The 70808-nt window shown below is 48.8% G+C and overlaps 3 protein-coding genes across 4 annotated transcripts in view; 2 read left to right on the forward strand and 1 right to left on the reverse strand.

Moving 5' to 3' along the window:
- The first annotated feature begins 15852 nt into the window (after window positions 1-15852).
- Window positions 15853-20861, forward strand: Aldh1b1 (aldehyde dehydrogenase 1 family, member B1). The gene is given in 2 exon segments (NM_001011975.1): window positions 15853-15919; window positions 18732-20861. A coding segment is annotated over 1 exon segment (1560 nt). The 5' UTR covers window positions 15853-15919; window positions 18732-18740; the 3' UTR covers window positions 20301-20861.
- An 8047-nt stretch (window positions 20862-28908) lies between these two features.
- Igfbpl1 (insulin-like growth factor binding protein-like 1) lies at window positions 28909-44314 on the reverse strand. The gene is made up of 5 exons (NM_001108972.2): window positions 43698-44314; window positions 34451-34560; window positions 33644-33760; window positions 31188-31345; window positions 28909-29235 (listed from the first exon to the last, which is right to left on the reverse strand). The coding sequence occupies exons 1-4, from the start codon at window positions 44131-44133 to the stop codon at window positions 31196-31198; spliced, it is 813 nt and encodes a 270-aa protein (NP_001102442.1). The 5' UTR covers window positions 44134-44314; the 3' UTR covers window positions 28909-29235; window positions 31188-31195.
- A 15090-nt stretch (window positions 44315-59404) lies between these two features.
- The window catches only part of Stra6l (STRA6-like), a 41665-nt gene continuing 30261 nt past the window's right edge, over window positions 59405-70808 (forward strand). The window contains exons 1-2 of one of the 2 annotated variants that reach the window (XM_006238038.5): window positions 59405-59613; window positions 68449-68524. In XM_006238038.5, the coding sequence (XP_006238100.1) occupies window positions 59594-59613; window positions 68449-68524 (96 nt within the window). In that variant the 5' untranslated portion in view covers window positions 59405-59593. The remainder of the gene's footprint in view (window positions 59614-68448; window positions 68525-70808) is intronic. The other variant, NM_001025276.1, reaches the window with a different exon arrangement.

The raw sequence follows: 70808 nt of genomic DNA on the forward strand, positions 1-70808 counted from the left end.
CAGCTGGATGCCTCTGTGCAAAGCCCTCACAGTCTCCAGCTCCCAGATTGTTCTTATCCAACTTAAATTTTGCAGAGAGTAGATGGGAGTGGGATATAAAGAGGGTGAGCTTTGACAAATGAGAAGAGACATGAATGACACCCATGGAAGTCATCACATCTCAGAGAAGACCAAGAGCAGGGAAACTGTCCCCGAACACAGTTTACTCTCAGCTGCTCAAAGGCGTATCTGGGCCTGGAGGGTTCACCTCTCAGTGCCCACGTGGATGCTGGCATCCTGGAAGGAGATCTCAGCTGCAGAGCTGAGCGTGTTCAAGGTTCCAGGCCTGAAGCTTCTGCTGAGAAGGACAGAAGATGTTCTACATCGAAGCCATAGTACGTTCATGGAAGGTGATGAGTCAGCTTCCTGCATGGTGTCCTGACACCGAGTGGCTCTACCTACCCCTCCTGAGTTGCTCATTAGTGCTAGGCTTGGGGGAAGGAACGAAGAAGTTTGGAAGAGAGATGTTGAGTCAAATCGTCCTTCAGGCAAGAAATTTATTGACGCAGTAGCAAGCAGGAGGGGAAGGAGGTCTTAAGTAAGAAGCTTCGGTCCCATTAGACAAAGCAGGTGTCTATTTTTAAAGGTTTCTGGGGGTGGGCTAGAAAGATTTCTCAGTGGTTTAGTGCATTTGCTCTTGTAGAAGACCCAGGTTCGATTTTCGGTACCCATGGTGTGGCTCACAACCATTTGTGATCCCAGTTCCAGGAGATGCAGGTGCAGTCTTCTGGCTACCATAGCACCAGGAACACATGAAATATACACACCCATGTAGGCAAAACACTTGTACCTATAAAATTAAATAAATAAATCTGAAAAATAAAATTATCCTGAGGGAAGAGAAGTTTTTGCATGTTGAAGAAACGGTCTGTCCTAGTTGGCTTCTCCGTTGCTGCGACAAAACACTGTGACTGAATGTAACTTAGAGGAGAAAGGGGTATTTCAGCATGTACATCCAGGTCATGGTCCATCGTTAAGGGAAGTCAAGGCAGGAACTGAAGCAGAAACCGTGAAGGAATATAACTTATAGCCTTGTATACTGGCTCATGCTCAACTAAATCCTTATACAGCCTAGGAGCACTGGTGTAGGGATGGTGCCGCCCACAGTGGGCTGGGTCCTCTCACATTGGTCCTCAATAAAGACAGTCTTTCACAAGGCCACAGGTTAATCTGACCAAGGCAATTCTTTAATTGAGATTTTTCTTTTCCTAAGTGACTCTAGGTCCTGCCACGTTGACAATAAAAAAACCGTCACAGCCTATACGTCACTTAAATGTCACATAGGCCTATGCGTGACCTATGCTTCATGACTAAGACAAAGGGGCAGGGCACATGTAACTTAGGCTACCTGACAGGGGTCACTCTTTCTCTGGATAGAGAAATGGGACTTCGTGCAATGTGACAGTAGTCAAGCTGCCATCCTCCTCTAGGTGGCAGGGGAATCTCGGCTGGGTTTGTTCTTACTCTGCTTTTAGCTCTCTCTGGGCCTGGATTCGCTGACCACTAGTTGTGTGAAAGAAGGGATAGGCCACAGCTGTAAGAACACTTCCTGATCTTTTTGAAAACACTTCTTAATGTGTCCACTATGTATCAGTCCAGTTACAGAACCCTATCTTTTTCTTCTTCCTCCTCTTCTTCCTCGCTGAAGATTCCATACCTACCATTGCCGGGTGCAATGAGAGTCCAGTCATGTGGTCTGTGTGGGGCTTAGGTGCCAATGGCTTATGTGTGCCCTCAGGCGATTGTAATGTGCAGCCAGGGCCTGAGACAGCCCGTGTGTCACAGCCGACTCCATGATGAAAGTGCCATTCAGGTTGTAAAACTCGGCGTGTAGACAGACCCACCAACCAGAATAAAACAAAGACCTAATGCATCAGAGTTCATGGCTCTGGGGAAGTCCCTCATGTACTAAGCTTGCTTTTTAGCTTCTGCAGTTCCACTTCTGGCTAACTGCTCCTGTTAACTGAAGTACATCAGCTCAGAACATGGTCTCTGCGCTTAAAAGCTCATCCTGAGAATCGAGTGCTACACTAAGATTCCGAACACTTGGTAAAGACTAATAAAGACCCTCTATTGGCTTAAATCCATGTGAACAGTCTTCCCTAGTGAAGGCCCCACAACACGATGACCATAAGAAGACAGTATGGGTGAATGCATAGCTCTGTTTATTTAGCAAACCTGTGTGAGCCCTTCTCCCGCTTCTGTGGTCCAGGATGTGTTTTGGTTGAGCGTAATATGGGATGCCTTCTCCCTCAGTCTCAGAGCTGTCCAAGCCCTCTCTACCCCTCCTCTTCCATTTTCCTTGTACTGCAAAACAAGATTGAAAGATCCACTCTGTCCCTCTGGGCACCGTGAAGCCTGTTAAGTAAACATGTCTATTAAAGGCGTTGATCTGTCCCCAGCAGGCAGTAATTGCACCTCCAAGGAGGCAGATGCCTTGGCTTGGCTGTGGATTTACTCTCCTGCCCACCAGGGCTTTCGGCCTGGCCAAGGGCAGGCCCATTCTTCTTGGCTTCCCTGTAATCTGCCATGCTGTGGGTGTGGGGGCGGTGATGATGAGCAGTGGTGGGGTGGGGAGATGAGGGGGTGGATGTCTTCATTGTTACTGGTCCCCATAAGTCCTCTCATCCCTGCAAGGAACCTCAAGTCACAAATGGCCAGGTAGGGTTTCCTTATAGCTAGAAAGAGCCTCTATAGCCAGATAGGTACATTACCATGAAGGTTAAGCAGACAATGTCTGAGTTCTGAGACGCAGCTCCTTGCCAGCTCACACCCCAGCCCTCTATCTCTACCCCTAACCTTCCACATAACCAGCACAAAAAGGAGTGAAGCCTCGGAGCTGCTAAGATGGCCCAGTGGCTAAATATACACTTGCTACCAAGTCTGACAGCCTGAGTTTGAACCCTGGAACTTACATGGTGGAAGGAGAGAGCTGACCCCTACAAGTTGTCCCCTGACCCACACACACCGCTGTGACACTTGCATGTAGCCTATCTCAAATAAATACATTGACCTTGAAAATATTAAAAATAAAATAAGGAGCCTGGAGAGGTAGCTCAGGTAGTTCTTGCAGGGGACCTCTAGTAGCCGCAAGATGGCTCACAACCATCTGTTACTTCACTTCCTTGGAATCTGACCATCCTCTTCTGACTTTGTTGGGTTTCAGGCGCCGGCATGGACACACACATAGACAAAACATTTATACACACAAAATAAACAAGTCTTAAAAACACTCAAAACAAACTAATAAAAAGATAGAGTAAATCCCGGCCCAGTGTGGCAGACACAAGGACCAGACGCTGGCTTCTGCTGGCTCACTAGTCAGGATAAGATATCCCATGATTCAGTGTGGACAGAACCTCACCTGGGTTGGGCACTGGGCCTCCCCTGGCTGCAGTTCCACAGCCCTGCCAGGAGCCTGTTTCCAGGGGCTTGTTCCTCCACAGCAGAACTAGGCTGTTCTAACCCCTCACTGTTCCCCAACCTCTCCCCTAGAAAGGTGCTTTGGTTGGAGAAGTTGGCCCTGGGGGACAGTTTGGCCCAACTCTGTCCTCCAGCACAGTGAACCATTCCCACCTCACCTGGCAGAGGCCTGCTTGGTTCTCTACCTCCCCATATATCCCTTCCTCTTCCTTCTCCTCCTCCTCTTCCTCCTCCTCCTCCTCCTCTTCTTCCTCCTCTTCTTCCTCCTCCTCCTCTTCCTCCTCCTCCATATTCCTAGGCTTCCTTGGCCCAGGGGAAGAGCTGGGAAGGAGGAGAAGCTGAGAGCCCCTTGACCTCTCAGGGGCCACCAGGGAATGGGGTCAAGTGTCTCGTCTCACCGAGGCCTATGTCAGCCTTCTAAGTAAGATTTTATTTGCATCTGAAATGCATCCCACTGTCTTGTCATGTGGGTTTTAGATCACACAGTGAGGCTGTTAGCCTGGGACCCAGCTGACCAGGCCCCTCAGATACCTCACAGTCATCACTTTCCTCTGTGGGTCTCTCTCTCCCCTGCCACACCCAACATGCCGAGGAAGAAATAGTCCGTGATCCGTAACCTAGGTGAACAGATGAACCACGGCAAGTGCGTATGTTATTCTAAACCTGGGGCAATCCATTCTGCAGCTGACGCTTCACCCAGATGCCGACATTTCAATAGGGTTGTTTAAACATCACACTTAGCCTCAGGGACTGATCAATAAACTGCACCTGGAGGGCACAGTCCAGGCCCTCCTTCGTGATTCCCCACCCCCACCCCTGAGCGGAGGTCAGTCTTGTCAATTTGATGGGACTTTTAAGATCAGCTTGGAAACAAATCTCTGGGCATGTCCGTCTGTGGGAGATTTTCCAGATTAGGGTAGGATGGGAAGACACACCCTAATGGCCTGTGTGAACCAGAAAGTGGGCAGTCTGAGCGTCACCTACCTCCACCTCTGCTTCCGGACGTGAAGCAGAAGATACCATTCCTTCCTGAAGTGACTTTTGTTGGGGTATTTTATCACAGCAGCAGGAAGAGTTACTAATTCACTGGGCCTCAGACTCCCCATCTCCACCATGGCAGGGTGGAGGTCCAGGAGATCTCACGGCCCCTTTGCTCCTGGATCCACTTCCGACTCTACAAGGCTAGGGTAGGGGTTCATGAGACTCCTTTGGGGACAGTGTCTCTCTCTGGTGGAGCCACCACGCCAGGGAGCTTGGCAGTGGGGTTTGATGAGGTGACACTCGGCACTAGGTCAGTTGTCTCCATAGCTTGCCTGGCGCTTCTAAAGCGTGGCGTGCAGTACCAATTGTCAGAGGTACCACTCAGGGGCTAACTCTCCTTTGTGGGCCTCAGTGTCCTCTGCTAGCTGAAGCCGGTGACCCGCCTTCTTTATGGCTATGCAAAGCCTGTAACTATGTTCTGGCTAGTGAGAAGGAAGTAAAGGTGTCTGGCCATACTGAGTGATTGTGTCTCCTTTGGAGCAGTTGGCTTGTGCGATTTGCTGACTTCCACTCCTCCTGCATCCTGCCTCTGGGGAGGTGAGCAGAGCAGCTGTTCTGGATCATGAAGACAGTGCCCACTACTAAGAACAACAGCACAGGAAGCAGGAAAGGGGACATGTGTTCTCTAATCATTCATCTGTGGCTTCTGCCACTTACGCCTGCTTTGGGCTTATTTCAATAAGCCCAATATTTCAATAACTTCCTTTCTGAAGTTAGCCATGGCTACTGGGCTCTCTGATACTCAGAGATGAACCCAACCCTTACCTCCTACCAGCATGACCCTCAAGCCCCTCGGTTTGACATATGAGACACTTTACGATCTGCTTTTTTTTTTTTTTTTTTACTGTCCCAGCCGAGGATCTCTTATGTCTCCACCCCATTCAGCCAGGAGTAGTATGTCACTCCTTCCAAGCCTCCAAGCTCCCTCTTCCCTCTGGCCCTCTGTGTAGCTCTGTCTTCTCCCCATTCAATTTCCCAGATTCAGCTGCAGCCTCCCTTCCTGCAGAAAGCCTTCTCCCTGACTGCACCAAGCTTAGTGTTGTGGTTTTGGTCTCACTTCCCAGTTCTCCGCTCTCTTGGCACCCCTGGGCTTTCTCACACACAGGGAGAAACATGATGATTTCTGTGTCTGTCTCTCTGCTTATCTGGGAGCCACCTGAGGACGGGCTCCATCTCTGCACAGCCAAGGCCTGGCTCAGGGCCCGGCGTAGACACACCAGCAGTGGCAGGAGCTTCGGAATGGCAGATGCTTGCTAATTTGGAAGCTACTAGGTTTGGTAGGGGATGGATTGAAGCGATGGTCTTTGAACCAGAAGGAGCTAGTTGGAAACAGCGGAAGGGAAGGACGTTCTGAGCTGCCACTTACAGCTTCTGCTGTCACCTCCACTTCAGCTCTGCTGGATCCAAAAGGCTCTGGGAATGTCATTAGAGACTGGGCAGTGTTTCAGGCCAGCTCAATCAGCAGATGTGTGAAGATAGATGCGCTGGGTCCCTGCCAACACTTTGTACTTCAACCATGGCCTTAACAGCCCCTGATAACAGGATGGGAAAGTCAACGGACTGGGTTTCACAAACAGCAGATGTACAGGGTTCAAGGTGTCTGACCTCAGGGCTCAGCCTGCAATGAACTTTTGTTAACAGCTCCATCTTGCTGGGTCCGGGGTCTGGTGGCCCTTTGTCCCTTGTTTTTACCTTGATGAAGAAGCTGAAGACTGAGGCTGCTGTGGGGACCAGGGCCCATGCTCTGACACCCAGCCAGCCGCCTGCCCTGCATACCATTTCTGTCTATTCAGTCATTGCTGCTCAAAAGTTTATTTTAGGTTTAAATAAAGACTGGATACCCCCGCCCTCAAGCACAACCACAGACTCACAAACGTAACAGATCTATGAACAAAAGAACACATTTGGGGGACATAAACTTCATTTTTATTTTTTCATATTTCTTGTGAAGAAGTTTAAATGTCCTCACATTTAGAAGCAGTCCATGAGCCCCACTGTGCCCATCAACTGCCAGAACCACTAATTCTCCACGGCTGCTGCCCTGGTGCCATGATGGAATCCCACATTCACCTAAAGAACTAGCAAGAGACACATTCAGCAGGTGGGATAATTTGCTTGCACACAGGGTTGGATTGCTCTCCCTCCTCTTTTCTGATACTCCGCTCTCAGAGTTGGGGGTGAGTTTCTGGATGACCCACCTTTGAACCTCTTCCCAATGACATAGAGATGCCCATCTTTTTTTGGTGGCTTTGACCTATGTCAGTAGTTGACAAGCCTGGCTACACCATGGAATCTGCAGAGGAGCTTAACAACGCAACCAAGAAACCAGGTGCCCATGTTTCCAAAAGCTGTCCAGGGCACAGAAACACAGAGCCCAGCAGAGAACCATTGGTAAATGGTGCGCACCTGAGTGGATTCTAACTGATAGATGGCTCAGCTGGAAGGTCGCTGTATTAGCGTCCTAATACCTGACGTGTGTGTGTGTGTGTGTGTGTGTGTGTGTACATGTGTGCACGTGTGTGTGCGCATGGGTGTGCATGCGTGTGTGCATGCGTGTGTGCGTGTATGTGTGTGTCTGTGTGCATGTGTATATGTGTGTGCGCATGTGTGTGCATGTGCGCGCGAGTGTGTGCACGTGTGTGTGTGTTTGTGTGTGTATGTGCGTGTGTGTGCATGTGTGTGTGTATAATATAGTTATCATATGTATATGATATGCAATAGGATAATTTACAGGCTGTGGTCCAGCTAATCTAACAATGGCTTCCTATACATAAAAGGTCCAAGAATCCAGCAGTTGCTCAATCCGTGAGGCTGAATGTCTCAGCTGGTCCTTTAGCAAATACCAGGATCCTGAAGAAGTAGGCTACCAGGATCCTGAAAAAGTAGGCTAACAGCTTCCTTCTTCTATGTCCTTGTATAGCTTTCAAACGGAAGGCATGGCCCAGATTAGAGGTGGGTCTTCCCACCTCAAACATCTAGATTAGAAGTGCGTCTTTGCACTTCAGATTAAGCAAAAGTCTCTCACAGGCGCATCCCTCCACTTTAGGGTCTTACACAACCATACACGTGGTCAAGTTGACAACCAGGAATAGCCATCACGGTCATTGTCTCCAAGGGGTCCAGGAAGGGACTCAGGGTCCTTCTGCTCACACAGATGGAGTGTTCCAATCAGAATATGAAACTCAGGCTCGTGTGTGGACACTCAAAGCCCAGATAGTGATGCTACCTGGGGAGGTTGTAGATCCTTTTTGGAATAGGGCTTAACTGGAGGAAGTGGGTTGGAGGGGACCCTTCATTGAGGGTTCTATCTGCTCTCAGAGCCAAAATAGACTTCTCTCCTCTCTTGTTTTTTTGGGTATTTTTGTTACAGCAGTGAGCTAAGGAATTAATAATTTGTCTCATAGGTTATTTCATTTCTTTAGTTTGGCTCAGCTTTACCACTATCCTTTGGGCTCCTCCAGGGTAGGACCACAAGTGAGAGCTCTATGACTCCAGAGCCCTATATGGTCTGGTCCCCTCCTCTTCTACAAGCATTGACCTCTTTTTTTCTGGATTCTACCACAACTGTCTTCCTTCAGTCCCTTGAATGAAGCTTGGCTCCTCCCACTTCAAGACCCATGTGTCAGGTCTCTTCTCGCTCTCTAGCCCTTGCTTGTCCTTAAGCACTGCTGGGGGGGTAGGTTATAAATGCAGATGGAAAACTTTAACAAGTTACCCGTAATCTGTAGGATGTGACAGTCTCACCAAATACATGCCTAGGATAAAGGGGAACACTATTTCCAGAAGAAAAGAGATATGTTGGACAATCAAAATAAAGGCTGCCCACCGTATCATGGTGTGTTCACACAATAGAACTCTGTTGAGCATCTGCCTTACTCTGCAGTCAGGCCGTGAGCTAAGATGTCTGCAAGCCCTATGACTGTGTCATTGTCTTAGTTTCCTAATGGTTCTGAGAAATCAATAGTTTAATACACTGTCCCTTGGTTATTTTATAGTTCTAGGGCTCCAAAGTTTGGCCACCTTCTCACTAGGGTAAAAATGCAGGTTCTGGCAGAGCCGAGTTTCTTCTGGTGACCCTGGAGGAGAATCTGCTCCATCTTTTCCAGCTACTCACACAGATAGCTGGTGACTGTACCACTCCCGTCACTTCTGTCTCCACAGCACTCTGATCCTGATTCCTTTCCATAGCGACCCAGGACACTACCTACACAATTCATAGGTCCATTCACCTCAAGATCACTAGCTTCAAAGTCCCTTCCAGTATGTCACGTAACCTGCTCCTGGTTGTCAGGGATTAGGGACACCATAACGTGTTTAGGGACTGTTACCCATCTTCCTTATTAGTGAACCTGGTGTGGCACAAAAGGCTAGAGGGGGGCCTTTCAGCCATCTGAAGTGAAGGCTTCATTTAAACAGATATCTGAGCTGGCAACTGTGGCAGGACTTAGGAGGTAAAAGCAGGAAAATCAGAAGTTCATAGTCATCCTTAGCCACATAACAAGCTGAGGCCAGCCTAGACTATATGAGATCTTGTCTTGAGGATGTATGTATGTATGTATGTATGTATGTATGTATGTATGTATGTATGGGCAGGTGAGCTGATTAGCCATTCCATGTGAGAGTGTATGTTCTTGTCCAGAACTTCCGAATTTTCAAGCACAACTACAAATTTATATTAAGCATTCTGTTTATTTTATTTCGCATGCTTGTATAATATAGCATACCTCCATTATTTTATGGCTCCAGGGATTCAAAGTTTGGCCAGCATATGTCTATGTCTATGTCTATGTCTATGTCTATGTCTATGTCTATGTCTATGTCTATGTCTATGTCTATGTCTATGTCTATGTCTATGTCTATGTCTATGTCTATATATATATATATATATATGTCTATGTATATGTATCCTGTGGGTATGTGAGCCTGTGGATGTCAAATCCATTGTAACTGAAGGTAGGGGGCTATGAGCATCCTGGGAACTGAGCCTGGGTCCTCTGCAAAAACAGCAAGTGATCTTACCAGTGGGCCGTCTCCCTAGCCCTAGATTGTATGTTTTAAATGTGAGCCGTCTTTAATTGTTAAGCATTAGGAACATACATAGGTTAAACGACAACAACAAGTGCCACAAACCTGCTAAGGGGAGAGCAAGCATGCATGCTGGCCGGAGCCTAGCTGTGGCTGGGTGGTGGGTCTTCTCCCTAGCACAGCCGAGGCAGCAATGACGGTAGATTTTGGGTTACTAAGCCAGTGGAAGACATGGCTGAGGACTGAAGGCCAGGCCCTCTCAAGTTCCAGGGTGCAGTTAGATATCCCTCCTGTTTATCATTCCCTTGTTATCCTATCCCTTGACCTTTGCTCAAACTCCAGTACAGTTAGCTTGTCTTCTGGAAAAGAGGACCCACAATAAGTATTTTGACTGAGATTTAGTTCAGGAAGTTAGACTTAATATATGGAAGTCATGGGGTGGCTGGGAAATAAAGAACAAGATGTTTCCAGGAAATGTAGAATAATAGGGAAGCCATCCCCAATGTCCTCTGCTGTCTGTAGTCTGGGACCAGCCTCTCCTCAGGGACTCTCAGGGATGTGGGTGGAAACCCACATTGTTAATGACTCTGTCTTTTGGCCGTGTCCTTTATATGTTGTCCAACAGACTCCCTTCTCGTATGAACTGCACAGTAAGCCCTTGGTGACCTCAGCCAGTCTCCCTCCCATCTGGGTCTTAACATTCCTCAACTGTGAAAAGTGCGGTGCAGAGGGAGAGAAGGCCGGCAGGAAAGGAACTGTCTATGACAAAGAGCCAACCAACAACATTCAGATCTTGGTCATATTTAGAGTGTAAGCTTCGATTAAGAGTGAAAATACACACACATATATATGTGACTGATTTTTTAAAAATTGTTTGAGACAGGGGTTCAATAGTAGACCTGATTGGCTTAGAGCTAGCTATGGAGCTCAGTCTGGCTTCAAACTCTCAGAGATCCACCAACCTCTGCCTCTAGAGTGCTGGGATTAAAAGTGTGAGGCACCATACTTCTAGATGCTTTCCCCTAATTAATGGATTTATTTACTGGAGGAAACTGTTCAGGGAGCAGCGTCTGAGTGTTTTGTGGATAGCTCTCATCTCAGGAAATATCCTATGAGAAGCTCCTGTATTCTTGGCATAGAACAAGGTGGCCAAATCTGCAACCTGGGCTGCCTTTCCTGGGACTGGCTGTGAGGTGATCCCTTTCCTCTAGTGCAACCCTGTGAGCGCTCTTGGTAGCTTTTTCTATCACTTTGTCTGTGCTGGATGTGGTAACAGCATAATAGATGTCGGGATAGAAAACTTGGCTCGCGTCCCGACAGACCACACCAAACCAACATGGTTCCACGTGGAAAGGTTTAATGAGAGAAGAAGGGTAGAAGAGGAGAGGAGTAAAAGTCGGCCATGAGCACGTGGAGGGAAGGGGGTGGGGAATGGGGAGAGAAGGGACAAAGAGGAAGAAGGCAAGAGAGCAGAGGAGAGAAGAGAGCTAGAGAATGAGGAGGGGGGCAAGCAGCCCCTTATATAGTGTCAGGCAAACCTGGCTGTTGCCAGGTAACCGTGGGGCGGAGCATACCAGGCTGTTGTCAAGTAGCTGTGGGGGTGGAGCTTAGACAGAATACTAACGGTAGACATTCTTAGTAGTGGTTCTAAGGTGGATTTATTAAAAAAAATATGATGGGGTTGAAAAGACGATAATTGAACTCACTAAAAACTTCAAGAAAGTTCTGTGAAGAACAGAATAGAAATCATGCAATTTCAGGAAAGCACAGGATGCATGCTGCCGACTCACAGAGTAGCCCTTGCAAGAATGGATTCGGGAGGTTAATGAACACACACGAACATGACTAGATTAACTCAGGAAGAAGGAACTCATCTCTGCAGGTGCCGAAACCTCAAGTAGTTAGAAAATAGAAAAGGTTGGCCAAGAGTCAACCGGCTGTTGTTCCAACAGAATACATTTTCTTTTTTTTTTTTTTTTTTGGAAGCTGGGGACCGAACCCAGGGCCTTGCGCTTGCTAGGCAAGCGCTCTACCACTGAGCTAAATCCCCAACCCCCAGAATACATTTTCTTATTTTGGTCATAGTTGTACAAGACAGAAATAAAGATGCTGTCGGTGTAGATTCGGATAAAAATTTGTAGTGGGTATTTAAGACACTGGGCTAACCACAATGTTCAGAGAGATGTGTTTAATTATGAACCCATAAGGTTAAATATCTGCCTGGGGGAAAATAAAGCATGTGAGGAAAGAATCTTATTAATACAAAATCTTCAGAGAGTTATGATCTGTTTTCTTGGAACATGTTTGAGGAAATAAAGCTGAAATTATATGGTTTATGACTTTAAAATGAAATAGCTCGAGCTATTGGGGGCATCTCTTGTACAACAAGCTGGTGGTCATCTACTTCACTGTGCCGATGTCACATCCCGACGTCACACCTCCGTCCTGGGGCCGGTGGACTTTGGACTGGAGCTGAACTCCAGTAATTCACTTTATGTTCTGATCAAAGCTCCCCTCCCTCCTCTTCTCCCAGTCCTACCCACACACCCCTTCCCTGCACCCTCCCTCCCCTTCTTCCAGGAGAAGGGGAGGCACCTCTGGAGGTTTTTTTTTTTTTTTTCTCGGGAGCTGGGGACCAAACCCAGGGCCTTGCGCTTGCTAGGCAAGGGCTCTACCACTGAGCTAAATCCCCAACCCCCTCTGGAGTTTTAAAACCATTTTTATTTTAAAGTTTCCAGTCATTGCAGAATCCCTTGGCCTAGTTGCTCATCTTCATTCCGATTCAGAGAATGAAGGTGCCAGCGCGGATCATTCCGCGGCGTTCCTGTCTTCTATCTTTGGACTCTACCCATGAGCCTCAGAGCTGGAATCTTCAGTTTCTTCCTGGACATATAAGTCTTTAAAAGGCCGAGGAAATCGCTCCCCTCCCTGCATCAACCCAGCGCACTTCCCCCACAGTCTCTTGTGCAATAAACCCCCAGTGGCTTCTGTTAGTTTACTTTTTCTCCGTCAGTCCTGTCACCCAGACAGTGTCGGTGGCTCCGGGCTCAATACCTGTTACAGGGTTTTTATTAAAGTAAATCGATAATCCCTGAAAATGGCCAGTCCTGTGCAGAACTAATTCATGTTTTATCTTCATCCGCTTCGAGGTCATCATCTCCATACCAGGAAGTGTAAGTCTGACAGCCCGCTTCCTTAGCATCTGACAGGGCACAAGAAATCCTAAATTCCCGGCTATGTCGTCAAGAACCGCCGACGTCCTTCCAGAGGTGTCTCCTCTCAGTTCACGATGCTACTGAGAATCTTGAGCTATTCCTTTTGGGTTTTTTTTTCCACATTTTTTTCTTTTACTTTTTAAATTTTTTTGCACAAATCTAGCTATTTTTATCGCGTTTTATTTTTGATTTTGATCTTGAAGCCGTTTGCCTTTCTTAAGTTCTCATTGTATTAATTTAAAAACTAATTAAAAATGCAAGGAAAAAAGATTCCTGTTTCTGAAATTCGTTTAATGCTTTTTTACAACAGAACCAACCGCTTTGGTGGATTCCGATGCCAGCGAGTTTATGAAGTGTTTGGGGCAGGGGTGCTGGATGGAATTTAAACACAAAACATTCACAGAAGAAGTCTTTTTCTGAAACATTATGGTGTACTTACAGGATGCACGAAGAACTCTTGGGCCTGCCCATATTTTCTAAGCTACACATCTGAACATCAGACCTCCATGGGGAGCGTTAAAAGAAATCCTTGGCTCTCGCCCACACCTAGAGACATTGAATCTCTGAAGGTTTATCTTGGTGATAATTATTTGCTCCATTTCCCGATGCAGTTCTGACCCATGGCTGAGTTTGGGAGCCCTTGGCCTAACTGATCCTTGTTTGATGTTCCTTCCTGTAAGTTTCTGGCGAATTGATGTCTGTCCCTAGGGATGTCTGTGACTCCTCATTCTCCTCCAATGTGGAGAGCGGGCACCTTTTAAGGCAGCCCTTCCCCCCCTAAGCCAGCTTTGTTTTGGTTGGTTGTGTGTGAGGAAGGGTAGAAAGATGGGAAATTAAGAGAGCATGGTGGCAAGAGGCAGAAGTCACTCCCCCTGGGATCTAGTTTGTGACAGGCTGGCCCAGAGAGTCAAGACACAACCTGACAAAACCCAGACTGCCTGCAGAGGTGGTGCTTGTTTTCCTGGAGACTCTCAAACAGGATGCTCAAAACAACCAAGAACTCTGCAAGGTTGGGATGTCCATGGCCTTGAGTGTAGTAGCTCTTAGCCCAGCCTTCTCATCTCTAGATCTGAGCCATGCCTCTTCTAAAACCTGATGGTTTCCCTTACAGAGGGAAATTCTTCAAGTCAAGGTCAATAATAAGACCAGCTCATATTTTAAACTTAAAAAAAAAACAAACCTAAAAACTTAATTTAAAAACTTTTATGATTCTTTTTGCCTTCTTGTAAATTATATACTTTGAACAAGGTTACTTAGAAACCAGAGCCTGCCTGCCTGTCTGTCTGTCTGTCTGTCTGTCTGTCACCTACCCATCCATCCATCTACGGCCATAGTAAAGACACCTAGCTAAGCAACACTTTCTTGAGAAGCCCAATATCCACACTTGGGTTCTTTCCCCGTGTGTGTCTCACTGAGTGTCTTCACTTAGATAAAAAGCATGTACTAACCTTTACTTCCTTTAAATCCTCCTCTGCTGCATAGTTCAGGGTCAAACTTTAACCTAGGGGGTCCCTAAACAGGTTAATTCCTCAGCGTTGGGGGCATTTCTGGGTTGCGTCTCCTCCCTGGGGATTGTACTTACATTCCCAAGTACTAGGTAAGACACATACCCAGCCCCTACTGTGTTTTACCAAGATATTTTTCTCATGTCCCGTAACTCCCCGTCACTGGTCTGGCTTTGACCTCTGGCACTCCACAGACCCTGCTTGATCCCGACTTTCAGAGACTTGATATATATACTCCGTTTCTTGAGTTCTAAAGAGTGAATACTCCAGGTTTGTCAGTGACCAGGATCTTGCCTCAGCCTCTCTTGGGCTCCCTAGTTCTGTGACTCCCATGGAAAGATCTAGAAGAGACACACAGAGTGTAGGTAGAGTTTATCACTGAGCATTAGGGGATTGCACACTAGCCAAAGGGACTACTTGAGAACAGACGAGCAGACAGTCAGAGACCACTGTGCTGACCACCTCTGGGTAGGCTTTCTCTAGAGCAGGCAGGCGTTTCTGAGGTTTCTGAGCTTTCTGTCTGGGTGATTGACAGGTCTGTTTGAATTCGTTCTTAAAGTAAGGGAGAATTCTATGTCTTTTTTTGTTTTTTTAACCAGGAAGCGTGAAGGCTGGCAATAATCCTGTTAGAGGGTTGTTTAGATAGTGATCTATTAACGACGCCTCCACCCAAGACAATACAGCATGTTATAGCTCTACCTGGGATTACAGTTATGACAAGTTCATACTCCTTTGATCAGTAATAAAGCCCCGCAGTTTCAGATTCAGTGCTATAAGGCATTGATTATGAGGGTGGCATCCTTCAAATCCACTAATCTGTAACTAGCTACCTAACACATCCAGGGGTCTTCACAGGATACAGCCTCCAACCTTTCTCCATGAGGTCACTTCCGCTGTCTTTCGGACTGCACTTCAGGCTGGTTTTTTAAAATGCATGATTTTTTTTTTTTTTTTTTTGGTTCTTTTTTTTCGGAGCTGGGGACCGAACCCAGGGCCTTGCGCTTCCTAGGTAAGCGCTCTACCACTGAGCTAAATCCCCAGCCCATGATATTTTAAAACCTTCAGTTCCTGCAAAACCCTCTGTGTCTTGGCCCAACTGTCCACCCTCAGTTCGAAAGTAGAGATCAATGGTCAGTGTAGACTTTATAAACAACATAGCCCATTTTGCTTGAAGTGTAGCCCATCTGCTCATGATTCTCAGAACAAGAATTTTCGGTACCGTCTTAGTCAAACAGGCTCAAAAATGCTGATCAACTGATGCTCTTCCAACAAGGTCTGCAAATGGTTGATATTTAAAAGGAGGGTCTCCAGGATGGAGCCTGACTTGTGATCCTAGGAAAACCCTGACCCTCTCTGGGCCCCTCTTTTGATTGCCTTAGTCTCTCAGACTTGAGCTGCGTACCCTAGGTGAATCCCATCAAAACCTCTGGAAGGTGCAGGTGCTGGACCTAAGATGGTAGGATGGGTTAAATCAGGGTGCTGAGCTGAGATCCCTCAGTGGTGGGCCGTGCCGGGAGCAGGCGGAGCTTAGCTGGTGACGGAACCACATTGGCTGCCTAGCGGTTGCACGGAGGCGGGTCCACACAGCTTCTGAAAGGACCGGAGAAAGCTAACTGATACCAGAATTTGAGCCTGAGCGCGACTCGAAGCCTGAGCCCCAGACCGCCGCAGGTAGCTACCATCGCCCTCCCCCATGCTAGCGTATGCCACCCCTTCGGTCCCGGAATGGCGGGTCTCTCCTGGATGCACTGCAGGGCCCTTTGCACGCCGCTTCCTATCGGGGAGACACTGGGGGGCTGGGAAAACTCAGAACCTTCCAAATCTTCCCATCTTGTTCCTATCGGGCGCGAGAGCCACTGGTCATAAATGGAGAGGCTAGGACCCGAGCTCTTTTCGCTTAAAAGGCAGGACCGGAGCTCTCTTCGCTTAAGTGGGTGTTTCCGGGGCCTGACTGCAGGCCTTTGACTCGGTGGGCACTGAGTATCTGATATTCGGGAGGAGCCGCAAAGCTAGGCCTTTGGGAATCCAAGGATGAGAGAGTACTGTACTTGAACCTCTGTGGTCCCCTCTAGAGTAGCCATCAATATCTGTTCTACTCAACCTGAGGGGTGCAGGGAGACTGCTGAATTTACAGAGAGAAGGTAAACTACAAACTGTAAAGTGGGATAACCTGTGACCAGAGACTTTCCTATGTGCAAAATGAAAGCAATGGCTTTCAATGGACCCCATGAAGGTCCTGAGCCTAAGAGCAATTTGCTACCCAGTTAGCTGGGATCACCCTAGTTCCTGCGGGCTTAACCACTTTAAACTGACTGACCCCACTCCCCCACCCCTCCCACAGGTCCTGGCTTCTTGGTTACAAGGTGCAGATCCCTGTACAAAGCAGATGTCCCTGATAGGCCTGCTGGTTCAGGTTCCCCCAGGAGGGCTTTTTTCTTGTCGGCATTGATTTCTATATGGCTAAGGACCTGGCTGGAGCCTCCCTTTCCTGGATGAGTTCTTTGTTTCTTTCCCTGTGCAGAGGGTTGAAAAGGCTCAGAGGGCCGGGGTCAGGCTGGTGCAATTACATTTTACTGCTGGGTGGAGCAAGATTCTGAGGAAGGCAGAAAAGGCACAATGTTTCTATCCTGGCCAGAGAATAACTCTGTAACTAAGCTAGGAAGTAGAAACAGCAGCTAACAGTCCTTTATGCAATTCTAGATAAGTTTACATTTTATCATGTTATCCCGTTGTTTTAGTAAAGTCACTGCTGTTTTAGATGACAATAAACAGACCCACCCCAGCTGATGCTTGACTTGCACCCCTGTCCCACACTGTGCTGGGGTTTGGGGGCTCTGCCAGGTTGGTTTCTGATGCCCATTAGAGTGGAGTATCTCTGGTTTTCTACACATAAGACCCCATTCAACACCACCCCAGGGAACTCTATATTTGAGGGAACTGGGTCCCAAGTCTCTAGAGTTCTTGCTCAGATCTTAGGCCAGTTCTTCAGTGGCATTTGTGGAAATCTCCATGTTCCCTTGGCGTGTCACTTCATATACCTGTTGCATAGCTACCGCGCCTCAGGCATAGGTCGACACCAGGACCAGACATAACCATAGACGTGGATCCAATGGAAGAGCGGAATTAATAATTTTTGTGTTGTTTGTTTTGTTGAGGCAGAGTCTCACGCTGTAGACCAGGCTGGCCTTGGACCTCCAAGGGCTTGTTTGGTCATCGCTGTGGGTTCGAGCATCCAGCTTGAGAAGGGCTTTATGTGTGGTTTAGGCCAGAACTAGGGAAAGAAAAGTTCTTACTTTCTCTTGGCCTTGCCTATAGCCATGCTAAAATTTTATAGAAAAGGTAAAACACAAGCCAGGAGGTGTGCATGTGCAAATTTTAGCTGTGATACAAATTATTGGATGGGCGGGTGTCTTCTGAAGCCCCAGGGTATTGTCACTCTCAGAAGGGGGCTTCTTGGAGAAGTTCTGGTCCCTCAGAGTCCCTTCCTTTGGGGTCTGAGACACTAGCAGGGCACAGAATGATAGCAACAAAAATCCCTGCCTCAGAGGCGCTCACCCTACTAACATGCTAAGAGACAACGAAGTTTATGCACGTAAAATCAGCACATGGTGAATGAGCTTGAGAAACATACTTTGGAGTTTCGGGGGGCAGCTCTAGAGGGGTCCCGAGGTTGCTTTGTTTTTGCTTTTGTTTATTGAGACAGAGCCTGTTATGTATCAGAGTTTGTCTTCAAGCGCACTGTGAAGCCAGTGATGGCCTTGAACTCCTGATCCTCCTACCTCCACCTACGTGACAGGGTCACAGGGATGAGCCCTATGCTTGGTTTATGTCATAGGGTGATCGAACCTAGGGCTTCAGATGTGCTGCTAATCAAGCACTCTTATCAGCTGAGCTATACCGCCAGTTATCGAAGTTCCTGATTCTGGTGTTCTGATGTTCCCAGATAGGGAACTAAGCGGAAACACATATTTGTAGCAGGGGCAGGTTATTAAAGGTCAGGCCATTTCCAACGGGGAGAGAGCAGGGCTGGAGAGTAGTTTAGCTGTTCAAACATTAGAAGTTCACAGAGGACCAGGCTTCTGTCACACAGATTGGGCTTTCTGCCTCATTTTCATAGTGTGGTATGGGCTTTTCCTCAAATGTCCTATCAAACCATGCACAAGTTCATGCCTGGTGTGTCTCATTAGCACCTTACATTTCCATCCAGAAATGTGGACGTTAGCGTTGTGATGAGTCAGCGGTCCCTTTCAAACACTGCAATAGGAAGACCAAGAAGGGTTGCACAGAGCTGATGATATTTGATAGAGACCCAGAAGAGGGGAAAGAGTGGACCAGACTTGAAGGGGACATGATGCGTGGTCTAGAGATTTCTTCCGGCACAACCTCTGCTTTAGGAGGCCACACTTCTTCATATTAGTGGGCCTCGGGGTAGCTCTGTTCACTCCCTCCCACTCAGCTTGGTTTTGTTTCTATCTGCTCCAAGGTCCTCAGGATGCTGAACGCCCGATTCTTGGTGCCCCGGCTCCTCTGCCTCCAGGGCAGGACCACCTCATATTCTACAGCGGCTGCTCTCCCAAACCCAATCCCAAACCCAGAGATTCGCTACAACCAGCTGTTCATCAACAACGAGTGGCATGATGCGGTCAGCAAAAAGACCTTCCCCACGGTGAACCCCACGACAGGCGAGGTCATTGGGCATGTGGCTGAAGGTGACCGGGCAGATGTGGATCTGGCTGTGAGAGCAGCCCGAGAAGCCTTCCGCCTGGGGTCCCCGTGGCGCAGGATGGATGCCTCAGAGCGGGGCCGGCTGCTGAACCGCCTAGCTGATCTCGTGGAACGGGATCGAGTGTACTTGGCCTCACTGGAGACCCTGGATAATGGGAAACCTTTTCAGGAGTCTTATGTCTTGGACCTGGATGAAGTCATCAAGGTATACCGTTACTTTGCTGGCTGGGCTGACAAATGGCATGGTAAGACCATCCCAATGGACGGCGAACATTTCTGCTTCACCCGCCATGAGCCAGTGGGTGTCTGTGGCCAGATAATCCCTTGGAACTTCCCATTGGTCATGCAGGGTTGGAAGCTGGCCCCAGCACTCGCCACAGGCAACACCGTGGTCATGAAGGTGGCAGAGCAAACCCCACTTTCTGCTCTGTACTTGGCCTCCCTCATCAAGGAAGCGGGGTTTCCCCCAGGAGTGGTGAATATCATCACCGGCTACGGCCCCACTGCAGGAGCAGCCATTGCCCAGCACATGGATGTGGATAAAGTCGCCTTCACCGGCTCTACCGAGGTGGGCCACCTGATTCAGAAGGCCGCCGGTGATTCCAACCTCAAGAGAGTCACCCTGGAGCTGGGTGGGAAAAGCCCCAGCATCGTGCTGGCAGACGCTGACATGGATCACGCCGTAGACCAGTGTCACGAAGCCCTCTTTTTCAACATGGGTCAGTGCTGCTGTGCAGGATCCCGGACATTCGTGGAAGAGTCCATCTATCATGAGTTTCTCGAGAGAACTGTGGAGAAGGCCAAGAAGAGGAAAGTGGGGAACCCCTTTGAGTTGGACACTCAACAGGGACCTCAGGTGGACAAGGAGCAATTTGAAAAGATCCTGGGCTACATCCGGCTTGGACAGAAGGAAGGGGCAAAGCTTCTCTGTGGTGGGGAGCGTTTCGGGGAACGCGGCTTCTTCATCAAGCCCACAGTCTTTGGGAATGTTCAGGATGACATGAGGATCGCCAGGGAGGAGATCTTTGGGCCTGTGCAGCCTCTGTTCAAGTTCAAGAAGATCGAGGAAGTAATCCAGAGAGCCAACAATACCAGGTACGGCTTGGCTGCGGCTGTATTCACCCGAGACCTGGACAAGGCCTTATACTTTTCCCAGGCCCTGCAAGCCGGGACCGTGTGGGTGAACACCTACAATATCGTCACCTGCCACACGCCATTCGGAGGCTTTAAGGAATCCGGCAATGGCAGAGAGCTGGGGGAAGATGGGCTTAAAGCCTACACGGAGGTGAAGACTGTCACCATCAAGGTTTCTGAGAAGAATTCCTGAGATCGGCCACCTTGGAGGCCCAGCCCTGTCCTGCAGCTCCACGACATCCAGCCAAAATTTGGTTTCAGCCCGAGTTCCTAGTGAAGTGTTACAAGAAGTGTCAACGAGTAAAGTAGTCCAATCAGAGCTACTCTATTTAAAGCAGAGCTGGTGGCTGGGCTCAGAGTGCAGCCCATCTCATCCCTGAGTCCACCTCACTGAGGAGTTATTGCCAGGGAACCTTAGGAGTCTCCAGAAGGCGTGTTCAAATCCATTGACTGGCCATGAAAAGGAATGATGGACTGGTCCAGGTGCAACATGAACGATCCTCGAAATCAGAATGTTAGTGAAGGACGCTGGCCTCATGTAGATCAGTGTTTGCAGGGACTTGGGGGAGGGGAATAAGGGAACAACTGCTTGCAGATATGGGGCTCCTCTTGGGGAGGTTTTGAAAACGTTACGGAATTGGGCAATGGGCACAGTTGGACAACTTTGCAATTGTACTGATCTACTACCAAATTGTGCACTTAATTAGGGTATGGGAATTAATTTCATTTTTAAAATTAAAATAAGCTCAGTGTACCATTTGCACATCTATATTGAAGTTTTTCTTTATGCTGAACATTTTACTGTCTCTGGCCCAGACAAGACCCAGGTAGTAATCTCCACCCCCACGTCCCCCTGTTTCTAGGTTTCTTTTTTATTTCTCTAATAACTAAGCACAAAGACCCATGGGAAATGCTGTAGTTCCTAACTAGAGCAAGTCCATACATGTCATTTAGGGCCTTCCACTGCCATCCTCCTAACCTCTACTAAATCACTTTATCAGGAGGGATTTGGGTACCTTCGAGCCTCAGAATTCACTGTTTATTGTCAGTCTTGTTGTCTGTGCACATGCAAGTGTGTGTGTGTGTGTGTGTGTGTGTGTGTGTGTGTGTGGTAGTAGTAGTAGTAGTCGTCGTCGTCATCGTCGTCATCGTCATCAAGGAAAATCCAAGCCTGTGGGTCAAGGTCAGAAGCTGAAGTCCAGTTGTCTCCTTGTCTTCTATTGGTGATAGATCATGGTGCTTCCAGACCACTCCAAGTTTTAAACATTGCTCATTGTGAATGCTACACCCAGTGAACTCTGCAGCCTGTGAACACTGCAATCTGTGAATGCTACACCTTGTGAATACTATGCCCTGGTCATCTTTTCCATGACCTCTTATCAAAACGATTCTGTTTTTCAGAACTTTCTATGTAGGTAAAGATGACCTTGAACTTCTGGTGTCCTGCTTCCACCTCCTGAGTGCTGAGATTACAGGTCTGCACCTCCACACCCACCCAGTTTTATGAGGCACTGTGGGTCAGATTCAGGGCTCTGTGGATGCTAAGCCACCTCTCCCCCGGCTGAAGTCTATCTCCTTCACTACTGTAAGGAAGGCCGTGACTGGAGTTTGGTCAGAAGCTGCTTCTCAAGGGTTGTAGGTTTGTTTGGGTCTCTTCTTCCTTTCTAGGACATCATGCCTGTGAGACTTTTCTAAGGCTTCCATAACCCTGACTCGATATCCTCTATTTACTTCTCGTAAGAGGCCATGGTAACCCCCTCACCCATGGTAACCCCCTCACCCATGGTAACTCCCTCACCCATGGTAACCCCCTCACCCATGGTAACCCCCTCGCCCATGGTAACCCCCTCACCCATGGTAACCCCCTCACCCAGGGTAACCCCCTCGCCCATGGTAACCCCCTCACCCAGGGTAACCCCCTCACCCAGGGTAACCCCCCGCCCATGGCACAGTAGTGAAGGTTTCTTAGTATGATGGCTAATTTTCTTTTTTATTTTTATTTTATTTTATTTTCCGGAGCTGGGGACCGAACCCAGGGCCTTGCGCTTCCTAGGCAAGCGCTCTACCACTGAGCTAGATCCCCAACCCCCGATGGCTAATTTTCATTGCCAACTTAACTGGCTTGTCTCAGCCTCCCAGAGTTGAGCCATATTAGGAAAACCTGCCCTAAACATAACTGGTGCCATGCCCTGGCCTGGGCATCCAGACTGAATTAGAAAGGGAAGAAGAAGAAAGCCTGATGTGAATTATTATTGATTTCTTCCTCACTGTGGACACAGGGTGGCCGGGGCTTCACGTCCCACTGCCACGAATAGACTGCATCCTCTCAAATGAGGAAGGGAGGTGTCTCTGGGCATCAGCAAAGTGCAGCAGCAGATCTGGACTGCCAGGCTGAGTGGTGGTAGGTACTGTGGTTTGGAGGCCACCCGTGCATCGATTCACCCATTCTACAGACTCCCACCGAACTCCTACTTGGTCAAGCACAATGCCAGGTCTCTTCACGAGCCACTAGGGCCTTAACACAGTTCTGTAAAGCAAGAGAGTTGATTTGTGTTTGTTTATTTTCCCAGTACAAGGTAGAAACTGAGAGGTTTCCTTTTTCAGTTTAAAGATGTATTTATGTGTATGTATGTGTGCCTGTGCCTGCATGCCGTGTGTGCCCACAGAAGCCAGGAGAGGGCAACAGGTGCCTTTCAGGTGTCTGTGAGCTGCCTGACGTGGATGCTGGGAACTGAACTCCTGTCCTTTGGAAGAACAGTGAGTGCTCCTAACCACAGACCCATGCCTTTAGCTCCGAGAGGTTTACTACGCAGCTTATTTGGGTCAGTTTCTCACGAGCATGCCTGAAAGGACAGACAAGGTAGTACACATAGGAGCCCACCTAACGAAGCCTCTGTGCCCACATCTGTGGCCAATCCACTCAGCCACACCTGCTCTTGTCAGCTCTGGTAGCACCTAGGAACTTTCATTAGGATCGACATCATGACACATACAAGGCTGATCTCTGGTGGTCCCCAATTTTACCAAATTTGCTCAGACCAGTCGTTGATCTGAAAGAGATAAACGTCCTGATTGTAGGTGGACCGTTGGGAGAAAGTGAATTGGACGGACAGCCCTGAGGGGCTCACACTTTGTAAGCAAGACAATTACAGAACAGGATGACACGTGCGGTGGCAATAGGAGTGCAGAGACCAAGGCATCAAGAGGCCACGAGAGGAAAGGAATGAGTTTTCCAAGTACCCACAAGGCACCGCCAGTTCACCCAGAGCTCCCGTCTGCCCTTGGGTATTCCATGTTGTCAACGTTTATTAAGCAGCTAAGTAGAGCTGACACAACCTAAACCCTCCTCTCTCTCCTCTGCCTGTTCCACTCTGCTCACCACAAGGGCAAAGCCCAGCAGGAATGGGACTCAGGATCCTAATGGATGAGGAGGCGACAAGACCATTGGTAAGGTGTAGGCCTTCTGGGAAAGGGAAGGGCAGAGCCCATGATAACTCAGAGACAGAAACAGATAAATTGTCCCCACAGGAGCAGGGAGACTAGGAAGCTCTTAATGCAGGGGTTGGAACACTAGCCTGAACCCTTAGGAACCAAGCCCCACAGTAGGAAGCCCTGGCAGGCAAAGGCTCCTATTCATTTTCTAAAGGCCACTATGCTTCTGTGTGGACAGTGGACTTGGGGCAGACTGTGTAAGACACTGCTACTCTGTCTGCTGAGACGTTTGCTTGACCAGGGTGTGGCATAGTGGGAGATCCTGGCCAACCATGAGGCAGGGTAAGCTAACAGACAGATTGGTGCAAGAGGAGAGTCTAAGGTGGCTCTTTTGGTTGGGGTGCATATGGGGTGCCAGCCACTGTAAAAGGGAGCCTTTACTTAGCATGCATGAAACACTGGGTTTGGTCCCCAGTACCACATATAATCAGGCATGGTGACAACACCTGCAATCTAAGCACTCTAGAGGCAGAGGCAGGAGGACCGTAAGTTCACAGTTATTTTCAGCAATATTTCAAGTTTGAGGCCATCCTAGACTACATGAGAACCAGTCTCAGGAATAAAACAAACAGGGAACCTTGCTGGAGGAGAAGGCTTAAGGACAAGAGGAAGGTGGTCAGTTTGTCTATTTATTTAACACCCTTTTATTAAGTGTTTCACTGTGTGCTGGGAATTGTGCTAGATGCTGGGGATACAGCAGGAACTGGACAAAAACTGTGTGAATCCCAGTTGACAGAGGAGGGAGACCATGAGCAAAATACACATAATACAGCCATCCTTCGATAACCACGGGGCACTGGTTCCAGGACCCTAGTGGAGCTATTCAGAAGTCTCTCCTGTTAACCGGTGCTGTGTCTGCATCCAGCCTTCCAGACACTTTACAGCCAGCCACAGTGATGGACATTGTGAGAACTCTCTCTGCCAAAGGGTGGGGGATGGGGAACGGGGGTGGTGTGGAGATGAAGATCACCAAGCATTGACTTGGGGCCACCAAGACAGAGCTCGCAGGCAGCCTTGACTTATAAAGACGTTCACACTGCAGGAGAGAATTCGGCCCTACAGAACCACTGAGGCAAGCCTGGTGCTGGGCTCCATGTCCTGAATTCATTAAGCTGCAAACACCAGAGCAATGTGGTTTTCCTTAATTAATTAAAATGTCACATAATAAGTCTCTCTGATTTAACGTTCATGAGTTCCCAGAGAAGCTGGAGAATGAGGAAAGTCATTAGAGGGGACTGTTCCCTGCTGCATGGCTCTGATTGTCTGGCCTACATCCTCAATCCTCGGAGACAGGAGGGTGGCATTTTCTAAAGATAGGAATTAATTTTGTTGCAAAACCTCACTAAGACCCAGCTTTTTGGTGGTCTAGCATAGTAGGGGAATCCCTTTGGGCTGGAATGCAGGCTTTAGAATCACTGTGGTACCCTCTTACCTGTGAAGAATGCATTCCAAGACTCCCCAAAGACAACTTTCAGACTGGGTTTTGTGTGTATGTGTGTACACGTTTGTGCAGATAAACATCCGTGAGTATGTGTACCCATGGAAGGCAGAGGATCTCAGATGCCATTCTATAAAAGCGACCTTAATTTTTGAGCCAGGGTTTCTCATTGGCTGGCGGCGTGCTGATTAGGCTAGGCAGTCTAGACAGTGTGAGCCCCAGGGATCTATCCATTTCTGCTTCCCAGTTTGGTTTTGCACCACTGTGACCTGCTACTCCCTGCTGCCTTCTTATTTATGTATGTATGTGACTTCACCGTCACTCTCTTCAGACACACCAGAAGAGGGCACCAGATCTCATTACAGATGGTTGTGAGCCACCATGTGTTTGCTGGGATTTGAACTCAGGACCTCTGGAAGAGCAGTCAGTGCTCTTAACCACTGAGCCATCTCTCCAGCCCCACATCCAGCTTTCTTATGTGGGTCTTATGGGTTCTATCTTCTAGGTCTCTCATGCCATGCCTTTTCCCTATGCATGCCTATGATAGGCCAAGTTTATGGGTTAGGCATAGTGAGCATAAACAACAATAATAAATAAAAAAGCTTAAATATGTTATACTTAAAATTACGTGGATGTTACTGCTTTCTCTCTAAACTTCTTGTGGGCAGCTGGTGGCTCAGCCTTCAGTAGGCTCTTGCACCACAGCTAGCAGGAACCTGACACGTTTTATTCTCCCACCTAGTGACTTGCATCCTTCTGGTACCTGATCCCCTTCCTCACTCTGTCCACCGGGAAATGAGAGCACCGAGTAATGATTATATCTCTAAAACGTATGAATAGTGGGGCCTACAAGTTCAGAAGTCTTAGAAGGATCAGGCTGGGAATAGAGGACAGTTAGGGCTGGTTTAAAAACTGCGAGTACGGGGCTGGAGAGAAGGTCCAGTGGTTAAGAGCATCTGCTCTCATAGGGGACCTGGCTTCAGTTGCCAGCTCCCACGTGGTGGCTTAGGACTATCTGTAACTCCAATTTCAGGGGATCTGAGGCCCTCTTCTGGTCTCTGTGGGTACTACATGAGGGCAATGTGTGCAAGACATTTGCAGACATATATGCAAGCAAAATAAAACAAAACTAGCCAACACCTTCAGGTAGAGGGTTAAGCATGCTAGAACACACACCTTTAATTCCAGCACTGTGTCAGCCAAGGCTAGCCTGGGCTATATATGGATTTCCAAGCCAGTCTAAACTACACAGCATGAGCCTGTTTCTAAGCAACACCAACAAAACAAAACAAAACAAAACAACATCAAAGTCAGGACCAGGCAAAGAGGTAACTACAGCCCAGGTGGGAGAGGTGAGGACAGTTTGGTGGAAGTAGCTAATGGAAACAGAAAAGGGGACAAGATGCACACAGAAGGGCTGGAGAGATGGCTCAGCGGTTAAGAGCACTGATTGCTCTTCCAGAGGTCATGAGTTCAATTCCCAGTAACCACATGGTGGCTCACAACCATCTGTAATGAGATCTGGTGCCCTCTTCTGGCCAGCACGTGTACATGCAGGTGCAACGCTGTATACATAATAAATACATCTTTTTAAAAAAAACAAAGATGCGCACAGGATGACTAAGGTGGATGAGTGGGACATGGATACAGCAGCTGAAGCCACATTCCCAGGGTGGAGCAAGCAAGGAGTCTGTCCTAAAAACATTCATCTCATTCATCTCAGAGCGCAGGGGCTGCAGCATCATGAAGTCAGGGTTGAGCGTGTAGGTGGGTAATTACGCCTCCAAATGGAGACGGCCACAGCGTGTGTGCTAGGTCTCAGAAGGGGTCCGTGCAGCTTTCCCCAGAGCGAAAAGCCACTAGGATGAACAACCGTGTCGATCCACTCTTTCTGACATCGATGGCATCTCAGACAATGCAGCACGCACCGTTTACCCACGTACCCAGCCCCAGAAGGTCTCCATACCCGGCCCTTCCACTGGGGTCTCCTGTACCCAAGGCAGAGCTGAAGTGACCCAGGGATCACCCACACATTGTGCTAACCGCTATCAGGTGAGTGAGGTACTTCTGCTTCCTTCTCCACAGCTGGGTGCCTCCAAGGTGACAGCCTTCCGACGTCATTTCACCAAGTATCTGAGCATGTCAGCTCCTACTCAAGTCACAGGAGCGGCAATAGCAGACTCTCAGACACGGAGATAATCACAATGGGGGGCACCGAGGGGGCCAGTTCTAATATAGACAGAAGTAGATCCCCTGTGGTAGTGTGAATAGGCTTGACCCAGGGAGTGGCACTATTTGGAGGTGTGGCCTTGGAGGAAGTGTGTCACTGTGGGCATGGGTTTAGGACCTTCCTCCTAACTATGTGGAAGGTGGGAGATAGTCTTTTCCTGTTTGCCTTTTGATGAAGATGTAGAAGTCTCAGTTCCTGTTGCACCTCTCCTTTCTGGATGCTGCCATGTTCCCACCCTGATGATAATGAACTGAACCTCTGAACCTGTAAGCCAGCCCCAACTAAATGTTGTCCTTGTAAGAGTTGCCTTGGTCATGGTGCCTGTTCACAGCAGTAAAACCCTAACTAAGGCATCCCCATTTCTGATTTCATACAGAGAAAGGCTTTCAACATATTCTCTTGAGGACACAGAGGCCCACGGGTGAAGGGGACTGGCCCAGGGTCATACAGCAAATATGCACATGGGCCCCAAGTTCCAGGTCCTCAGGCTTGTCTCCCTCTGCACGAGCGGTACACAGGGGCAACAACATCCCAGCATCCCGGCATCTCAGACTCGGATCTGCTAGGGTTAAAGGAAGGAAGTTCAGTTCCAACTAGAACCCCAAAACACAATGGCAGAGGTGAGCAGCAAGAGTGTGACCAGAAGCCGAGATGAGCTTCGGACCCAGTGGGTGTGGAACATCTCCTCTGTTGAGCCAGGGAGGCAGCTCTCAGTTGTGCCCTGCTCAAAGGCAGGGCACCTCCTCCCTGAGCCTGGCTCCTGCACGGAGACTGGGAGGGCAAAAGTCCCTGCTCTTCTGGCCGTGGCTGGGCCCAGGGATGGAACAGCCTCGTGAACTTTCAGGCCTGTTCACAGTGAGGGACCCCCAACCCTGATTGTTAAGAATCTGCAGTCAGCTGGGCACACACCTTTAATCCCAGCACTTCAGGAGCAAAGGCAAGCAGATCAGTGAGTTGAGGCCAGCCTGGGTCTACAGAGTGAGTTCCAGGACAGCCAGGGCTACACAGTGAGACCCTGTCTCAAGAAACCAAAACCAAGGGGCTGGGGATTTAGCTCAGTGGTAGAGCGCTTACCTAGGAAGCGCAAGGCCTTGGGTTCGGTCCCCAGCTCCGGAAAAAAAAGAACCAGAAAAAAAAAAAAAAAAAAAAAAAGAAACCAAAACCAAACCAAAAACAGGGGAGGGGGAGGAACCTGCTTTTCTGCCTGGGTAAGGACAAATGCAGGGTCCTGCAGTGCTATTCCCACCACCTACAGATGACACCTGGTGTCCTTTCTTCAGTGTGACAAGTAAAGGTCAGGTGTCTCCTCTCTACCTGCTGGGAGAATGCTGGGTTAATCGGTACACAGCTTGGTCAACCTAGATCTCCTTGTCACAGGGAGAAGGTAGGAGCAGAAGAGCCGCCCCATGACTTTAAAAAAAAAATGCCAGGTTATAGTTCCCAGGTGTTGGGGCTACAGTTTCTTGGGGCTATCTCACTCTAAGTGGGCTATAGTTCCCTGGGGCCATCTCACTCTAGGTGGGTTGGGCTACAGAGAAGGAAAAACACCCATCCCAGTCTCCAAGGATGGGGTACAGGGCCCCCCTCCCTTCATAACACACACTTAGACAGAGCACCCACTAAGCAGTCACAGACACCAAGTCACGAGTCAGACGGCAAGTGCCTTGTTTTGAGCCCTTTAGAATTACAAACGTACAGTGTGTGGCCTTTCTTGGGACAGAAGAGTTAGAAAAAGAATTGTTTTTAAAACGAGTCATTCCAAAAGTGTAAAAAACCTGCATGCACATTTCCCCCATCCCCCTAAGGTCTGCCCTGCTAAAAACTACATCTGCATATGAATCTAGTTTGCATTCCTTAAAAACAAACATACAAAAAGCAGCCATCTACAGGCAATTTCCCTAGATTTTCACAGCGTAAAACGATCCACTCCTTGACAGCCGCTGTTCTGTGACCAGTGTCTCTGGAAGCCTGGGAAGAAAAGGGGGAGATGTTAGAGGCAGGAGCTTGACTGACCTCTGTGTTCAATGGGAGGCAGAGGGCGTGGTGCTGAGGTTTAAATCCCTTCTCAGCGAGGGATGCATCGGGAACTGATGAGAAGTGGGTTCTGGGGCAGTGAGACTATTCAAGACCAAAGGCTGGGTATTCCAGGAAAGGAGACTGCGGCTTCTAGGAGAGCACTTCTCAAGCCCCGAGAAGCCCCAGTATGGCTGACTGATGAGAGTAAGCATTGCATTCCTAGAGACACATGACCAAGAGCCGGCCGACAGTGGACGCAGTAGAGGGAGCTCAAAGCACAGATGCAGATCATACTATAAGCTATATAAAACAATTCAAATAATCATATGCATCGTGCATAATAAAAAAAAAAGTTGAGTATTTTCGATTTCCAAGCTTTGCTGAATTCTTCTGGTTTTACACTTTCATATTTTTTTTTGTCCCTCTGACCTCTGACAACCTACCCTGCCTTCAAGCCCAGGGCCACTTCCTCGGTGAGTGACTTCTTTCCTTCAGTCTCTCCAGTGTAGAGCTGTTTCTCCTGCCTCAAGCTGACTGCACCCCTTGAAGTAAGGTGACACTTCTCATTTCTTTCTCCATACTTCTCTACAGAAACGATGGCTGGCAGCCCAACAGAAGTGGCCGAAAGGATCGTGGGGTTAAAACCACAGCCACATCCTGCTTTTTAAAACGTTTATCACGGACGGCTCAGCAGCTGAGAGTGCTGGCTGCTCTTGCAGAGGACCTGGGTTCGGTTCCCAGCATCCACCCGGCAGCTCACAACCATCTGTAAGTTCAGTTCTAGGGGATCTAACACCCTCTGTGGTCTCCCTGGGTATTAGCAGGCAAAAGCTCACACACATAAAAAATTTTAAATAAATAAAATAAAAGAAAGTCAATTATACTTATCTCTGACCTCCCCTGCTCTGTTAGAGCACGCTGGTCAGCTCTGACGACAGTTCACAATGGCAACTTTCACCCCTGTGGGAGGTTCATGCCTTCCTGCCCCCTTTGGCTCCATTGAGTGGAGTGTGTGTGTGTGTGTGTCCCACTTCATCCACCTAGCACAGCTCTGTGCACCAATGATCCATCAGCAGATGTGACCTCACTCCTGAGCAGAAACTTAACTGAGACCATGTACTGCTCGGTTCCTGCTCCTCCTGTCTGCCACAAGAAAGGACATGGCCTACACTGGGGCTGCCGCTCCTACCTGGGTTGGGGTGAGGAAACAGTGGAGCAGAGTCACCGTCACCTTGCAGCAGTTACGTGTCACTTGGACACGACCAACAGAGCCGCTGTCTGCGGCTATGAGACAGCAAGTCTTTGAGGCGGCTTAGCCGGCAGAGCTGGCTTAGAAAGGATTCCTTTCCCAAGCCCCCAGTCACCTGTGGGTGGGGACAACTGCCACCAGCTGACACCTAAGGGGTGAGGAGGACGGAAGACAGAGGTCTGCCCTTCCCCTCCCCAGGAATGTTGCTGGGCAGCACCCAGTGCTGAGGACTGGAAGGAGGGGTTTAGAGGTAGAGAGTTGCTCAGGAGGGGGTGGGACAAATACACAGCCCCAGGCCTCCCTGTGGGGACAATTCCATAGTGTCCACAATGACACTGTTTTTTTTTTTTTTTGTTGTTTTTTTTTTCATCCCCATAGGAAGCAATTCCAGTCATGGAAACAGAAATGATCTGGCCTTTCCAGTTTGTGGGCCTTCATACTCACAGCCCTTAGCTTTGCATTCTGGGAAACTCAGAGATGCCCGTGTAGGACCCAGCCGAGCTTCCAGTTGCCAGCCTTCAGTCCGCCTGCTCTTTGCTTTTCCTCAAGCTTCCCAGACTTCTATCTTTCTCTTCTTTCTTACAGGCCCTCTAATAAGCCACCTAAGTTCTCTTATGCTATGGGGTGGGAGATAGAAACGGCTTAGGATGTGTACCATGTTCATCACAGGAGGTCACCCGGAACCGAGGAGTAGAGGCTTTTGTATCTGTTCAGATCGAGGACTGTCACCGTGCCGTGGGACTGAGCCTCTCCGATGGCATTGGCTGCGTGACAGTGGTACACTCCCTCATCTTCCTTTCTCAGAGGGTTGATCTAGAAATACGACAGGCGAGTTTATACGATTGCACACATCACACTCAAAACTGACTACCTTTCCTGTTAGGCAGGGTCTCTTGTTGCCTTCAAACTCACTATGAAGCCGAGGATGATCTTGAACTCCTGATCTTCCCGTTTCTGCTTCCAGAGAGCTAGGATGAGAGGCCTCTGCTGCCTGGTTTATGTGATGCAGGGAATCAAACACAGGGCTTCCTGCGTGCTAAGCAAGTACTCCGCCAACTGAGACACAATGAGCCCTGTACTCAGTCCATGAGGACAGACATGCGTGCTTGCTCCAGACTCTGACAAGCTGCCTGTTTTCGTGTCTTGCCACAGAGGCCAGGCACGCAGGGCCTGCTGCTGCTGTGGTTCTTTTTTAGTGTCTTCTCTGTCTTCTGTCTTCACTGGGAGCTGCCTGGTCCTTTCACTAAAAGTGACAAGGGCTGATTGATTTTGAGGAAAAGGGCAGACATCTACCCACCAGAGAAGACCTCCAAACACTTTTTATGGGGTAGCCTTTCTTTACAAGACAACACCAAGAGACCTTGTCCTCAACATTCTTCATGCATATACAAGAGGGACTGTGCTTGACTGGAGAAGGCCACGCACAATCAGCATTCCAAGTCCCTCTCTTGGATGGAACGCTGAAGCGACTGATATTCTTGTTCAAGACACCCTAAGACTAAGTTCTCAGCAAAAAGGAGAATTACTTGCCCCAGAGGGACAAAGAGAGGAGATAGAGGATGAGGGAGAAAGGGGAAACGAATGAAAGAGAGGGGGAACCATGGTGTTTGAGTGTCTTCTGTCGGGGCACAGGCCGAGATTTAAATCCTAACACTCAGCTCCTCCAGGATCATGCCTGCCTACACGATACCATGCTTCCCATCATGATGATAATGGACTGGACCTCAGATTCTGTAAACCAGCCTCAGTTAAATGTTGTCCTTTATAAGAGTTGCCTTGGTCATGGTGTCTGTTCACAGCAGTGGAAACCCTAACTAAGACAGGAGTTGGTACCAGGAGTGGGGTATTGCTGCGATAGGCCTGACCATGGTTTAGTCTGGAGGAATGTGAATTTTGTGACTTTGGATTTGGAAAGCCATGAGGCTTAATGAGCCATCCTAGTAGGAAGACAGAAGACACTGGTGCTGAGGTACACTCCTCATCTTCCTTACCTATGAGTCTTCTTGGTCAACTCCATCTTAAAGCCTTAACCCTCCTTACCATGCAGCAGCTCATCCACAGCTGAACATTGGGACACCTTGCAGCAGATTGCTTATGCTCTTGGGTGTTAGCATTCTGTTTAAGCTCCACCCCCACTAGTACCTGGCAACAGCCAGGTATGCCTGACACTATAAAAGGGACTGCTTGTCCCTTCCTCACTCTCTTGCTTCCTCTTGTTCTCTCTTGCTCTTACCCTCTTCCCCCTTTGTCCCTTCTCTCTCCATTCCCTTCCCTGCTTCTCTCCACATGCTCATGGCTGGCCTCTACTCCTCTGCTCTACTCTTCTATTTCTCTCTCTCTCTCTCTCTCTCTCTCTCTCTCTCTCTCTCTCTCTCTCTCTCTCTCTCTGCCGTACTACTTTCTTAACTCCCTTCCCCATGCCCTGAATAAACTCTATTCTATACTACACTGTCATATGGCTGGTCCCTCAGGGGGAAGGGATGTCTTAGCATGGGCCTGCTGAAGCACCCCCTTTCCTCAGACCTCCATAGAACATATTCTACCCCTCCTTATCTTTTTATCAACACAACAATGGTGCTGAAAACCAGGACATACCTTTCTTTATCTTTTTATCAACACATCGTTGGGAGCTATCTAACCTGCCCTGCCTACTCTAGAGGGTCCAATTGGAGACAGGGGCACCCTGGCTCCAGTGGCACAGAGAAATGACTCAGAGGACTTAAGCAACAGGTTAAAGAGTTTGAGGTCAGCCTGGACAACTTAGCAACACTTTGTCTCAAAATAAATGTTTAACGTTTAAAAAACTACATGTATCTGTTTTGCACATATGTGTCTACATACACACACGTGCATTGAGCTCAGAGGAAAACTTGCAGAAGTCAGTCCTCTCCGTCCACCATGTGGGTCTTGGGGAGTGAACGCAAGTCAAGCACCTTTACCCTCTGAGCCATCTCCTCAAATCTCTTCAAAATAAAAATTTCAAGTGAGGTCCTGGGTTCAATCCCCAGCAGAACCAAAAGAAAAGAATAAGAAACAACTTTTAAAATATAACATGTTGTGAGAAGACAAAGGGTGGCTCATTGATAATATCCAGGAATCTGAAACACTCACCAAAATCCAGGATGTGGTCTCGTGGTCAGAAGGGCCCCCTCGCACCTGGACAGCTATATTGACGTGGTCTCCAGGCAACTCCTCCAACCCCTCAGTGCCCTCTGGAGAGTGCTTGACCTATTTGAGGCAAAGAAAGCATGCACAGTGAGGAAAAAAAAATTGGGAGACAGGATGACCTCCCCCAAGACCTCTGGCCACCTGCATCCTCCCTGGGACTCGGAGGCAGAAATCCAAATGCTTCTCATTCTTATGCAAATAACTCCACCTTCCTTTAACTCTATCTATTCGGACAGTGCCCCCTGCTGGAAGTTTCGACAAAGGGTGGAGGGAGGTGGGAACAGAATGGATTTCATAGCCCTTATTAGGGTTTTTGGGGCAAAGTCACCCAAGGTTGTGACTGCTAGTCTCTCAGAATTGGTCTTTGGTGTTCAGAACAGGATTGAGTCTTGGTCACCGGCCAAGTCTGCCTATTGCTCAGTGCCACAGCAAAGCGGACTCTAATGACAGGGCAGCTGACAGTAAATTGACTAGCAGAGCTTTCTAAATACTTAAGCGGCCAAATGGACAAAAGGGAAGGGAAGGAATGCAAACCCCTCCTTTGGGGAGCATGGGGTACCAGCTTTGAGGCACAGGGCTGGGGTATCTTTGTTTACTCCTCTGGTCCACCTACAAAAGATTCCCATTCGGACACACTAAGGAAAATAGTTTACCACCCGCAGGTCCCTTCTGAGTCTGTCTTTCTCTCCGAGGTTCACAGCACATGTGCCCATGCACACAGACAAATGTATACGTTCTCTGAGAAATTACCTTCTTCCAGGTGATGACCGGGGTGGGCACAGCCTTCACCTCACAGGAAAGAAATACTTGAGTGCCAGTGACATTGTGAATATCTCGAGGGGGCATGAGGACCACAGGAGCTGGGAGAAGACCAAGAAACAACCCTTTACCCTGACAGGTCAGGAACCCAACCCTGGCTTCTGAGGGCCTGTGGGAAGCCATGCAAGGAGGAAGCCGGAAGGAAAGAGGAAAGCCATGTCCCATGGTCAGTGGTGGGGCTTGGGTCTCAGCACACCCTCTCACTGACTACCAGCGCCCCAGTTACCATCTGCGCATTTATTCCTTGGCCAACTAGGATCTGGTTTTTCGAGTCACATAAATACCTGTGGGGGATGGGGTTCAGAAAAATCTGGCCAGTCAAAGTTTTCTGAACACACATTGACCAAAATTAAATCAAAGTGCAATGAGGCGCTCTTACAGAAAACATGACTGAATTGCAGAAAACAAAGACTTTTTTTTTTTTATTTTAAAGACTGGGTCTCCTTAGCTTAGGCTGACCTCAAACGCTCCACGTTGCAAAGGATAACTTCAAACTTCTTATTCTCCGGCATCCAAGTCCTGAGCGCTGAGATTAGAGCTGTGTGACACGGGCTGTTTTGTTTTACGTAGTGCTGGGGGTTAAACTCAGGGTTTTATGCTCACTAAGCAGGCACTCTACCCACTGGGATACACCCAGCCCTCTTCTGCCATTTTGCAATGTATATTTATTTATAGGAAGGGGTGTTATAAATATAAAAATGACGATCAGCTTTGAAAAGTGTTGCGATGCTCTGCATCCTGCGATATTGATGCCAGCCAAGATTTCATCCCTTTAAAACATTTTTTAGGGGTTGGGGATTTAGCTCAGTGGTAGAGTGCTTGCCTAGCAAGCAGAAGGCCCTGGGTTCGGTCCCCAGCTCCGAAAAAAAGAAAAAAGAAAAAAAAATTTTTAAAGAATGTTTAATTTTATGTGTGCATTTTGTCTACATGTATGTCTGTGTAACACATGTGTATCCTGCATTTGCAGAAGCCAGAAGAGAGCCCCAGATCCCCCTGGAACCGGTGATTGCAAATGGTTATGAACTGCCATGTGGTTGCTGGGAATTGAACCCAGGTCCTCTGGAAGAGCACTCAGGGCCCTTAACCACTGAACCATCCCTCCGGCCCCCGAGATTGAGTTCTTTATGTGAAGATAAGCAAGCACATCTGGGTCATTAGGGCACAACATTGCTCTCATCCCCAATGGATGGTAAAAATTATACACACACTGAAGAACTGGTTTAAAGTTTATTTCATTGTGATTTATTATCAATTAAGTGTTTGATGCTTATTTAAATATAGTCCATGGGCTGGAGAGATGGCTCAGTGGTTAAGAGCACTGACTGCTCTTCCAGAGGTCATGAGTTCAATTCCCAGCAACCACATGGTGGCTCACAACCATCTGTAATGAGATCTGGTGCCCTCTTCTGGCCTGAAGTCACATATGCAGGCAGAAGGCTATATATAAAAATAAAAAAAAAAAAAAGCTTTAAATATAGTCCATACTCAGGGTTACATGGGGATTTTTCTATTGCGAAGGTTTAAGAACCCTGAGGGGTAGTGTCAAGTCATGTTACCTAGGCCGGATCCACTCGCAGCTGCTTTTCTGTCTCTGAGTACAGAGAGTTCAGAAAAGAGAGGTGTAAGGCTTTGTTTATGTAAGAGGACCTGAAACCCTGTAGCACAGGCTAGACTCTTAGCTCACCCTTCCCAGTCTGCTTCTTTCCATATCGGGGATCTGTTAGGCATGGACTCTCATCCAAGGGTACCTTGGTGCTCAGGATTTGGAGTTGAGACAGGGTTCCTTTGGGCTGCCTTGGAACTCGCTCTGTAGACCAGAGTGGCCTCAAACTCAGAGATCTGCCTGCATCTGCTCCTCAAGCGCTAAAGGTGTGCACCACCACTGCCCAGCCAGTGCTCAAGATGGATGTACTACCAATCCTGCAGGCCCAGCTCCACAGTCAAGGCCTAGACAAGGGGTCCGTTTGTCTGACCATCTGCCTCACAGCTGGCCTTAGGGTCTGGGAGTCTCTGCCTACTCTCCTCTATGTCAGAGGCCAAGTCCAGCCGTGAGGTCTGGCAGGTCAGAGGCCTGACCAAAGGAGCGCAATCAGTTCTTGCTTCTTCACTGGCGACCTGGGGAGAAGACCCCTGGTGCTCCTGGTTGTAGAGTGACCAGCTGTGGAAGGAGGAAGCAATTACTATGGTGGCATGGCATGTGAGCAAGAGTCAGGGGCAGGTGTGACAGGCGGACGATGAAACACAGTGCATGAAACAAACAGCACCATTCTGGGGCCAGCAAACCCAACAGAATGGAAGGGCCTATGCCCCCTGGGATAGAGCTGCATGACAACCAGAGAACAAAGGGAGAGAGGCCAGGGAGAGACAAGGCTGGTCACACTATAGGATCCAGGGGCGGAAGGCCACAGAGAGGAATTACAAGTGGTAACCAGCAGCCCTGTGGGTTCTGGGAATCAAACCCAGGCCCCTCCAGACACAGTGAAACAGAACTTGTCAAGCCAGTGCCTGAGCACGGGACATGTCTCCATTGCACACCTCCAGGAATGGAGGGCTCACTGCCTGCAGAGCTCGGCCCCTAGAGGGCTTTGCGGTGAGCTCATTCTCACTGCAGCTGCTTCCTTCCTCTGTCCTTCAGCACCCGTTGACAGGGTTGCAGCCCTTGGCCCTAACTTCCAACCCGCCCTGAACAGAGCCCCCACACTTCCAACACGCCCTGCAGCCACAGACCCACACGAGGAGCTGTCTGGCAGAAGCCCCATCTGCCAGCACAAAGAGGGGCTAATTTATTCATATTCTCCTCCTTCCCGCACCTCCTCAGTAACACAGGCGCTTGCACAGGCAAGCCTGTCCCCAAACGGCTGTGGGACAGTCACGCCACCTCTGATTCCAAGGCCTTCCATGGGTTCCAGGGGGACGCTTAGTCAACGTGTTTCACTTTTCTTCAAGTAAAGTCATAAATTTTAAATGAGACCTCATCACTCCCTTTCAAACCTAAATGAATAAACCAGTAAATCACATTTCCTGCTTGCTCCCTGCGAGCCTCTCTTTCAATAACTACAATTAAGAAGGGCTGTCTGGGGGAGGCTGCCTCTGCCAGGTCTTTCAAGACGGGGAAATGCCATTTCTTTTACAAAAGAGTCCTCCTGCTTTCAGGGCTAAAGGGACCTTTCCCAGTGCGCTTCTTTTTCTACAAATTTGCATGCGGCACGACTCATTCTGGTGCACAGATCTATGTTGGACTGACAGTTCCTTCGGCATACAGTTGGGAAGTCACCGTTGGAACCAGAGCAGTTCTGTGGCCTTGGAAGATTCCTCAGGCTACGTGGTGACAGTCACCTTCTTTTAATTTGAATGCGTGTGGCATTAAATTTGTGTTCTTATTCATAATAGCTCTGCACAGTGAACAGCAACCACCAAAGTAACCACGCTGCTGGCTGCTTACGGCTGACAACTCCTCCCTTCCCAGCAACCTTATCGGATGCCAGCAGGGGGCGCTGCTCAAGGTTAGCCCAAGCTCAATGGTGGGGGAGGTAGGATCTCTTTTTGGTCGTCCAAATCAAAAGATCAAAGGGCTTAAGTTCTATCCTAACACGATCTTGCCTCTTCCCCAGGAGGACTCTTCTGTACCCTCACACCAGTCCTGAAAGGTAAGTGTTCTGTAAAAAAGTCCCATTTTACAGCTGGGAAAGTAATACTTAAAAAGGCGAAGGACCTAGAGGAACGGGGACTCAAATTCATGCATGCACGGTTCTATAATATTCCATCCGGTTTTAAAACTGAGACCATTGCTATCTTGGCAGCTCCAGCCTAGAAGAAGAGAGTAGTTCTTTAGAGATCTGGTCAAGGGCTCCCAGGCATAGTGATTTGCTGGGAGGCCTCGAAGCTTACAGGGTATAGTGACGTAGTTATGACCTATATCAAGGACATAGAGCAAACTCAACAGAGAGGAATGTCAGGGAAGGGAGCCATGCACCAACTCCTGGGGAAACTACACAGGGCACAGCCTTGTGTGTACAGAGACACACTGTGAAATGCTGTCTAGTTGGGAAGCTCATGGGAGGTCAGGGCTTTTAATAAGGTCTGGTCACACAGGTACAGAATTATGAACCGAAGTCTCAGATCCCTAGACGGGTGGATAAGTAGCCCTTAATGCTCATGGGCTGGAGGCTGAGCTCCCAGGCAGGTGACAGTGGGGTGACAGCCTTTTCAGGAATCAGAGCCCAGCAAGAAGTCTTTAGGTCACCAGAGGTGCGACGACCTCAGAGGGGACAGTAGGGTTCTGGTACCTTCTCTCTTCTGCTTGCTGGCTTGGGAGGTGAGCAGTGTGCTCCTGCCAAGGTGTGCTGTTCTTGCCAGGGGGGCTAAAAGAGAACATGGGGCTGTGGATTCTGGACTGGATCCCCCAGAACCACGAGCCAAAGCAAAGCCATTCTGTCATGCTTGCCTCAGGTATTTCACAGTGATGAAATATCAACCCAGGTGTGGGCCACATTCCCAAGTGTAGGAAGTGGACCCCTCCCCCCCTTCCAGGGTGGTTCAATTTCCCAAAGTCCAGGTCCCCAGAAGCCAGCCACGGGACAACCTTGCCAGCTGATCACTCTGAAGTGACGGTCTCAGGCTAGTTACTCAGGTTCTGTTCTGCACAGGGAGAGAACACTCCACACATCATCACCTCCTAGTGATGCCCCATGAGTGACAGCTTATAACACTTGGGGGTCAGAAACTCCAGTTCTCACAGTACTCAGGTGTGACAGCAGGGTGCTCAGTGACTACCCAAGGTAGGAGAGCTGGTCAAGGAAACCCACGTAAGGTTCTGTCTATGCTGTGTATCCAGTGGTATGCTTTAGTCTCAGCTATGGCTTCTTCAGAATGGATACAGGTGCCCATTCTCCTTGGAACCTGAGTTAGTCTACGACTGGCTGGCTCTGTGGCGTAGGTCTGTGGCAAGACAGAGACTTCACAGTGGAAAGGTAGAGTGCAAGAAAGCCAGTTAACTTAATGGCTGCCAGGAAGCAGAGGGAAGACGAGAGGTGGCTCCTGGGACAAGACTTTCCCACCAAGGCATGGGTGTCCACTTACTTCCACTAGTTAGGCCCCACCTCCTGGAGACTCCACCACACCCAATAGTACCACAATTAGAGCTTTAATACACAAGTCTTTCAGGAACACTTCAACATTTAGGCCATTGACATTGCCCCTGCCTGCCCTCCACAGTGAGGTACACTTGAAGACCCCTTGCAATCTGCCCCATGTCCTACGGAGGCCCAGGGGGACTCAGCAGCTCATGTTACCTAGAGCAGTTCTTTCTACTGTGCTGTATCTGCCTGAAGCCCTCTGCTGATCTCTGGTGACAGAGCCTACCTGGTGATACTAGAGGTCATGACCCCTAACCCTCAGGATTGACAGCACTCAGAGAAACTGCAGCAGCTCGATGCCCTGCAGGCTGGAGATGGATGGTAGCCATCTTCAAAGAGCCCAGGACCTGGCATCTCACCTCAGTGTTGTCACGGCTGTCATGATCCTGGAAGGAGTAGGTTTTCCTGTCTACCTTTGACTGGAATGAAGTGGCTTTCCCAGAAGGTCAGCTCTTGGCCAGTCAAGTTCTAAATGAATCAGTTCCATCTACCTCTGCCCTATTCAGGGTTTCCTTCCTTCTGCTCGTACTCAGCCCAGGAAACTCATGATGCATCCCCATGCATCCCAGGGCAAGACAGAAAGTCAAGGGCACTCAATTCTGTGCGGTCAGAGTGGTCCTCGTGGACCTAGTAGCACTGGACAGGCAAAATAATACCAGGGAGACTCAGCTGCCTGGGAATCCGAGTGCTGTCCATTGGTACCTAGGCGGGTTGTGAACCACTGTCTGCTTGGGAAGAGAGCAACGCTGCCCTCTGGGGTGTGGGGACGTGATGGTGGTGTCTGTGTTAGCTCTGTGGGTCTGCACGGATCAAAGGATCTGTATCATTGTTACTGCAGGTGGTCATCTGTCTACCCCTTTCATTAAATGGGTCCTAGGTGGCTGAAATGAAAGATCGTCCCGCGTGCCTCCGAGATTTAAGTTAATAGTGCCAAAGTCATCCCCCAGGAGACTATCTGCTTGTATTAAGACACACGCAAGCAAAGACTTTAATGATCAGCGTGCAGAACAGGCTTGATAATTTATGCTCATAATCACGGCCGGATGTGGAAGGAGGTCCTGTTTAATCCCACCGCCTGCAGCCGGTGCCTCAAATCCCCTCCCTCGGCTCTCAGGAAAGGCTCTGGAACACGAGGCCCCTTTCTTTGTCCCTCTCACAAAGTGGCATTCGCCTGCCTCTTCTGGTTACCTGGTAACACATACCTCAGGCTTCTAAACAGAGTGGGAATTCCAACCAAGAATTTTTCTAAGATTTGAGCTCTCAGAGAGCTGCTGGGGCTTAAAGGCCTGCAGGCTGGAGGATGACAGCAATCTGCCAGGAGTCAGGAGAACCAACCTGGGGCCCTGTCTCAGCCGGGCCAGCCATGCAGTTTCAGGAAATCCCCTTTGGTGTGTCTCGATGGTCCCTTCTATTAAAAAGTGGTTCTCAACATGTGGGTCTAAACCCATTTGGGGGTCAAATGACCCTTTCAGAGGGGTCGCCTAAGACCATCGGAAAACACAGACATTTGCATTATGATTCATAACAGCAGCAAAATTACAGTTCTGGAGTAGCAACAAAATAATTTTATGATAGGGGGTCAGCGTAACATGGCGTTAGGAAGATTGAGAACCACTGCCTTAAGGGGTTGGGTAAGACCCCCTCCCTCTGGTGGTTGCAAAAGACCAAGGACAACAATGGATATAAAGGCAATATCTGCCAATAAAATGTTCACACATACGTCCTCCAGGCACAAAGATCAAAGGGTGCTCTAAGTACTAGGTGGTGGGCAGTTCTGAGCAAAGGCTTCTGGGAAGGGCAGTTTGCCACCACTGTCCCATGGAGGCATCCCAGTGACACTGTCACCACTGGGAAGGACATAATCGATACGAACCATCACTCCATTAAAGTGGAGGTGCTTGGGAGGAGCTGAGGAATGACTGTCACCAACACTGAAGTAAAACTGTCTGTTTCTCTTCAAACAGGGTCCCCTGGGGCTTTGTTAAAAGTGCTCCCGCTGTGTCTTTTGAATTAAAGATGGCTTTAGGGCAGCCCAGAAGGAGGTGCAGCCAGTGTAGGGAAACAGTCCCCTGTGCACACGTCCATACCTCTCCAAGGCACAAGGACAAGGACCGCACAAGCTTGTGAAGACGAGAGGTGACAGGGAGACATCATCAGGTCTGAGGTGGGTGACAGAAAGCGGGTGGGAAGGACAGCTGGGCTCAGGAGTGCTGAGGCCTGCCACTAATGAGGTCCTGGAAAGTGGCTTCTGGATTGCTCCCATTGGCTCTGAGGACCGCTTTATTCTCCTGGCTGGGGCCCAGGGCGGGCCTCAGAGCCCACAGAGAGTCCGGGGGCTGGCACATTTACTTGTCATTTGGTAATTTTCAGTGAATTAGGGGTGTGGGCTTTCCATCTGCCATCTGTCTGTACCCTGGTAACCATGGAAACCACCATCTGCCTGACTTAATATTATCAAGTCCGGTCCTGAAAGAGTGGTGAGCCAGGGGTTGGGACCTGGGAGGTGGCAGCTTTAAGTGGACATCATGGACAAGTCCCCTGCTTTCTTTCTCTGGGTCTGGGTCTCCAGTAGCTTTGAGCCATGCGCCTCTAAATGGCCCTTTCTCTTAGGGACAGAATGTCACTCCTGGGGAAAAATCACCCAAGCCCATCCACACTGGGAAGCTTTGGGAAGCCTGGTCAGCATTTCTTCGGTATCCTGTGTGTGCCATTAGTGCTACCTGTCTCAGACAAAGGGAACTGCGTGTAAGCCAGCTGCTGAGGAAGCAGAGTGTAAAAACAGTGACAGAGCTACGAGGGGGGAAAGACGGGGCTCTGGCCGTGCATCAGGCAGACACAAGTGCTCCAAGCAGAGCAGGAACCAACAATGGCTCCCCTGGAGCTGCTGTGGCTGGTCAGGGGCAGGAGCTACCCAGGAGTACCCCCAGCACTGTCCCACCACTGGAGCCTAGGCTAGGAAAGAGCCATGGTGACTTTTCTCTGTCGCCCGGCCTGCTTCAGCCCCTTACTGAGTTGCACAAAGCCGTTGCCTCTGTGTACAGTGGACTTCCTGCCCCATGGCTAACTGTCCACCAGAATGCTGGATGTGAGCACGTTTCCATGGAATGTCTGGAGAGAGAGGAGAGTAGCACAAAGCCAAGTACTATCTAAGGGCTGGAAAGGGAGCCCCCAAGTGTCTTTCTTGAAGTGTTAACTTGGGCATCTGGCTTAGACTTCCTCTCCCAGTCCAGGCCAGAAATCTCCAGAAGCCTGAAGCACAGACTTCAGGGCAGCATCGTGGGGGCTGTCTAACCACCACACTTACCACGCTGAGCTCCCCACTATCTTGTCCAGACGGAATAAACAGACTGTTGTCTCAGAGCTCCTGACCAGGTCAAACCACACACACAGGCAAAGTAGGCATCCACAGACACTAATGTTTTGGTTATAAAAGATACAGGACAGCGATCAGTTAGGGCACTAGGAATGCTTACAGTGCAGTGTTAAAAACAGTTGACCTTTGGAATCCCTGGCTGTTGGTAGTTTTCTATTGAGTTCCTTAAAGCAGGACACTTCAGATTATGTCCCCTTTACACTGGATCAGCCTCTATGGTTCCACAATCTTTTCAGAGCTTAAGTTTCCAAAGGTCTCACCCTTTGTGGGTGGAAGCTCCTCGAAGTCCTGAGTCTGAGTCTCACTGGATACCCAGGATTCTGTCTTGGTGATTCTTGAATCCCATGTGGGACTTTTACTCTGGGAAACCTCACCTTCCCTTCTTCTTCATTCAAACTACGTACCTGGACCCGAACCCCCTTGAACTCCCGTTTCTAAACAGCTGCAATAGCAGGTTCTTCAGTATCCACATTCCTGTTTGTTCTAGGGCTGAAGTCTTCAGGAAGTGGGTAAGACAGCAGGCAGGACGTAGAAAGATGAGAAACACTGTTCCCGAAGGGGAAACTGAGGCCCAGGTGGTGTTGTCCACTTTTGTACAATAAAATTCTTTGTCCCACACCCTAGAGCTCTTCCCATTCGCCTAGGCCTTTCTGGGTCAAATCCTACTCACCGAACTCGCAGGGCCCATCGCGAACCTTGTGCAGATGGCCGTGGTGCGCGCGGGTTCCAAGTCGGGCGCGCAGACGTAGCGCGCAGATGCTGGAGTAGGAGCGGCCGTCGGAACCGCAGACGGCTCCGCGTTGCGCACACACGCAGAGCCCGGTGCCCTCGGGAGCCGTCTCCGAGGCGCGACTCGCACACACCAGGCCAGGGCCGCAGCGTGCGCCCACCCTTCCCCCGCAACCCGCGCCCTCGGCGCCCAGGCAGCGCGCGCAGCAGCCGCACTCGTCGCGCGCGGAGATCCAGGGCGCTGGGCAAGGCGTAGGCGCAGGGCAGCGATCTGGCTGGCACGGGCTGCACTCGGGGTGTCGTCTACCCGCGTCGCGGAGCCCGAGGCCCCAGGCCAGTGACGGCAGGAGCAGAAGCAGCAGCAGCAGGCGCGGCATGGCCGGCTCCCAGACGGACCGCAGCAGCGCCTCTGCTCCGCTTAGCGCTTGGTGCGTGCAAAGCCACCGCGCCCGCCCCGCGCCCGCTGATTGGCCCGGCCCGCACCGCGGGGCGCCCCTCGGCCCGGGACTAGCGCGGCCCTACCGGCTCATGGAACTGCCGAGAAGACTCCAGAACAACTCTGCCATCTCCGATTGAGCTCTTGGGGGAGACTCTGCCCGATTCAAAAGGCAACTTGTCCACCGGCCTTAAAATATTATGACTCTCAATCTTCCCACCAGGATACCCTATTTTACTTTGCTCTCGTTCTAGTTTTGTTTAGCAAAGGGAATGTCTAATTTAAGAGGACAGATTTTACAAATGGATGGATAGATTTCCCTCCCAGATTGAATTCCTGTTTCCAGTGGCCGCTCTGGCTCTCAGGTTCTTGAGTATGTTTTCAGGAATTGTTTCTGGTTGTACAACTGTAGGTGAGCGCATAGCCCCGTCTCCTCATATAAAACACCCACTTAAGTCCTAAGTGCTGCACTTGGCTTTTCTGCCTACAGATTTTCAAGTTTCCCACCTTTTGTTATCTCTGGAATCCAACTCTCTTCCAAACAATGGGTGGGTGCACAGGTGAAAAGGCTCTGGGTCCTCATGGGGCTCTCTCTCTCTCTCTCTCAAAAAAATTTTTTTCATTTAATTTATGTGCATTGGTGTGAAGGTGTCAGATCCCCTGGAACTGGAGTTACAGGCAGTTGTGAGCTGCCATGTGGGTGTTGGGAATTTAACCCAGGTCCTCTGAAAGTGGAATCCAGTGCTCTTAACTACTGTACCAATGCTCCAGCCCCTCGACAGTATTTCTTAGTGCTACATAGAGCCATGTGTCTTATGGCTGACAGGACCTTGTGGTGACTAGATACAGTGATGCATTTTGGACTTTGTGTGGGACCAGTCTTGATTGTTACACTTGGCACAGCATTTAGACTCACAAATGGAAATTAACCACTTGTGTTCTGACCTTTGGCTACTAAGAATGTTGGGCTGGGGGTCCCAGAGTACAAGTCTCAGGGCACCTGTGTTGAGGTTTGGTCTTTTGCTATGTATTGTAATGCTAATCACTGCCCCCCCCCCAGCCTGGTTGCCTCTAGGGATGAGAGACTCTGCATTTATACAAATGATGCGATGTAACCCCCAAGTTTTCCCTGATTGGTTAATAAAGATGCCTACTGTCTATAGCTGACAGAAGAGAGATAGGCAGTGAGTGTTTGGGTCCCCGGGCTTGGAGTCCGAGGAGAGCTCACAAGGAAGAGAAAGGAGAAGGTGGAGAAAGGAGAGATGCCATGCGGTAGGTAAGTGAACCTTGAAAACATGGCCATGAGGGCTGGGCAGTAGGAGTTAAGAGCAGCCCAGATGGAGCATAGCAAGTGATAACTCGGGGTTATTGCTAGGGAAGCAGACATACCAGCATAGTGGGTAGATCTGCCCAGCTCTGGTGCTGATTGAGGCTTATTATAAATATAAAAGTTGTGTGTCTTTTATCTGGGAACGGAATGATCCAAGGTGGGGTAGAAACCCCAATTTGAGATTAACTATCTACCACAACACACCTTTGGCCCAGCTGAAAGGATGTTGAGAGACAGGATCCTGCAGTGGGGAATCCATACAGGCTCTCAGCCAGACTCTGCACACCTCATCCCTGACAAAGGGGTCTCTGTTGCTGGACGCTCATGTGTGGCTCGGGGAATATACCCTAGGGCCAGAAGAACTTACCAGGCTTCTCAGGAGTCATCATCTACAGCTCCAAGTTCGCTCTCTTATGTATTTTTGGCTTATGTCTGGAGATGGAGAAAGCCTCTCAGTGCCTGGAATGAGCTGCTGCCGATCTCACAAGTGACATCTGTTTTCCTTTCTTAGCCCAATTCCTGACCAGTCTGCAGTTCTCTGGGGGAGGTCCTTATCTCCGAAAGAAGCCCTTGTGGAAGCCACTTTATGTGGTGAGCAGAGCAGAGCCACGTGGCCATCCATTCTAGCTCTTATCTTACAATGGGCCACGTGGAGCAGAGCGGGTCAGGGGCCTTGGGGAATGGAGGTAACGAGTGAGGAATGAAGAGGAGAATGCTGGGAAAGCTCTCCGCGCATGCTCAGTACTAAGATTCCAGACCACTCAGACACCTCTGGCTTTACCTAGAATGGCCTCTTTACCTGTTCCTATTTCTTGACCCTCTGTTCCCATCTGTGACTTTCCCAGGAAAATGTCTGCTCTTGGGCTGGAGAGATGGCTCAGTGGTTAAGAGCACTGACTGCCCTTTCAGAGGACCCGGGAAATCTCCTCACATAGACATGCGCGCAGGCAAAACATCAATACACATAAAATAAAAATGAATAAAGCACGCTTTGAAAGGAAGGAAGGAAAAGAAAGGAATCGCTCCATTTGAAGATTTCATCTCTGAGTCGTGTGTCAAAAACTTGGAGACACTCTAAGGCAGACAATGATTGAGTAAATTATGGCCCATCTAACAATAGAGGACAAGGTAGACATTAAAATGAGCAAGATGTGGGCTCACAGAAATGCAAAGATGTTTATAATGAATTGCTTATTGCGATGGTCCTTATAAAATGCACATCTGTGTATGGCATATGCACATGAGAATATAGATGCAGGTGAGAGAGAGAGAGAGAGAGAGAGAGAGAGAGAGAGAGAGAGAGAGAGAGAAAACATCATTTAATGACATGGGAGAAACAATGTTCATTTCACAGAACAGGATTGGAAGCAAAAGCGATAGACTGTGTGCTACCTTTCAGGGACCACCTTCTGGTAACTGCATGCTTGGCTCATCACTGTCTAAGCAGAGAGCAGCCTGCTCCGAGTGAGTGAGCTCCCTGTCAGTGGAAGAGTTCAAGGGCGAATCTTGGAATCTATGGAAGGGATCAAAGTATTAGAGGTTGGAAGAGGCGATCAGAAAAAAAAATCCTTCAAACCGAATCATCATTTCTGAGGTCCAAAGTCTGACTGTGAGACCAGGATAAACCAAACAGGACAAATGTATACAGCACAGGATTTCTCTGCTTTTTATGCAGACACGGAGGGAGCAGGCGCTGAATGATGTCACTGTGAAATTCATGTGTGCTTAATGCAGGTTGGGATATACAATTCCACAGAGGCGCATTTACATACGATCTACATCCCTTTTAAATGGTAGGGAAAGCATTATGTATGCATAATGGCCCTGAGAATTAAAGCAAAGGATTCATTTTCCAGCCCCGAGCCTGGGGCATCAAAGTCTGAATGTGTCTGGGCGGGGGAAACATACCAGGCTTTGAAGATGATCCGCTCTGTCTCTTTTAAATTGCCCCAGTCCATAGCTCAGCAGAGTCAGTTATTTCTCTCAGTATGCTTCTCAGGGAGCCAACTAACACGGTGGGCCACAGATGGGGGCCCCAGAGGATTATGGGAAATGATGGGGGCGAACCCGCCTCATAAGGAAGGGAACTGGGGCAGGTGGTGAAATCCCAGGCACCCAGGTAGTGATTAAGCAGCAAGAATGGATGGGACTTTCTGCTACACACAAGGCCTGGGCGTAAGAACAAGGCAAAACCAATTAATGGCCCAAAGTGGAGGCGTGCACACTCGTTCATTTACCCAATGAATAGCGGGTGCCCCTATCCCGGAGGAGCACAAGCAAGGGAGGCCTCTCGTGAATAGCCCAACACCGGGCTGCTCCTGGAAGGCCTCTCTGTGATTTTAGACTCCTCGTGGACCACCGCAGAGCAGAGGAAGAATCCTGCGAATGATGTGCTGGGGTTTCCAAGGGACATGATTGGCTTCAATGATGTATACAGTGAGCACAGCAAGATGCAGACTTCTACAAAGAGGTGCATTCAGATGCTGAGCAGCAGAACAAAAGAACCACAGAGAACTCCTCTTCCTGCTGGAAAGCAGGATAAAACAAGGAGACAGGCACTGGACGGGGCTGCATTAGGGCAAGGGGGGGTGCACGGTTTTCTCTCGGGGCATCAGTTCCAGGACACGGGGCAGAGAGGTAGGCCACGCAGATCCAAGAGGTCTGGCTAAATAGGAGAGGAAGAGGTCAGTTTAGAGTTGGGGTAATGGGGCATCCGGAGAGCAGGGACCTGAGTGAGGGAGGAGGTATAGAGAGGGAACCCCCAAATTCTCCCACCTTTGGCTGACTCTGTACTGTGTTAATGCAGAGCAAGATCAGGGCCTGGCACAGAGCGGCTGCTGCGGCTGAGAGCTGAGCAGTGATCCTGTGGCTCTTGTACTGATGGGAGGCTGTGGCCCAACCCGGGTCAGAGTGGGCTACCCCAGTCTCACAGTGTCCCTTCTGCAAGGCCAGTGGCACTCCTATCAGCTGATCACTGCGACCCTGCCGACCCTGCCTGGAGTGCCAGGAGTGGCACTCCTATCAGCTGATCACTGCGACCCCTGTGGGGTTCAGCACCAAAGCGCCTCTCCTCCGGGATTCCAAGTTGGAATTATTCCAATGCTCCCTTTGTTCTAGCCCCGAGGGCGGCAGCTGCTTCCTGCACTTGCCTCCTAAGACTTACCTAGCTAACAATTTCTCCCATTAAATTCTCTCCGTTTTCTGATAAAATCCCGGAGGACGCATTAACCGATACCGGAAGTAGTCCTGGGAAACAGCCCTCAAAGACGGACCACAAACAGCCAGAGAGCTTCACTAGAAATAAGCTCCGATAATCACTTAAATTATTTATGAAAATAACAAGTGAGAAATGCATTTCTTAGCTGCAGGGCCAGCATTGCTGAAAGTGACGAATGCAGTTTAATTGTGTGGACTGCGTAACCACAACTTAAGCCTAACCCACAGCCTTGCCCATGTCCTGCGTCAAAGTCAGGACGTGGGTTTGGAAATGGTAAATACCCAAAACGTGGGGAATATCAGTGTGGACTCCGGAGAAGTGGGAGCCTCCCTTGCTAGAGGAAGCTTGCCTGGCGTGTTTCTACTGAAGACCTTGCAATAAGGTCCTATAGGCAGTTGTCCAACAAGGATGCCTTGCTCCCGAGTCTTGTTCTCTGTGACCCCCAGAGTCTCAACAGGTATTGGACATGCATGGACAGGGGAAATCTGGAATATGACGATGCCTTTATTGATCCACATGCCTTGAGCAGAGATTCTGGACTTGGGGTCAGGCACATGTAGCAGAAGGTGACACTGCAGTTAGTCCTTATCTAGGACTGTGTGGTGCGATAACCTCCGTGTAGTGCCAGGACTTCCTTAGTGTGTTGTAGAGGAAGCAATGGAAAGGCTTAGGGGAATAATGAAACAGATTTGTTATAACAACCTGCATGCCTGACCATGCATTAAGTTCCCCAGTGGGCTCAGGGGATGTCCCTGTCACCGTGACACTGATAAAGTCACATGTGTCTATGCCACTCTTGGGAATCAACCCACAGGCATCTAAGGCAGCGTATTCCAGAGACACCTGCAGGTCTGTCACAGATCTAGTCACAACAGTCAAGCTATGGAATCAGCCTCGGTGCCTAAGAACAGATAAATGATTCAAGAAAATGTGATATATATATATATACACATATATACATACACACATATATATGTATATATACACATATATATGCACATTCTTTATTTAGCCATAAAGAGGGATAAAAATTATGTCATTTGTAGGAAAACAGATGAAACTAGAGAGCCCCACATAAGGGAAATAATCCAGTCTGGACAAATAACGTATGCTTTCTCGTATATGTGGATCATATATAGGTATGTGTGTGTGTGTGTGTGTGTGTGTGTGTGTGTGTGTGTGTGTGTGTACATAAACTTATGTAGGACATGAAAGTATAAGTTAGACTCTTTGGGGAAAGGAAGGGGACCAATAGTAGGTGGCGAGGAGAAAGGGATTTGGGAGGGAAAAATGTGGCCAAAATACATGAAATACTTGAATAAGAATATCTTTATGAACCCCATCACGGTGAACAACGACTACACACACCAATAAAAAAAAAACCCTAAAGAACCTACACACTAATTTCCATAGTCTGTACGGGTTTGAACTCCCGCCATCATAAGTGCCTGCTTCTCTTCCTCACAGCCACACCAGCATTTGTGTGTGGCCATTTTTTTTTCTAATTTTCTGACTGGGGTATGATGAAATCTCAAAAAAATCTCAAAGGGGTTTTAATTTGTGTTTTATTCATGGCTATGGGTGCTGAAGATTAAAATGATATATCCCAGCCATTTGTATCTTACCTTTTGAGAACTTTCTGTTCAGTTTCATGGCCCATTGTTAAATTCAGTTGTTTCTTTTCTCCATGTTTAGGTTTCTGAGTTCTGTGCATATTACCAGAGGAGAAAAGTAACCTTGCTCAGCTGTGAATCTTCAAGGCACATTAACACCATCCTGGTAAGTCGTGCCTGCTGGTGCAGCAGTGGTACGACAGTTGGTTAACGTAACCAACCACTTTCTGACTGGATTCAAGCTCCACTCAAGATAAAACAGATACCTGGAGCTGTTATTAGAGGCCACAAGATGTGGCAAGACAGGTCATCGTCCCCGGGGGAGAGCCTACTGTTACTCTTCTGCTCTATGGACATCTTATCAAACCCACTACTAATGAATTATTAGTTTATCCATAGATTAGTGCCTCCCTCAACCCTCATCAGAAAAACTTCTTTCTTCGGTAGGTGTCAGTGAACACAGAGAGTCAATGCTGGTCTAGTCACAGAGAATAAGAGACTTAGGAATGCATAGCCCTAAATCAGACTTCTACATCATATTTCTTCCCTCCAAGGCATAAGCATCATTGAGGAGGGTGGGGCAGAAAGATCGTAAGACCCAGAGGTGAGAGCTGACACAGGGTGGGTGGCAGCTGCACATATAAACCTGCAGCCGTTGAAGCAGCATGGACAAGACCAGTGCAAGCGCAAGCCAGACAAAATTGCAGCATGGAGCAGAGAGGCTGAGGGGAAGTCCCTCCTCCAGGGGAGGAGCTATTAACAACTGCCGGCTTCGTGGAGAGGGAGACTCAGTTTTATTTACTCGAGGGGTCCAGGGTAGGCTGATCATTCTCCAGTGACTGCTCACACATCCAAGAGTATATGGGAAGTTGTTTGTTTGTTAATGAGGATGCAGTGCTGGGAGGGGAGAAAAGGAGGGACGGAGATGTATGTAGATTTGAGGGTGGGGATAGGGAAGGGCTGAATACGATCAAAATAAATTCTATAAAATTCCCAAGGAATTCAAAATAATAAAGAAATAAAAATTAAAAAAGAAACCACAGGACTGGAGAGATTGTCCAGACCCAATTCTAGCCAAGCTTGGTCTTGAGTGTGTTTACTGCCCCAGTGCAGAGGGAGGGGCAGGAGAACGTTGTAGTTTGTTGGCTGGCTAGCTGAAAAAGAGAAGCTCTAGGTTTGGCTCGAGGACCTGCCTCCAAGGAACAATAGAGAGGGACACTCAACAATTTCCTCTGGCCTCCACACACACGCACGCACACACACACATGCACATACACATGTGCACACATGGACACATATGCACACACATATACACACACATGTGCACATATGCACATACATATACAAGATGCACACATGCACATATGCACATGCACATACACACATGCACATACACACATGCACACACATACATATATGCACACACATGCACATACATATATATATATACATACACATATACATACATACATACATACATACATACATACATACATGCACACTCATGTACACATGCACTCACCCTTGGGAACTCTTTTTTAAAAAAATCGCCTTTCCTTTGCCATCCACAGATGAGAGTAGGGGATCCTGCCAAGAAGGTGACTTCTTAAATGCCAGTCCCCTTGGCCAGGTTCCCAGAATAGCAGAAGCCAAGTGTGCCTTTAACTACCAGGTTCTCCATAAGAGGCAGCAGGATGAGGTGGGTGTCTATGGTGACTGGTGGTGTCAACCTGACTAAATCTAGAAGGCCTGGAATGCCAACCTCTGAGCACACCTGTGAGGGATTACCTCGATTACATTAATTAGTGGGAAGATTGATTGCAATTGTGGTGGGCCTGTTCCCTGGGTAGGGATGTCATCTCAAACTGTGGGTCAAAGTAGCCTTCTCTAAGCATCCTTCGCCAGGGATCTTCAACAGCAACAGAATAGGAACTCAGACTGCGTCTCCGGGGCCCATAGCAATCTACAGTGCTGGCTAGCCATGCTGGTTAGTAGAGCTTTTAACTGTACACACGATGTTTTCTGTTCTTCTAGAAACATGATGGTTTCACTATGGAAAACAAAGGCTTTTAATATCTTCATTCTTACCAGCCTTATGGAAGCATCAGATTAGTACATTATTGGACTGTATGGTATTAGAATGTTTGATTTAAAAAAAATTGCTATTCGGGGGCTGGAGAGCTGGCTCAGTGGTTAAGAGCACCGACTGCTCTTCCAGAGGTCCTGAGTTCAATTCCCAGCAACCACATGGTGGCTCACAGCCATCTGTAATGGGGTCTGATGCCCTCTTCTGGTGTGTCTGACAGCTACGGTGTACTCATATAAAAAAAATTGCTATTTGAATTGCTGACTTGAGTTTCATTTAAAAAAATAAAGTTAAAGAAGCCAGCTTTGGTGGTGTTCTAGGCCAGCCTGGTCTACGATAGAGAGTTCCAGGCTAGACAACATAGTGAGACCCTGTCCCAAAAAAAGAAAAAAGTTTCAACAATATCTGAAATGGTCGAAGTGTATTTTGTGCATTTCGTATCATACGTCTATGCAAAGCAGTGTTCTTAGCATTGATGACTATAAAATCAAACTGTCCATGACTGAAAGGCAGATGGACTGTGAAAGAAAATGCAGCGGCAATCGCCACTGTGGTGCGAGACACTCAGGCAAGGTAAAGTCTGTCTGGAAAAGTGAACAAGTGCATCATGCCAGTGGTGTGTAATTCTGCTTTAATCCTTAATAAAAATTAAAGCTGTATGTCTACCAAAGGATGGCTTTAGAGTGAATTCCCCTCTGATTCGTTATCACTAAACGTTTGATGTGTATACCTATTTTGTTTACCTGTTTACTGATATGGAACTTTCTTTGGGAAAAGGCATCGTGAGGTGAGAGCTGAAGTCCTACTCTGCAAAACAGGAGGACCTCACATCTGATGTCCCAAAGTGGATTTGAGTCAGTGCTAGGAAGAGCTGGGCTCTCCCACCAAGTCTTCAGACTTAACTTAGACATGGCACCTCTGTTTGAACGATGCGTGCTGCCCTCAGGAGCTCTGAGGAGATGCTTTCTGTGTGTCACTCTCCATAGTGAGCTACAGCCCAGGAGGGCTGATGGCACCCACATGCCCTGGTTCAGATCACAGGGCCTCCACTCTGGAACCACCTCCAGGGTTCCTGAATGGACAGACAACTTTGACAACCAGCAGGTCTCATCTTGACCCTGACACACAGAGTACAGCTGTTATGGGACAGGAGACACAGGGCCAAGCAGAAGCTCTGGAACTTCCTCTTCTGCGAAGGAACCATTGCTGCTTTCCCCAGCAATCTCTGAAAGAAGCCACATGGTCAGCAGGACGCATTTTCTCAGAAGGTAGCCTGCTGCCTGTGAGGAAACTGTTGCCTCCTTTGAGCAGGCCTTGGCCCTTCTTTCAGTCAGCTCCATTCCTGTGTGGGTGGAGCTGATGCCTTCCTGACCAGGTCAGTGGAAGAGTTGAGTGTTCTCCTTATTGTCAAGGCCCTGTTGACTGGGGGTCTCAGTTCGCCTCACTATAGCACACAGCACACAGCCATTCCTCCGTTTGCTCATTCTTTATTCAACAAACTTTCTGGGGTTCCTAGTGCATGCTGAGCCTGTCTTTGACACAGCGTTGGAGACACACACATGTTGTGTGCTCAAGGAGGCATGGGGGAGGCAAGGCATCAGTGTTACTTTTATATTTGTCTGTTTTGAGACAGACTCTCTTTATGTAGCACTGACTGGGATTCTCTGGGCAGTTTAGGTGAGCTTTGAACTCACAGAGATTCCACTGCCTCTGTCTTCTGAGTGCTAGGGTTAAGGGTATGCACCACCAGGCCTGGTATTTAAAAACAAACAAACAAACAAACAAACACCAACTAAATACGTTTCACTGCTGTTGTTTCATTTTATTTATTTGAAATTTATTTTTATGCATGTGAGCATTTTGCCTACATGTATGCATGTGTACCCTACGTGGGACTGGTGCCCTCAGGGGTCAAAGGAAAGAGTTGGATCCTCTGGAACTGGGGTTATGGATGGCTTGTGGGACACCATGTTGTTGCTCAGAGCTGAACCTAGGCTTTCTGCTAGAGCAGCAAACGCTCTTAACTGGTCAGTCATCTCTGCAACCCCATGTGTCAATATTACAATCCGGAAAGTATTGGGGGTAAAGAGAATAGAAAGTTTGGGGGGAAGTTAACTCCTCAAGTGACTCTAGGTGCTAGAAGCTGTTTCCTGGGAGGGGAGGGGAGATAAGCAGGAATCTTAGTGGTGGGTGTTGAAAGCGGAGTCAGGAGGCCTGAGGACCACAGGGAGAAAGGCACAGCCTGGTGTAGGGGAGAGGGTGGAGGAGGAAATTGAGAGAGGGCTGGCAGGTCACAAGGCTGTGCTATCTCAGAGTACCGCCTTGGTACGGTGGGGGGAGGGTCGGGGCTTTGAGGAAAAGCTCTGCCCCATACCAAAACAAAATCCCTTATGCCCATTGCTGGAGCAAGATCCCTGACTTCTCTACAGCGACATAGTGAATAAAAAGTATCCTGTGAAGAAATTGTGTGTCATCCTTCCGGGCAGGCCTCAGTTACACTTTGCCTGCTGGGAGATTAGTTAGCCTTATGTATGGAAAAGCCTTGAATCTGGTCAGGCTAATCACCTGTGAGAAGACAGCATTCAAGTTTAACTCTGTTTTACAGCATTGCATTTGGCATTTCCCTCAAATGTTAGTGTCTGCACAACAGCACTGGGCAGAAAGAGTGCTACATCCTCCACGAAGTCACCTCTGAGAACACTGACGCTCACTACTACTTGAGAGAGAAAGTGTTCCCAACCACTGGTGTGAACGTCTACCTACCTGTCTTCTTGGCCATACCATACACTGCCAATGGAGACGTGCCGGCAGCTTCCCATGTACACGTAGCATTAGAGAAGAGGTCTGTGTGATGGTGGTGGCAGATGCTATTAATTTTAATGTCTAGGTAACTGAAGACCCATTTTTAAAAGGCCAAATTATTCTCTACCCTAGACACAACTTAGGGTTTTTGGCTAGGAGGGTCTCAGTTGAGGAATTGTCTAGATCAGATTGGCCTGTGGCATCCCTAACAGGGGCTGTCTTTTTTTTTTTTTTCCTTTTCTTTTTTTCGGAGCTGGGGACCGAACCCAGGGCCTTGCGCTTGCTAGGCAAGTGCTCTACCACTGAGCCAAATCCCCAATCCCAACAGGGGCTGTCTTGATTATTAACTGATGTAGGAGTCCAGCCCACTATGGGCAGCACCATCCCTAGGCAAGTGGTCCTGGGTTATATAAGAAAGCTAGCTACTAAGCACGTGCCAGTGAGCAAGCCAGCAAGCATTGTTGCTGATTGAGTATCTGTTCTCACTTCCCTTGGTGATGGCCTGTAACGGAGAAGCTGAAATAAACCTTATCCTGCCTCAGTTGCTTTTGGGCCGAGTGTTTCAGAGCGAAACTAGCAGGCACACTTACTTCCTCCCTTCACTTTGCTGGGTTTCTACAGTTTCTGCAATCAGCACCCTGGAAAAGCGCCACCATGTGGACAAAGCCAGGATGACTGTTTCTCATTGGCTTAATGAAGAGCCCAAGAGTTGCTCAGGAGAGATGCCCAGAACTGAGTCTTCCCTCAGTAATGGGGTGCATGTGGCGACCAGTGACACCTTCAGGACGAGCAGCTGTAAACGGAGGTGCGCTAGGATCCAACTGCCAATGCCTTACTCAACTGCAGCCCAGGGCGTGGAGGGATTTACACCCGGTTGCTTAGTTTTCCTGAGAATAATTATAATTTATAAACAAGGAGTAGCTTTGTCCCACAATTTTGCAGCCTGGGAAAGGTAGGAACATGTTGCCAGCATCTTCTGTAGTTCTGGAGAGGGCCCACTGGGTTTCAAGACATGGCCAAAGGCAGGACGACAAGGGGACCTGCATGACAGACACCGCCAGGGGACTTGCTTTGTGCTTTCTTGTTTCCAATTGTTGAGATGGAGTCTTATGTAGTCCGGGTTGCCCTAGATCTTACTATGTAGCCAAGGATGATCTTAAACTCCCAATCCTCCCACCTCTACCTTCCAGGTTTTAAGGTTACAGAGCTAAGCCAACATATCCTGTTTCCGCAGTGATGGGGGTGGAACTTGGGGCCAGGTGCATGCTGGGTAAGCTCTCTACCAACTGAGCTTCATCCCCCCCCTCCCCGCCCCCCAGCCAAGGACACATTGGCTCCTCCTCCCTTTCTCTCCCCCTTCCATATTCACCCCTACAACAATGACAGAGCTCACTGAGTTTTGTAAAGACTGAGCCATAGAAGCCACACGGCTCTTAAAATTCTGTTTTCTGATTCTCCTAGCCCAGGCCTCTTATTCTGTCCCAACGTGCCTTTAGTTTAAGTAACTCTCACTCTTGATAATATAAAAGTATCCTTCAAATGACTTCTAGTCCTACAATCTCAATGAGCCTTCTCAAGATAACCTGGAAAAAACTTCTTCCAGGTCAAAGGTCACGGAATGCCCAGCTGTGGGGTTGGTCTTATTATTTAATTTATTTATTTGGTTCCCAGATCTATTTGTGAACCCAGAAGGAATGGAAGCCAACTCTAAATTCTTTTTCAAAGAGAGAAACGCAGTTCTCACTCCCAACCCCAGAAAACTCTTAGTGTCACACAGCGATAAAACTACACTAGGTGTCCCAGACATCAGAGTTCTTTGTACATGATTTTAATAATTAAGCCATATTTCTATAAGACATGGAGGTTATCCTGTGACAAGCTCCTGACCCTTAGGAAGCAAGTGCAGCCATTGTGACACACTGTCCAGTTTCTTTCTGTGTCTTCACCCACAGAAACATAGGGACCAAAGACAGCAACTTCTCTACGAGGTTCTAGTGAGTTCCATCATTGCTGTCCTTGCTCTGCCCACACGCAGCTCCCCTCCGCAGAAGTCTCAAGTCGAGGGTCATGGGGCTCTTCTCTGTTCAGGGCTTTGCCTTGTTGTTGCTTGTTTTGTTTTATAAATCAATGACCTGTTCAAACTCAGAGAGACCCTTCATGTATCCCAGAGCTGGGAAAAGGAATCGATGTACGTTGAATAGAAGAAATAATATTCACGAAGGCTCCCATAGGCTGGTATCCTGGAGAGAAATCTGTTGTGAGAGTATCTTAGGCACATGTCAACTTCTAGGTTCGAATTCAACATAGACTCTTCAGGGAAGGCAAGAAAGTCCGAGGGAGCATGGACAGAAAGGGGCCACGGGGGCACATGGCAGCCTCTCAGATATGGGACCTTGTTACTCTACAGGAAACTCCCCTGAACTTACTCACCTGGGAACAAATGCCTTGGATTTTCTGCATTAGGTGGTTAGGTGGTTGCCTTCCCATCATGCCCCGGGCCAGTGACAATTCAACAACGACCTTTTCTTAAGAAGAATTGTCATGGCGATCTGAAAGTGGAACACATTCACTTGCAGCCTGGTCAGAAGCCAGAAGAAGGGCACCTCCAGACGAGAAAGGCTCGTAAGTGCCTGGCAAAGAGATGGGCACTTGCACTAGAGCTGTCATCCCAGGAAAGCAGCCACTGCTCCCAGCAGCCCCTTCTCACGCCTCCCTGCAGGTACCGAGAAGAAAGCTGAGTTGCACAGGGCCCTCCAGTGTTCCTTTCTACCTTTCTTTGAAGTCCATCTTGACACCAAGCATGTGTGGAACCTCGTCTGGATCCCAGACATCATGCTGATTCAGATCTGGTCAGACAGCTGAACCACTCTGATCCATCAGGGGTGCTGGGGCTTGATCACCAGTATCTTGGTATGACTGGAGGCTCAGCTGGTTGACACACTGCTCTACTAAACATCTTCTGTGTCTTTGTTCATTTTAGACTCAGATGTCCATAACCCAGGGCAGCTCGTCTTCAGATGGGGCGCAGGAGACTGACCTGGTTATGAGACTTCTTAATGATGAAGCTGGCTCTCTAGATTTCAAACCACGGCACCCATCATGGTTCCACACATCCAGAAGACACACCTGTATGCCGGGAGATGAATGTGGCCCAAGCCTAGATGGCACTGCAGGAGTGGGTGGGGATGTTTTGGGCAGTGACACCATTGTCTGCAATATCAACGTCCACACCTGTTCCAAGCCTCCCTCCCACCATAGCTGTCTGGGTAGGCTCTAAACTCAGATGCCAATGGATGGGCTCCTAGCATTTAGGACGTGACCATCTTTGGAGACAGGGCTCTTAAGGAAGTCACTAGGCTAACCTGAATTTATTCTTAAAATAGGGGACTTGGGACTTCAGGTGCTGACAAAGTACTCTGTATTCTCAGAAATATTAGAAAGGGTCAGGTGATCTCCGTGACAAGTCAGCCCATGTGTCATTGACTGCTTACAAGTAAGTCAACTTTTTTTTTGTCCTGTGAGCTAGACTGTGAGGGGACAGCATGCAGGGGACAATGTTCTTAACATGGTGACTCAAGGTCTCGTGTCCCCTAGCTCTTATGATTTCCCCTCCTGTGGGAAAGAGGAAGTGGTGGGTTCCCTCAGTCCTTAAGCACACTGTGCAGAAGGTGGGGGCACCCAGCACTTCTGCACTCGTCCCACAAGAATACAGGGTGGCTGGAGTTAGGTCTTAATGGGGAAGAGTTACCAAGTAGCAGTCTTGCTTTCTGCCCAGAGAATGAGGAGCTCAGGGATGGGCAGCTAGCAGGCTCTGTCACACATCTGGGGTTTGATCTCAAACCTGTCTCCCCTCACTTCTCCAAGCAAGAGGCTGGCTGCCAGTGTCCAAGGAGAACCTCTAAGCCAGCCATCCTGGTTTATGGTTTGGAGTCCTAGTTTATTACCTATAATAATTTTTATAGCTACTGAAGGCACACACAGCTTCCAGGCAAAGCCTCTGCAGACAGCTGGAGGGTGGGTGGTCCTGGGACCACAGCTGTGGTGGTGGTGGGGGCTAGGGGGGATGTGAAAGGAATAGCATTGAGGCCAAGGAAGCGGCAAAGAAGAGAGGAGCCTGTGCTTGTGGAATAAGAATCAGAGCAGCCAGAAGTGTTGTGAAACCAGGAAGAGGGCTGCCGCCTGATTTCACTCCCAAGTAAATGTTTGACTGGATGTTTGCCTCATCTCTGAGTCTAGGTCTACAGAGCAAACTGGGGAGAATATGAGCTCATAGGAAGCCATCATAGCTCCTGAGGAACGGAGAAGCCCCGGGACAGCAGCATCTACCTACAGTGGTAGTCCTTCTTCAGCAAGATGCTTGCTGCCAGCGCAAGGTGAGTGGCAGAGGCTGAGCCGAGACAGGTCACTCCTCCCAGCTTTCTTGACGTTGGAGGAGAAAGGCACAGACTGGCTAATCTGCAGGCAGGCAGGCAGGAAAAGGGAGAACTATGGTAGATTTCCTCCGCCTCAGTCAGAGTGAGTGGTGAGTGGGCAGAGCCCGGGTCAGGATTCCTGACCGAATCCTGACTCTCGTTCCATGCTATGGCTTCTTCACCTGTTATTCTGGTGTAAAACTCCCTATCCCTCCTCGCTCCTTTTAACTGATTTTTTTATAATTGTCCACATTTATGGAGTGAGTACACTTTGATGTCTTGATAGGTGTATGATACACTGATCCGACCTCAAACATTTATCATTTCTTTGTGATAAGACACAAAGTCCTCTCCCCGGCCCCTCCCAGTTGTGAACTACGTAGCCAATTGTTAATTCCAGTCACCCCACTTTTTCCTCATAACTAAATTTGCGCAGTGGCCAGCCCCTCGCCGGCCTCCTCCTCCCTCCTAGGTTCTGTCCCACCCTGCCCTTGCATGCGTCAGCCTTTTCTGGTCGGCCTAAATGAGTGATGTCATGCGGTATTTGTCTTTCTGTCCCTGGCTCATCTTCCTGTAATGCCCTCTGGGTTCCTCCATGTTGGCTGTCTTTAATTCCGTCTTTATTTGAGGCTAAATAGTATCCAGTCGTATGGATGCTCCACATTTTCTTTGTCTCCTCACCCGCAGTTGGACCTGCTGGTAGACGCCATATTTCGGCTGTTGTGAATAGTAAGCAACTCTCACTTCCTTGGTCTGTGTCTTCACTAGTGGGAATGTTGAGTCGTGAGGGGGTTGCATTTTTAGTTTTTCGAGGACTCTCCATGCCCTCTCCCATGATGGTCAGGCTGATTTACCCCCAGCGCGTGCAACAGTCCTCTCCTCTGCGCCCCCAGCAGTATCGGCCATCTTGCTGAGCATAGCCATTCTGACAGGAGAGGGCGAGCTCACAAACTTGAGAGCATCAGAGGGGAACTGCAATGGGAGGGATGAAGGATCAGAGGAGTCCTGCCCAGATGGTAGGAATTGAGACTCTCTGATCTGAGAATGTGGGGGATCAGGAAGGGAAAACAGGCCCAATGACTTCTGGAGTCCCAGGATCGGGCCAGAATGCTAAGGGACCCTGAGTGGACAGGAGAGAAGGGAGCCATGGAGACAGAGAGGGCATGATGGGAGTCATCTAGTAAAGGAGGATGGGTAGACGGAAGGGCTGAGCATCTCTGGAGGGTGGGGGAAGGGAATGGCATGCTGCAGAGTCCAGGAGAACCTGTTCCTCTCTCTCCAGTGGGCTCTGTGGCCAGGAGAAAGCAGAGAGGCTGGGGTGATAAAAATGCCTGATGCCAGAAATGCTGGAAGATGTGGGTTCTAGAAAGTTCCCTCTGGTTCACACGGAGGATGGGGCAGAAGACTACTGTGTGGTCTCAGTGAAGATGATGCTAGCCTGGGCTGCAAGCATGGACAAGCTGAATGGATTCCACAGGACGGAGAAGACAGTCAGAGTTGCTCGGGATCTGTGATGTGGCCTGTGGAGCCACCGCTCCCGCCATGAGGACTTCAGAGGATGAGATAGTTAGAGGGACAGGCTGGTCTGTGGCTCCATGGGACACCCAGAAAGCTCTCTCCAGGGGGAAGGCGACTGGTGTGGCTGTGCTGAGTCCATTCTGTGCCAGTTCTACTGACCCCTCGATCTTCTTGCGGTCCTATCCCCAAGAGCCTCCCTCAAGCAGTAACCCCTGCTTGGCTGTGGCCTGGCTGATTGGGCCCTTCTCATAGGGAGGCTCAAGCCTGAGCTTAGGTTTTGTTTTGTTTTTCCCAAGCCTAGAACTCGGGGTCTTTTTGCCTCCAAGCACCTTGGCCACAAAACTTCCTCAGAATCTTCACATCCAAGTGTGTAAATATGTTTCCCATTTGGAAAGGTTTAGACATGTTGGACCTTCAGCTCTGTTCCCCAGGGCCACTTTGGGCTTTTCCTCGGCTTCCCTGAAAGACACTGTGGGGCTGTGGAAGGGGCTAGAGGGAAAGGAGCTAGAAGCGTTTCCGAACAACACCCAGCATAAGGTGAAAGGTCCTCTTTGCTGATGCCCCCCATTTGGTGGAAGGGCATGAAGGTAAGCGTCGCTGTGTGGGCAGATGGTAGGGAAGGTCTGGAGAGATAGCTCAGTGGTTAGGAGCACATCCCTTTCTTGCACCGGACCTAGGTTTGGTTCCTAACACCCATGTCTAGTGTCTCACATCTATCTGTAACTCCAGCTCCCAGGGCTCTAAATTCTCTTATGGCCTCCGTGGGCACACCTATGTACACACACACACACACACACACACACACACACACAAATTATAAACTATTTTATAACTTTCTTTTCTCCCATTTCCTTTCATCTGTATGGGTGTTTTGCCTACAAGTATGTCTGTGCACCACATCCATGCCCTGTGCCCACGGAGAGAATGTCAGATCCCCTGGAACTAGAGTTACAAATGGGTATGAGCGTCCACATGGATGCTAGGAGTCAAACCTAGATCCTCCCCCAAAGCAGTCAGGGCTCTTAGCCATGAGCCATCTCTCTGATAAAATAAACCTTTAAACAAAATGGTAGGGAGTAGAAACAGATCCCTTTCTTCTTCAGTTGCCCTTTTTAGTTTTTCATGATGGCTGCTCTGAGCTTTTCAGATACACATAAAAAACAGTCACGCATGTTCCCTAAGGAAAGGCAGCAACCAGGAGCTGGCTATGCCCAGCCAGGAAATAGAACAAGTAGAGAGATGGAGGTAAGAAAACAGACGCCTGCAGACAGAGAAGAGAAGGGGCCAGGGAGAAAACAGAATGGAAGCAGAATGTGCGTGTGGAGCCCTGGAATCTCTGTCCTGATTCTTAGGGGTTGTTCCCCAGTGACCAGCTGAGAGCAGAGGGTCTCTGAGCCCCAGGATCCCAGCAACCACAGCAGAACTGGGGTGTCACAGGGCTTTTCTCCTCTGTGGCTTCTTTGATAGAAGAGGCTGGCAGCTCAAGAGGGCAGCTAGGACATCTAAAAAGAGGCGTCCTGCCCTGGGCCACGTTGCTGGGCTGGTCGTGAGGACAGAGAGAGCCACCCTGGCTATTGGTTAACAAAGTGAGGGACTGATCTCCACGACACCTGTATGGCAAGGGGCCCAGGGCAGAGAGGCCTAGACTTTGTAGCCCTGTGACAGTGACTCACTGGGCAGAGGAGGGGAGGGCCCAGAGGGCTGATTCTGGCAGGAAGGGTGCCGGGAGAGTTGGCCAGGTGCTCTGGGGTCTGGGAAGCTGCTCAGCCTCCGAATCCCCTCAACTCTCCAAATATAAAATTAACTAAGTAACTAACAAAGTAAGCTAACAAAGTAACTAACAAAGTAAGCTAAGCAACTAAGTAACTAACTAGGTAATTAACTAACTTTCCTCTTCCTCTCCTTCTCCTCTTTCTCTTTCTCCTCTTCCTTCTCTTCCTCCTGTGTTTCTCTTCAATCATTGAAGACATTCTCACTCTGGAGCCCCGACTAGCATCAAATGCAAAATACAGCTTAGGTTGCTCTCAAATTCCCAGGAATCCCTGCTCTGCCCCTCAGCTCTCTTTGTTCAGAGGTGTAGGCGCCCAGCTGGAGACACTCTGTTTATACTGAGAGCTGACCATAGCAGAGGAAGAACTGAGAATGGGGAGCCCAGAGCTTCGAGGTGAACCTCAAGTTAGAGGCTAGCCCGGGCCGTAGAGTAGATTCTCAATGTCCCCCCCCCAAAAAAAACCAAAAACCCAAAACCCAACCCCAAACCTAAATCTAAAGCAGCCTTACATGGGCTTGGATTCCTGAGTGGATGGGATTCACAGGGGTAGAGGGTTGAGGAAGGCAGTAGCCATGCTACAGATGAGGCACTCTCCAGTCTTTATTGCTTTTGCCTTTAATGCAAAAGCATTAATTTTATTAATTTTTTTCTTTATTTTTTTCTATATTTAATTTTTGACAATGGCATTTAACAACTGCCCTGCAGTGTTCCTCATTGTGACAGCTGACCCCTAGGAAACAGACTCAAGCCAGCCTTGGGAACACCTGTGTCCAGCTCAACCCTCCAAGACCAGAGTTGGTGGATTCATGGGCGTCCCAGCACCGGGTGTACGCCGAGTCCCGTGCAGACACCCCGCATGCATCTGGTACCTCTTCCATGACTTCCTCTGCACTGGACCAGGGACCATTCTTTTTGCTGCCCATGGAACTACCCTGATCACCACCTCTCTCTGGATGCTAACCTCTAGAAGGAGCCTGTCAACCAGGAACTGATACCCACCCCAGTTCCGGTTCCTTACTTTAAAAAGAGGCTAATGCTACCTAACCTGCAAAAGATTAAATTATGAATTGGGACATGGTTGGGAGGGATGAGAAGGGAAGGGGGAGAGAGGGAGAGGGAAGGAGGGTGATGCAGAGAAACAGAGACAGAGACCCAGAGAGAACAGAGAGTCTGCGTTCTAGTTCACATCTCTAGGAGCTTCTCCGCCGTCCTTGGCTTGTGCTTTCTGGAAGTACATTTCCCAGAAGTGGAATTACTGCCCCCAGAGAGGTTCTTGGCAGAAGATCAAGTGGTGCTCAGTGTCCTCACGCTGTCTGCCGTGGGATCCCGGTAAATGAAGGTTAAGAAGGAACCATCCCCTCTCAGCCCTCGGCACCTCTGGTAGCTCCTTCCAGGGGCTCCCAGTCTAAAATGTCAGGTGACTTCTCCTTTCATTTCAGTACTAGCTGAGCGTAAGGGTTTTTATTTTTAGCTTTAAAAAAATCTCAGGTGTCCTGTATCCCAGGCTGCCCTGTGTTCCGAGGACAGCCTTGAATTTCCGACTCTCACGCAGGTGCACCTTACACCTGACTGTCGGCTTTGATCTGAACTGCTCTGCTGACATATACTATCGGCAAATACTTATGGGTGTCACACGACACATCCCCACGCTCAAACCCTGTGTAGAGACCAGAGCTGGGCCACGAGCCATCAGTCGTCTCGAGCACTGCTCGGTTCCTTGCATGGGGAGCAGGCTCAGTCCTCCCTTCTAGCTCCCTGGAAGCACCCAATACGTTACTGCTGAGTGTGACGACCCTTTGTACTTCGGAACACTAGACCTCAGCCCTCTTCTGTGGCTGTATCCCAGGCCTCTCTTCCTCCACTCCCCATCCTTCCTGGCCTCCAGACTTCTGTGAGACTCGGTTTTTTTTAAGCATATTTGCTGTCTGTCTGTCTTATTTCACTCATCCTGATAGGTACAGACTCGTTCCTGTTGTTGCAAATGAAAGGATTTCATCATTTTTTATAACCGAGTAATATTCCATTTTACAAACACGTACCACATTTTCTTTATCCATTAGTGGACACCTCAGCTGCTTCCCCATCTTAGCTACTGCAAATAGTTCTACAGAAAACACGGGAACAAACGTATTTTCTTTCCTTTGGATGCGCACACCCAGGAATGGCATTGCTGAGTGTGGCAGTTCTGTGCTTAGTCAGTCAGCTTGTTTATTTTTAGACAGTGCCTCACTATGTAGACCAGGCTGGTCTCTAACTCAGGGAGATCCACCTGCCTCCGCCTCGTAGGTAGAGGACTGTGCCACCATGCCCAGCTCTGTGGGTCTTAGGACCCTCTATCCTGTTTTTCTGGGTGACTATAGTTTTTATTCCCGCCAACACTCTAAGTATTACCGTCTCTCTGCATCCTCACCGGCTCTGTTACTCCCTGCTTTTTGGGTGCCCAGGGAGGCTCCACACTGGCTAACACACCTGTGGCCCACTTATGTCTTCTTTTGAGAAACGAAAGCCTGGGAGCCTCAGGAGGAGAGATGGCTCAGCAGTTAAAAGCACTCTTTCAGAAGACCCAGGTTCAATTCCCAGCGTCCACACGGTGACTTGCAACCAACCTTCAACTCCAGTTCCAGGTGACCTGACACCCTCTCTGGCTTCTGTTGACACCAGGCAGGCACACAGTGTGCACGAACATACACACAGCCAAAGCACCCATCGACATAAAATAAAATAAATCATTTTTAAAAAGAAATGAAACACCAGACCACTTGCCAATTTTGGATTTTAAGTATTTTTAAATCCCCGCCCCCTTCCTTCACTAGCAGCTTGGCTACCAGTCTTCAGACACCGCTAGTCTTATGGCGTATCTACTGACCTCATTTTCTTTCTCTTCCTGGTCATCGTTGAAGTGATTCTTTTCTTTCATGTAACTTTTTACTGTGCTGTAACTTTAACATTTTGCGTTCTGCCACTGCATTGTGACTACGCCCAGCTAGAAGTTCATTTTCACTCATAAGCTGCAGAGGGAGGAGACAAGAGCATGCATTCCCACGTAAACACAGCTTTTATTTCTCCCTGTCCTCCATTTGGATGTCATTCGGTGCTTAGCTTGATCAGCTCAGACCTCCTATTCTATAAAGTTAAGACAACTGATTTCAAGGTATTTCCCTGGCCATTTAGCACGACTGCCTGTTCTTCTGTTCCTCTTGCTTTTAAACCCTTCTTCACAGGTTCCTTTTTATTACCCGAGAATTTTTATAGTGGGAAATTTTATTTCCTGAGCATATTTATAATGGAAAATAATTTTCAGTTCTCGTGTTTACACATATGCACTGACTACATTATCAAATGGAATATTACATGTGAAAGCATTTGGTATTTATATATTTAAAATAAATATTTACATATTCAAATCCCCAGGGCTGAGGGATAGCAGTGTTTTGCCAATCCCTTGGCAGTCTGCTTCCTCTGATTTTTCCTTGGAGAGCTCGCCCCCTAGCGTTCACTGCATAGAGGACCGGCGTTCCCTCCTCTAGAGCGAGAGAGTAAATCCAGTATTTACTGAGTCTTTGGTTTCCTCCGGGGAAGTTTTTCCTGCAGTGTCCTGTGTTTTGAATGGTTCCTCGTGTGCTTCTGAGAGTACCATGAGTGTGTGAAGTCTGTGCCATAAGCCTGGCTGTAACTGATGCCAAGGGCTGGTGGCTCCAGGCTCCCTCAAAGGGGCTACTCCTGATCTGGCCATTGCTAGATGGTCAGGATTGAAGTAGCATAACAGGGCTAAGCTGTCCTGTCTTTGCCTTTGCTGTTCTCTTTGTAAGCCCCATGTTAGCACTCTGGGCTCTGTTTCCAGATGTACTCTGCTCTTGTTCATTGGATTTGTGTGCGTGTGTGTGTGTGTGTGTGTGTGTGTGTGTGTGTGTGTGTGTTTGTGTGTGTAGGTCAGAGGACGACTTGCAGGAGTTCCTTCTCTTCTTTCACCATGTGGACCTTGGGGTTTGAACTCAGGTTGTCAGGCTTGGCAGCAAGCCACTTTACCAGCTGAGCATCTCGTTGGCCCTGCTCTTGCTTCTTGAGTGGGTGTGCGGCTTGCTGTATAAGGTCCCACTGTCTATGGTCCGGCTGGCTGTGGTCTTCTCTCTTTGACCTCTCAGCTCTGACAATTCACTTTTTGCTCTCATATATGGCTTCTTCCTTCCCCGCCTCCCTGGTGTCTTTCTTCCCTCCCTTCCTACCATGTAAGGTTTTGTATGGAATGGAAAGACTGACGTTTTGCTGTTTTATTTTGTTTTTAAGATTTATTTCTTTTATTTTATGTATGTGGATCCACTGTAGCTGTCTTCCGACACACCCGAAGAGGGCATCGGATCCCATTACAGATGGTTGCGAACCACCAAGCAGTTGAATTGAGCTTAGGGCCTCTGGAAGAACAGTCAGTGCTCTTAACCACTGAGCCGTCTCTCCAGTCCACTCTTATGTTCTTAAGAGCCGAAGTGTAACTGCACTTTTGTCTTACTTCTCACCACTTGAGCCCCACCCCATGATATTTTCTGGATATTTCAGATCTGTGGTAAGGCACAAGCATGGGCTGCTAGGATTTTAAGGAATTCCAGGGGATGTATATGTGTCTCTCTGGTCTCCCCTGAGGGCTGCTCTCCCCTGAGGTCTCCGAAGGAACAGGAGTCACTGGTGAAACGAAGTTGAGGAGATGCTGGCTGGGTATACCGGAGTCAAGGATGGCAAGAGCGAAGATCTGAGAAGTGATAGAGGGGGCCATGGTGGTGCCCTGGAGTCAGGGCAGAAGGAACAAGGTGTGATGGTGCCTAGGAAAGAGGGGATCACTTGTTAGAAACCCTGCATTTCTGACTTGAAATCCCACCAGCTTCGTCCTGAGAACATCTGCAGTGTGTAGTCTAATGGCTCCCCCTCTTGCTCCCCCTGCTTCCCTTTGCTCCCCCTGCTCCCCCTGCTCCCCCTTGCTCCCCTGCTTTCCTCTGCTCCCCTGCTCCCCCTGCTCCCCTTGCTTCCCCTGCTTCCTCAGGCCCCAGCACTTCACTGATGTCTGACCTTGGCTGTTAAAACCTAGGTCTACAGGCTGACTTCCTGGGAGTTAATGACGCTTCAGTCTCACTCTTCTCTCTGCACAGGGCCCTTCTGGGGCTCTGGGAAGATGGGAAGGACTCTAGTTAAGGGTTTTCATGGTCATCAGTTTTCCTTAGAACATGAAAAAGTCAGGCATTTCTGTAGTGTTCTGTAAAAAACACTCCCCACGAGCCCCAAATCTACCCACAACTGTGCCATCCAGATATGGATGGCAAATCTTAAGAGCCAACTCCAGGGATGCTGGAGACCATCAGAGCAGTCCATTTAGGAAGATAGTGAGTGAGCAGGCTAGGGCTTGGGAATGCAAGTAAGGAAGCTCAGAGGGTCCAAACTCCTGAGAGAAATACTCCAGACTGGAGTCAATGCTGTCCTGTGACTACTGATGTGGCTGATGTGACTTTGTGGCTGTTTTTCAGGACCAGGCAGCTAAATGTCACCTGTGACAACTTAGTGGACGGGGAGGTCTTCCTCCATTACTCTCTCATTCCATCAGTAAGTAAAGGTAGTGGAGCCCAGGAGAGGGGGCACTGAGCCAGGAGCAGTGATGGGGAGGGCCAGGGAGGGAGGGAGGAAGGGAGGGAGGGGTGGGTACTTGGTGTGCTCTATCACACAGCTTTTGGGCAGGCCTACATCACACAGGAGAGAGCCAATGGTTCTCCTTTCAGAACCTTTACTCAGTTTCTTAAGGTGTGCATCCAAGCACATGCAAAAGAAAGCATTTTGGGTTCTAGAGCCAGTGATACGGAACTTTTGACAGAGTGAGAGGGGGGTTTTCTTTTCCTTCCTTCCTTCCTTCCTTCCTTCCTTCCTTCTTTTTTCTTCTTTTCTCTTTCTTCCTTCCTTCCTTCCTTCCGTTCTCTCTCTCTCTCTCTCTCTCTCTCTCTCTCTCTCTCTCTTTCTTTTTTTTTTTGTGTATGTGTACAGGTATGCGTGAACATGTCTGTTCATGCATGTGGAGCCCAGAGGCAATCCTGGGTCTTGCTTTTCAGGTGCAACTCAACTTTGATTTTTGTTTTTCACTTTTAAATTAATGAGTATGTTTATGGATGTTTTGTCTGCATGCGTGTCTGTTTACCACATGCATGCCCTTTTCCTTGAATGCCATTGAACTGGGATTACAGATGGTTGTGAGACACCATGTGGGAACTGAGGATTGAACCTCGGTCCTCTGGAAGCAAGCAGTGCTTTCAACAATGCTCTTAACAACTGAGCCATCTCTCTAGCCCTCACTCTGTTTTTTGAGACAGTCTCTCACTGGGACCTGATGCTTGGTGATTAAACAAGGTTGGGACAGCTCCATCTGTCTGTCTCTATCTCTCCAGCACTGGGACTATAGGTGAATGCTACTGCATCTGTTTGTTGGTTTGTTTAAATGTGGATGCTGGGAATCGAACTCAGATCCTTAAGCAAATGCTTTTCTAACTAAGCGATCTATTCAGCCCCCAGGAAGGAGCTTTCTAAAGAGGTAAGTGCAGAGCTAAGGTCATCTTGGAAGATGTAGTGAAGAACATTACAGACACAGAGGAGAGCATGTGCTAAGGCTCTGTGGAGGGTGAGGGAAACGCAAAGTGGAGAAACTGAAACCTAGAGCACAGACCTGAGAACTGGGGAAGTCTAGAAGGTGGTGGTGGAGTGGGGAGGGGAGAGGGATGCTGGGCAGGAAGAAGCCCTGTGGGAGGATCTGTAAAGGCAGAGTGGAGGGCAGCTTCTGAGATTCCCTGGCAGGAAGCCTGATGGAAGCTGCCACCTATGAGTTGAGGAGAATGAGGAGAACCAGGCCTGGTACTGTAGGCCTGTGATGCTGGCCGTGTGGGAAGACTGAGTCGGGAAGGGTGAAAGCTCAGGCTAGTCTGGGCTACAGAGTGAGTTCAGAACTCTTCTGAACTCTAATGAGACGTTAGACCTTATCTTAGAATACAGAGTTAGAAAGAGGACTAGGCCTGTAGCTCAGTGGTAAAGCACGTGACGAGAATGTGCAGTACCCTAGAGGTCAGTAATCCCCGGGAAGGGGGAGAAAGGGGTTTCAGGTTGGGGTGGATGAGGGAACAGAGCAGCAGGAAAATCATGAGTTTCACGTGAAACATGTTGACTTTGAGAAGTTTTCAACAGAAATGCGTTGGGTAACTAACAGATCTGGAGCTACTGGGTGAGCTGGGTCCGGGCTGGAGGCAAACGCTTGTAAGTGTTTTGTGTCATGAAGAGTTTTCTCTAGGGAGGAGGCCAGGACAAGGAAAGGTAGGGCTTGGACGGAGCTGCAGGAACTCTCTATCCCAAAGCTGGGGGAGGGGGAGAGAGAGAGAGAGAGAGAGAGAGAGAGAGAGAGAGAGAGAGAGGAAGAAGAAGAAGAAGAAGAAGAAGAAGAAGAAGAAGAAGAAGAAGAAGAAGAAGAAGAAGAAGAAGGAAAGAAAGAAAGAAAGAAAGAAAGAAAGAAGGAAGGAAGGAAGGAAGGAAGGAAGGAAGGAAGGAAGGAAGAAAGGGTTCTAGAGAAGAATGGGGGAAACAAGAACACAGAGTGGACCAAGCCCAGGGAAGAGGGTGTAAGGAGAAGGTGCAGTCACTGCTGGAGAACTGCCAGCAGATCACACTGGAGTTGGCATGGCCTTTGGCGACAGGTAGGATGACTGTTGGTGATGTCATAGCCCCTGCAATGCAATGACAGGGTCTGAAGGGCCAGCAGAGATAAGGAAAGAGGGAGAGAGGGAAAGAGAGCACATACAGACAATTCTCAAGAAATTTCTAGCAAAATTAGGATACAGATTTTTCATCCAGAACATGA

The sequence above is a fragment of the Rattus norvegicus genome, chromosome 5, assembly GCF_036323735.1.
Source record: "Rattus norvegicus strain BN/NHsdMcwi chromosome 5, GRCr8, whole genome shotgun sequence".
NCBI classification, from domain to species: domain Eukaryota; kingdom Metazoa; phylum Chordata; class Mammalia; order Rodentia; family Muridae; genus Rattus; species Rattus norvegicus.

Coding starts and splice junctions, on each gene's coding strand:
- Igfbpl1 (NM_001108972.2), bottom strand. CDS start 44,133: ATGCCGCGCCTGCTGCTGCTGCTTCTGCTCCTGCCGTCACTGGCCTGG. Junction 34,561..43,697: donor CGATGGGCCCTGCGAGTTCG/GTGAGTAGGATT, acceptor GTCTTCTCCCAG/CTCCTGTGGTCCTCATGCCC. Junction 31,346..33,643: donor AGACCACATCCTGGATTTTG/GTGAGTGTTTCA, acceptor TCGTATTTCTAG/ATCAACCCTCTGAGAAAGGA.